Source organism: Mus caroli, unplaced genomic scaffold (assembly GCF_978045245.1).
Source record: "Mus caroli unplaced genomic scaffold, Mus_caroli_1 scaffold_8, whole genome shotgun sequence".
In the NCBI taxonomy this organism is placed as follows: Eukaryota; Metazoa; Chordata; class Mammalia; order Rodentia; family Muridae; genus Mus; species Mus caroli.
In genome coordinates this window covers 103496294-103564563 of record NW_028227263.1, presented here as the reverse complement: position 1 = coordinate 103564563, position 68270 = coordinate 103496294, and the positions used below count along the sequence as shown (strand labels likewise).

General features: G+C 47.8%; 6 protein-coding genes across 7 annotated transcripts; all 6 read left to right on the top strand.

The window, feature by feature from the left end:
• The first annotated feature begins 15931 nt into the window (after positions 1–15931).
• On the top strand, positions 15932–20232 carry Klk12 (kallikrein related peptidase 12). Its single transcript, XM_021166359.2, has 5 exons — positions 15932–15969; positions 16385–16544; positions 17607–17863; positions 18793–18926; positions 20070–20232. The coding sequence occupies exons 1-5, from the start codon at positions 15933–15935 to the stop codon at positions 20223–20225; spliced, it is 744 nt and encodes a 247-aa protein (XP_021022018.1). The 5' UTR covers position 15932; the 3' UTR covers positions 20226–20232.
• Positions 20233–21461: 1229 nt separating this feature from the next.
• Klk11 (kallikrein related peptidase 11) lies at positions 21462–25994 on the top strand. The gene is made up of 6 exons (XM_021166352.2): positions 21462–21643; positions 23288–23362; positions 23692–23848; positions 24299–24564; positions 25094–25230; positions 25551–25994. The coding sequence occupies exons 1-6, from the start codon at positions 21601–21603 to the stop codon at positions 25701–25703; spliced, it is 831 nt and encodes a 276-aa protein (XP_021022011.1). The 5' UTR covers positions 21462–21600; the 3' UTR covers positions 25704–25994.
• A 1811-nt stretch (positions 25995–27805) lies between these two features.
• Positions 27806–31850, top strand: Klk10 (kallikrein related peptidase 10). Its single transcript, XM_021166356.2, has 6 exons — positions 27806–27930; positions 28278–28404; positions 29552–29735; positions 30273–30547; positions 31142–31275; positions 31698–31850. The coding sequence occupies exons 2-6, from the start codon at positions 28314–28316 to the stop codon at positions 31848–31850; spliced, it is 837 nt and encodes a 278-aa protein (XP_021022015.1). The 5' UTR covers positions 27806–27930; positions 28278–28313.
• Positions 31851–38896: 7046 nt separating this feature from the next.
• On the top strand, positions 38897–43162 carry Klk9 (kallikrein related peptidase 9). The gene is made up of 5 exons (XM_021166357.2): positions 38897–38954; positions 39094–39250; positions 41191–41456; positions 42562–42698; positions 43010–43162. Exons 1-5 carry the CDS (start codon positions 38912–38914, stop codon positions 43160–43162), a joined length of 756 nt encoding a protein of 251 aa, XP_021022016.1. The 5' UTR covers positions 38897–38911.
• A 1422-nt stretch (positions 43163–44584) lies between these two features.
• On the top strand, positions 44585–50994 carry Klk8 (kallikrein related peptidase 8). The gene is made up of 6 exons (XM_021166355.3): positions 44585–44662; positions 45070–45147; positions 45649–45808; positions 46090–46352; positions 49262–49395; positions 50797–50994. Exons 2-6 carry the CDS (start codon positions 45078–45080, stop codon positions 50950–50952), a joined length of 783 nt encoding a protein of 260 aa, XP_021022014.1. The 5' UTR covers positions 44585–44662; positions 45070–45077; the 3' UTR covers positions 50953–50994.
• An 8163-nt stretch (positions 50995–59157) lies between these two features.
• On the top strand, positions 59158–62509 carry Klk7 (kallikrein related peptidase 7). Of its 2 annotated transcripts, none has more exons than XM_021166358.2 (5): positions 59158–59224; positions 59557–59698; positions 60009–60256; positions 60443–60579; positions 62354–62509. In XM_021166358.2, exons 1-5 carry the CDS (start codon positions 59158–59160, stop codon positions 62507–62509), a joined length of 750 nt encoding a protein of 249 aa, XP_021022017.1. The 2 variants fall into 2 exon arrangements, with proteins under 2 accessions (XP_021022017.1, XP_085697937.1); XM_085841811.1 differs by having other exon boundaries at positions 59158–59239.
• The last annotated feature ends 5761 nt before the right edge of the window (positions 62510–68270 follow it).

Below are 68270 nucleotides of genomic sequence, written 5' to 3'. Positions count from 1 at the left end.
ACATCATTCACTTAAAACTACTCTTCTTCTTCTTCTTCTTCTTCTTCTTCTTCTTCTTCTTCTTCTTCTTCTTCTTCTTCTTCTTCTTCTTCTTCTTCTTCTTCTTCTTCTTCTTCTCCTTCTCCTTCTCCTTCTCCTTCTCCTTCTCCTTCTCCTTCTCCTTCTCCTTCTCCTTCTCCTTCTCCTCCTCCTCCTCCTCTTCCTCCTCCTCCTCCTCCTCCTTCTCCCTCTTCTTTGTCATTTTTATTAGATATTTTCTTAATTTACATTTCAAATGCTATCCCAAAAGTCCCCTATACCCTCTCCCCACCCTGCTCCCTAACCCACCCACTCCCGCTTCCTGGCCCTGGCAGTCCCCTGTACTGGGGCATATGGTCTTCCCAAGACCAAGGACCTCTCCTCCAATTGATGGCTGACTAGGCCATCCACTGCTACATATGCAACTAGAGACACAGTTCTGTGGGGGTAATGATTAGTTCATATTGTTGATCCTCCTATAAGGTTGGAAACCCCTTTAGCTCCTTGGGTACTTTGTCTAGCTCCTTCTTTAGGGGTCCTGTGTTCCATCCAATAGATGGCTATGAGCATCCACTTCTGTATTTTCCAGGCACTGGCACAGCCTCACAAGAGATAGCTATATTAGGGTCCTGTCAGCAAAATCTTGCAGGCTTATGCAATAGTGTCTGGATTTGGTAGTTGTATATGGGACTCCTCCATTGTTGGTGGGATTGCAAGATGGTACAACCACCCTGGAAATCAGTCTGGCAGTTTCTCAGAAAATTGGACATAGTACTACCAGAAGATCCAGCAATACCTCTCCTGGGCATATACCCAGAAGATGTTCCAACTGGTAATAAGGACACATGCTCCACTATGTTCATAGCAGCCTTATTTATAATAGCCAGAAGCTGGAAAGAACTCAGATGTCCCTCAACAGAAGAATGAACACAGAAAATGTGGTACATTTGCACAATGGAGTACTACTCAGCAATTAAAAACAATGAATTTATTAAATTCTTGGGCAAATGGATGTATCTGGAAGATATCATCCTTAGTGAGGTAAACTAATCACAAAAGAACACACTGATAAGTGGATATTAGCCCAGAAACTTAGACTACCCAAGATACAATTTTCAAAATACACGAAACTCAAAATGTGGATACTTCGTTCCTTCTTAGAATGGGGAACAAAATACCCATGGAAGGAGTTACAGAGACAAAGTTCAGAGCTGAGATGGAAGAAAGGACCATTAAAACTGCTTCTTGCTGTTGGGGTTGGCATTCTCTTTTGGGGGCCCTAAGAAAATTAGCATAATGAGCAAGTCCTAAGAAAGCTAGCTGTATCGTTTCTTGTCAAGCCTCTGTGCGATGGGAAAGTGCAAGGCTTAACTGAAGTCCTGGTTGGAGCAGTCTGCGAGTCTGTCCAGACTTACAAACTTACTGTCTATCTTATTTAGCCATCTTGAAGTCATTCTGGATGCAGATTCTTGAAGAAACGGCTATTGAGTCAGTCTGTGAGGTGGGATCATCTGGGCTGTTTATCTTGTCTTCTTTGGTATCTGGTTCTTTTGCTCTGCAAACATAAATCTTCAAAGGTAATATACATTTTTGCGTTAACATGTGTATGCAATGTGCTATCTGCACAGACCAGCTAAAGATAATTCTTTGATCTTTGTTTGAGCAGGTAAGGCATGTGTCCATTTTTAGGTTAGTTTGGACTGTATAACCAAACTATAATATAAATATTCATCCATTCCATTTGAAATGATGGCATAATAAATCCTGAGGACTCTGTTGCCATCAAGATTGATTAAGTAGGCTTTGCTAAAGTTCTGGCTGGAGACATTTTTATCTTAGCCAGTCTCAAAGCTGTTCCTACATAGAGGGATCCATGGTCATCTACCTGTTTTGTTGGTCTTCTTGAATTTTTTCCTTCATGTCTGTAGCCAAGATTTTCAGGAGGTTTCCCCTGGCCAAATCTAATCTTTATTAATTTTGATGGTATCCGTAGCTTTTCTTCTCCTGTTTAAACAAAGACAAAACCTCTTCAATATTGCATCATGTTTCCTTCCTTCCATTCTGAAGTTAGGACATCCTTAAAATAGATGGAATGTAATAATTAAGCAGTTTTTAAATGTCTCTCAGCAGCTGTTGGTGTTTATTGTCTATTACCATTTAAATTTTATGTTAATAAAGCATTATGTTCTATTTCTAGGGATCCTTGTTAACCCTTCCTGTTTTTTTTTTTTAAGCATTTTGTTTGTTTGGTTTGTTTTTGTTTTTTTTTTTTTTTGAGACAGGGTTTCTCTGTATATCTCTGGCTGTCCTGGAACTCACTGTGTAGACCAGGCTGGTCTGGAACTCTGAAATCCGCCTGCCTCTGCCTCCCAAGTGCTGGGATTAAAGGCATGCACCACCACAGCCTGATTAAGCATCTTTTAAAGTATGATTAGAACAATTGTTTGTTGTTTAGGATTATGCGGCATACCTGTAATATGTTTTATATGGTAATATGCTTTATGTGGTAATATGCACAAATTGTTTAATTTTATGAGAGATAAATGCTGCAGATTGTCCATCTTAATTTGTACAAGTATTCCCATAATTGCCATAACTTCTAATACGTTTGTAATTAGAAAACCAGCCTTTGCAGAACTTAAAGCAGTTTCCCATTGAGATTCCGAGTATGTGTGCACACATCATAATTTTCCAAACGCTGAAAGATGGAAATATCCATTTGCCCAATTTCATTTCTCTGAGTATCTTTTGGATTAGTCCCTGTAGGTAATGGAGTTTGGTTATACAAAGAGCAAGGAGAACATTTTCTTAATTTTTTTTTTTTTTTTGGCTTGTTGCCAAGTGACAGAAAACTCTAAACCTTTGCTGTTTAAATGGTGTTTTGGCTTTTTGTTTTGTTTTTTTTAATAAAATTCTGAAGCTTCTACCACATTCCTATTGGTAGCTGGTCACTTTCTTTACTCCCCTATGTTAGGGGTTCTGGTAAGCCTGCATGGGGTCTCATAAGTGTTATACATAATGGATGATTTCTATTTCTGATTACCTGTTGTAGTTGAATAAATAGTTAAGTTAATTATGAATTATCCTAAAAACATTCAGAGGCTTCTATATACAAAATGACTTTTTCTGCATGTTGAGAGTCCGTAACTATATTAAGAGAATCAGGAAAATCTAACAATGTCATAAGAATGGCATACAACTCTAATTTTGGAACTGAGCTATAAAGGCTTGGAACCATTTTGCTATTTTTTTCTGACCTGCTACCTGACTTTCCTGACTTCTTTGCATCAGTATAGAATGTAGGTGCCCTAGAAATTGGTTTCCCTTTTACTATGTGGAAAGAATCCAGTTAGTTCTTTTAATTAACTGAAGTCACTTGTGTTATGGATTGGTTTTAATGCTGTCTCAATTCAATTCAGCTCCAGATGCTGAGATTCTCCACCCACAGCTAGATTTGACTATTGAAAAATAATTGCCGTACAGACAATGGCTGGGCAGGTAGACTGAGACAGGACCTTGAGGGATTCGCAAGGGCTAGGAACTGAGGTAGAGGAAGGAAAGGGAGATTGTCATGACAGGGAAGAAGAAAGACCAGACCTAAAGGCCCACTGACATGTGAGAATCAGGGAAAGTGGCCACACAGGCCACTTCCTTAGTTGTGTTTGGGGTAGCAGAGATGAAATACAGATTTTAAAAGATTTTAACTCAAAAGTACCAGAGGGGAGTGTTTGAAGCATCAGAGAAAATTTGAAACTCCAAGCCATTAAGCTATTGAAGGCATATTAAAATTAACTGGTGTGTGTGTGTGTGTGTGTGTGTTTGTCTTTCATTCTTGAATCCAGATAGCTCTTGGCAGGTGCACACATGCAACTCATTGGGAGCTGGAGCACTTAGCTAAATTACCACTACACACTTGCTTTGGGGTTATTTGTTTTTAATCTTTCCCCCCAAAAATTATTGCAAGCTTCTTGCTGATATTCATTTTTTGCCCCCAATGAGGCAATTTCAGCATTAGTAAAAGGTATCACAATTTCTGCTAATTGACAGTCTCATTTTTCCTTCTAGAATCAATTCAGAAACGTTTTCTAAATAGGTCTTTAATTTTCTTATTGTTTGTGTGCTAAAAATATTCATTCTAAGATGTAATCTTCTCCCTGCATAAGAATTCCTGTAGGAAAATGAGCAGCAGGAAAACTGACTAAATTACAAGCAACCTTTGGATCCAAATGATCTATATGTGCATCCTGTAATTGCTTTTCTACCAGAGTTAATTCTTTTTCAGCCTGAGATGATAATATTCTTAAACTATTTAAGTCTCTATCACCTTGTAATGTTTGAAATAAATTACTTAGCTCATGAGTAGTTAATCCAATTATGGGCCTTAGACAATTGATATCTCCCAACTATTTTATTTTATTTTATTTTTTGGAAAATCATCAAGAGTTCTTAATTGATCTCTCCTGATTTGTACCTTCTGTGACTGGATTTTTGGCAGACATGTGCTATAGCCTAGATAATTAATAGGACCTCTTCATTGTATATTTTCAAGATCAATTTGTAATCCCAACAGGGCAAAATTCCCTTTACCTCATCAAATGTTTTTCCTAAGGTATCTCCATCTGTATCAGTCAGCAAGATATCATCCATATAATGGTAAATTATACTGATGTAAATTGAGGAAAGTGCTTATGAATTATTTCTAATGGCTGTTGTACAAAGTATTGACATACAGTAGCACTATTCTACATTCCTTGTGGAAGCACTTTCCAATGATAACTTTTTATTGAACAACTATTATTATAAGTCAATATTGAGAAAACAACCCTTTGAGAAATAGTGAGAAAACAATCCCTTTGAGAAAACAAGGGATTGTGAAAAGGCAATCTTTTAAATCAATCACCATAATAGACCCTGTCTTAGGTAACAAGGAAGCCAATGGATTCCAGGCTGTAAAGAGCCCATTGGTTGAATGATTTTATTGATTGTTCTCAGATCTGTTAACAACCATAATTTGCCAGGTTTTTTAAATGACAAATACAAGAGAATCCCAAGGGCTACTGAACTCTTCTATATGTTGGGCCTCCAGCTTTTCTTGGATTAGTTGTTCTGGAGCCTTTTCTTTTGTCACAGGCCATTGTTCTACACAAACAGGTTAGTGAGTAAACTAATTTAGTGGTAGGGCTGCTGGTGTTCTGCCAGCAGTGGCTCTCTCAGATAAAGTTAAAGAGTCAGCCTCTGTTGTGTCCTGCTTATGGACAACTAGGACAGATTGTGACTCTTCTTGATAACATTTTTTAATACTAGCATGGCCTTTGGGGTTCTGGAGACAAGCCAGCATGGTTTCCAGTAGGGCCTGGGGCTTCTGCTGGAGTTTTAGGACAGCATATAGAAACAAGGGGAGGGGTGTTGTTAGAAAAGCTTAGTCAGATCTGAGGAAGCATTAGACACCCAGTAGTGTAGTAGCTAGTTTGATTTTGTTGTTGTTTGTGTGTATGTACACACATATGTGTGCATGTGGAAGCCAGAGGACAATAAACCCACCCTTCATTTTTATTTATTCATTACACTATTTGGGGGGCATGGGGGTTACATATGCTGTCTTACAGTCGTCCCTGCTTCTATAAGTAACCAATACTCATTGGCTTGCCATGTTGGACTTTGGTATAATCTTACTTTGGTCTGTTGTGGGTTTCCTGCTTGGGCCAAGTAGATGTGTATGGTGTTTCCCTAGGAAAAGTCACACAGCATGGCCACTACTGTCAAAGGGCTTCTACTGTGTCCCTAACTGAAATTAAACTCCAGAGGTTGGACTGGGAGCCTAAAATATGTCTCTGCTGTCTTATTCCAGTGGAGTCCCACAATATCACACAATACTTGACCAGAAAATTTAAACCTAACCAAAGCCCGTCAGCACCTACAAATTCAAGACAGACTGAAGCTTTGAGAGGTGACAATACTGACTTGGGGACTTAGAGGAAAATAAGAAAGTATCAGTATAAGAATGTCAAACAGTAAAATAAATAAATAAATCTTAAAAATCCAAACAAAACAAAACAAAATACTACTAATAATAGTTTTTTAAAAAAAGAACGTCAAAGAGAAGTCACCCCACCCTAATGTGAATCCAGTCACCAACACTTAAAAATAAATTTTAATATCTTTAAATAATTTTTTTAAAGTTAGAGGAAAAAAACCTTAAGAACTTCATTGTACAACATGGCCACTTTAGCTACTTCCCAGGCAATGTGGTATTGGGAAAGCTAGAAGGAGATTTCAAGTATTCTCATCATCAATGGTAACTATGTATAGCAATGTGTGTGTGTTTGTGTTTGTGCCAGGTGGAGTCATCAACCCAACAGAGCATACAGATTTTTTTGTGTTTTGTTTGTTTTTACCTTGGTACTGGGTATGGAATTCAGAGCTTCATGACAGCTAAGTAAACAATCCACCACTAAGTCATGCTCCCAATTTTCTGTGGAACTGTCAGATTGATTTCCAAAGTGTTTGTACAAGTTTATACTCCCACCAGCAATGGAGTAGTGTTCCCCCTTGTTCCACATCCTTGCCAGCATGAGCTACTGCTTGAGGTTTTGATCTTAGCCATTCTGATGGGTGTAAGATGGAATCTCAGAGTTGTTTTGATTTGCATTTCCCTGATGACTAAGTAAGATGAACATTTCTTTAAGTGCTTCTCAGCCATTCAAGACTCCTCTGTTGAGCATTCTCTCTTTAGCTGTGTACCCTATTTTTTAATTGAGTTATTTGGTTTGTTGGTGTCTAACTTCTTGAGTTCTTTATATATTTTGCATATTAGCCCTCTCTCAGATGTAGGATTGGTGAAGTTCCTTTCCCAATCATTAGGCTGCTGTTTTGTCCTATTAATGATGTACTTTGTCTTATAGAAGCTTTTCAGTTTCACGAGGTCCCATTTATCAATTGTTGATCTTAGACCCTGAACCATTGGTTTTCTGCTCAGGAAATTGTTTCCTGTATCAATGCATTCAAGGCTATTTCCACTTCCTCTTCTATTAGAATTAGTGTATCCAGTTTTATGTTGTGGTCATTAATCCACTTGGACTTAAGTTTGTGCAGGGTGATAAATATGAATCTATTTGTATTCTTCTACATGCAAACATCCAATTAGACCAGCACCATTGTTGAAGATGCTTTCTTTTTCCATTGTATGGTTTTGGCTTCTTTATCAAAAATCAAGTGTCTGTAGGTTTGCAGGTTTATTTCTGGGTCTTTGATTCTATTTCATTGATCAACCTATCTGATTTTATGCCATAACCATGTGGTTTTATTATTACTGCTCTTTAGTATAGCTTAAGATCAAGGGTGGTGATAACTCCAGAAGTTCGTTAATTATTCAGGATTATTTTGGCTATTCTGGGTTTTTTGGTTTTCCACATGAAGTTGAGAATTACTCTTAAAAGGTCTGTAAAGAGTTGTATTGGCAATTTGATGGGAATTGCATTGAATTGATGGGGATTGCTTTTGGTAAGATGACAATTTATACTACGTTAATTCTACCAACCCATGAGCATGTTACCTTTTTTAAAAATTTTTTTCTTCAGAGACTTGAAGGTATTGTCATACAGGTCTTTTTCTTGCTTGGCTAGAGTTATACCAAGGTATTTTATATTATTTGTGGCTATTGTGAAGGATGTTGTTTCTCTAAGTTCTTTCTCAGCCTATTTGTCATTTATATATAGGAGGACTACTGATTTTTTTAGTTATTTTTTTATCCAGCCACTTTGCTGAAGGCGTTTATCAGCTGTGGGAGTTCCCTGGTAGAATCTCTGGGGTCACTTATGTATACTAGCATATCATCTGAAGATACAGATACTTTGACTTCTTCCTTTACAATTTTAATCCCCCTAATCTCTAGTTGTCATATTGCTCTACCTAGAGCTTCAAGTACTATATTGAAGAGATATGGAGAAAGTGGAAAGTCTTGTCTTGTTCCTGATTTTAGTGGAATTCCTTTAAGTTTCTCTATTTAATTTGATATTGGCTTGCTGTGTATTGTCCTTACTGTGTTTAGATATGGGCCTTATATCCCTGATCTTTCTAAGGCTTTTATCATGAAAGGGTGTTGGATTTTGTCAAAGGCATTTTTTTAGCATCTATTGAGATGATCATGTGAGCTTTTTTTCTTTCCATTTGTTTATATTGTAGTTTACATTGACAGATTTTGTTAATTTGGAAACTCTTTCTCTATATTTTAATTACTTTGACTAAGGGTTGGTCTATCTTGTTGATTTTCTCAAAAAACAAAAAAACAAAAAAAAAAAACCAAAAAAAAAAAAAAAACAAACCACCCAGCTCTTGGTTTCATTGATTCTTCATATTGTTCCCTTTGTTTATAATTTATTGATTTCAGCCCCACATTTGATTATTTCCTGCCACCTACTCCTCTTGGGTATGTTTGCTTCTTTTTGTTCTAGAGCTTTTAGGTGTGCTTTTAAATTACTGGTATAAGACCTCTCAAATTTCTTTATGAAGGCACTTAGTGACAGGTTCAAGAGTTCCTAGATGCAACTGGATATTGCTGCCTCTGGATATCAGAAGTTGTGTAGATAGCAAGGCATTTATACACTAGTACAAAGTGGGGCCCTGAGCCCTAATCTGAACTGAGACTAAACAAAAATCATTCAGGCTTTAAAAATATCTCTAACTTCAGTTCCAACTCTGAGACTTCCAGATGTCACAAAAGCTTTAATCTGTTCATCCATGTGACAAAAGACAAAGGGGGGTTTAACCCAAACTTTGGGGTCATGGAAACACCCTATGTGTCCAAACAACTGGATCCTGTAGTCACAGGATGGCCCACCTGTCTGAGAGCTGTGGTAGCTACTGCTAGTTTGATGAAAGAAAGCAAACAAATTAACTCTGGTCAAGATCTTATACTCACAGCACCCCACGGTGCAGTCGAGGCCCTCCTCTGGAGGAGCACCAGAACACTGGATGTCTAATGACTGTGTCACCCAGTATCAGGCCATACTCTTGGCCCACACTCAAGTCTGGATTGAGAAACCCACCAGTATCAATCCTGTTACCTTCCTGCCTGATGACCTATAGGTGCTTATCCACGACTGTCACGAGATGAAAAATGAAACCAGACAGCAGAATTGATCTTACCTAGGCTCTCAGATAAGAAAAAGGGAAGTCCAACACTATACACATGGACCATAAGTCAGTATGTTTTTACTTCTGGGCATGTCCATTGTATGATCCAAAGAAAAAGAGGGCTTCTTACCACTAGAAAAAAAAAAGACATTAAACATTTTTGGCCTTCCTAGAGACTATTTGACTTCTACAAATTGCTGTTCTCCCCTGCTGGGCTGCTGACCTGGCTGCTTGACAAACAGTCCTAAGACCAGCGGGGCCTGTTGATATTTTGACGACATACCAGGACATGGTGCTGCCTGAGTAAAGAAGAGATGGACATCTCAAACTCAGACTGATGGAGGGCCCCAGAGTGAAAGATCATTCTCCCAGAAACAACTGGCCAGGCTCTGGCAACTGACCTTCACCAGGCCACTCAGCTGGGGTCCACAAAACCTTCTGAGTGCTCAGACTGAGTGATGTTATACCTAGCTAGGATAGCCTTGCATGGGATGTCTGGGCCAGATGCCAGGATTGTGTATGAACTCTGAGAAAACAGACTTCACCAAGCCTCCCAGGGGAGAGAAAAGAAAAGTGCTAGTTACATTCTATAGAGACCTTTTCTGGGTGGGTAGATGCATTCCTCACCTGGACCAAAACTGCTCAAACAGTAGCTAAAAATCTCCTCTAGGAATTGGTCCCCTGATTTGCCCTCCTGTTTAGCCAGGGGTGTGACAATGGCCTAGCTTTCATAACCAAACTTCTCAATTAATTAAGCTAAAGCTTTAGACATAGAGCTATATAGTTTCACCACTCATGTAGACCTTAGAGTTCTGGCTAGGTAAAAAGAATAAACAGGACATTCAAAGAGAACTCTAACAAACTTTCAGTAGAGCTCAGCAAGTGATAGATGGACAGCCTTCTTTTTCTTTGCTTTGGACCTATTGAGCCACATAAAGACGAATTTACACCACTATGAGATTAAGTTGGGAAGACATCCCCCATGCTTCCCAGACTCAGAGACCAGCAGTTGGCAGAATTCTCTAAGCATTCCTTTCTTATGTCATCATAGGCCTCCAGTTCTCCATACAGACTAATCACCGGACTATTGAAGAGGCTCAGTTGACCTCTGAGTACACCACCAGTTTCTCCTTCTTTGAGTCCAATGATACTATCTGTGTCAAGCCAAAGGGACGCTGGAACTAAACTTAAAAAGGAGCCTACACAGTGATCTTCTCCACTCCCCTAGCAGAGAAGAGGGCTGGCATTAAAAAAAAAGGAAGTCACAGATGCTACTGACAAATGGACTGCGTCTGAACTATGACACTAAAATTAAGCTTTCACTGGACCCCAGAGACTTCTACTCTCTGCCCTTTCTACCTTCTCCCGATTCTTGTGTTTTACACTGTGGATGTGAATAGAGTCACGATTCAACCCCCACCACCCTAAAGCCTAGACGGGAAACTGAGAGAGACAGATACAAGGAAGGTATTAGTTAACGTGACTTCAAGCTAGCAACTCATATCCCATATCCCATTTTGATTCCATTTTGACCATTACTGACTGATGCCCAGTTTAAATGTTTGGTTGTATTTTAAAAAGAAAGGAAAGGAAAAGAAAAGGGAAGGGAAGGGAAGGGGAGGGGAGGGGAGGGGAGGGGAGGGGAGGGGAGGGGAGGGGAGGGGAGGGGAGGGGAGGGGAGGGGAGGGGAGGGGAGGGGAGGGGAGGGGAGGGGAGGGGAGGGAAGGGAAGGGAAGGGAAGGGAAGGGAAGGGAAGGGAAGGGAAGGGAAGGGAAGGGAAGGGAAGGGAAGGGAAGGGAAGGGAAGGGAAAGATGCTTGGGTTTATCTTTTGAGATAGAAATACAGAGTTTACAACTTTATGCATGCCCAGCAGTTGGACCCCTTAGTTGACAGAAACAATGGAATTTCTATTGCAAAAACTGGCAATGTAAAATAGAGATTTCCTAAAAATATGCAGATGAATATATAGAAAGAAAAGCCCATCCCAAGAAATGCACAATAGGAAAATGTAATCCAATGGACATAAAATTAAAAATCTGGAAATTCATTAAAACGTATTCTGGCTCTTGGGATACAAGAAAAACCTGGGGTATCAGACTCTATGCCATAGGAAAAGACCCTGGGGATAGAGTTAACCATTCCCAGCCAAAAATTGGCCAGGATCGCTGGTTACACATAGATACTCAGCTCCTGCACTACACAGGGATAGGAACCTATCAGACTGTCAGCCTATTACCTAATCAAACTCATGGTGACTGAGGGCAGCCCAGATTAACAATAGAGGACTAATAGGGGCTAACTCTTGTCTAATATCCAAAACCTAGGCTCTTCCCCTTATTCTGATGCCTGGTATTCTCCCTTATGGGTTAATTCATCTAACAACAGCAATATTACCAGTCCCCTGAGACAGCTTGGTGGGCATGTACTAAATGTAGTGGTTTGACTAAATGTGCCTCTTCTGATGCTTTCCAAACTAAGTAGACAGGTTGATCAGGGATATTAAAATAAAAGTTAGATTCCCTTGCAGAAATGATCCTTCAAAAAGTGAAAAGGCTTAGACTCACCTCTCATGAGATAAAGGAAACTGAGTCTGGCTTTGGGGGGAGGGGACCCTGTTATTTCTATGCTAATTAATCAGGAGTAATTTAAAAATCTTGCCATGGTTAGAGAAAACTCAAAACTCAAAAAAAAAAGAAAAAGAGAAAGAAAAGAAAAGAAAAAGAAGAGAGAAGAGATAAGGAAAAAGAAAGAAAAAAGTAAAAGACACAAACCAGATAGTTAACATCAGTCTTTGTTCTCTGGCTCCCCCTGGCTAACTGCTCTGTTATCAGCACTGATTGGGCCTTTAATTCTCATTCTGACTGTATTAATGGCAGGCCCCTGAATATTAAACTATGTGGCCAATTATATATCCATTTAGTAAAATTAAGTTATTGGTCCTTAGGACCAACTAGACCTCTTTAGAGCAGGATGAGTCTAAGATTTGACTCATTCTCTAAGATCTATGGAAAATGTCCCAGACCTTAGAAGGCCCTGAGACCTTAGCACAACTGACTTCATGATGGAAGCGCCATTCAGTCCATACTTCTGGGAAAGTCTCTAAATTTATGAACATTTCCATTTGTTTTCTGTAGTTCTGCTTCTGGCTAACTGCTCTTGTTAACTGAGATATGTAAACCAAGAATGTGGTATTTGTGCTTAAAAGCTCATCATGAGTGGAGCTAGGGCTACAGTGGGATCCCAATCACAGAGTGTAGTCACTGTTCTGATAGGCTTAAGCCTGTCTGAGTAATACCCCACAACTATACTAATTATTGTTAAAAGGGTTTTCTTGGCCTGGAGAGATGGTTCAGCTGTTAAGAGTACTTGCTGCTCTCATAGAAGACCTCAGTTTGGTTCCCAGAAACAATGTAGGGTGGCTCACATAGCCCTACAACTCCACCTCCAAGTGACCTGATACCTTCTTCTAGCCTTTGTGGGCTCTGCACTCACATGTATACACCTCTACACAGAAACACACACAAAGAAACCTGCTTTTTATTTGTGTTTGTTTTTTTTTCTTTTTCTTTTTTCTTTTTCTTTCTATGTAGTCCTGACTGTCCTGAAACTCACTCTGGAGACCAGACTGGCCTCAAATTCAGAGGTCCACCTCTTCAGTGCTGGGATTAAAGGTGTGCACCACCTCTGCCTGACTTTGCTTTTTGTCTTCCTTCCTTCTTTCCTTCTTTCCTTCGTTCCTTCCTTCCTTCTTTCCTTCCTTTCTTTCTTGCTTTTTAAAAAGAATTTTGCTGTGATTAAAAAAAATTGCATTGATACAGTCTGGAGAACAGATTGTGCAGTGACTATCCAGAAATTTCCATAGGTAGCTTTTCCCTCAGGGTCCTGGGCTCCAGGCTCCCTCCCCTGCAGTAGTTTCCCCTCTGTTCCTCCCACCTCTGCCTCCATCTTCCTTCTCTACTTAATTCACCCCTTCCCTTCCCTTCTAGATCTCCCCCCCCACACACACACATACACATTAAAAATATTTTCAACATCAAAATGTAAAAAAACAAAATAGGTTGGATAACTGGCTATATTGTGTTCAGTTCTAAATGGAACATCGATATTGCCCCTTCAAGGTTCAGGAAACATTGCAGAAGAGGAGGCAGAAGGGCTGTAAGAGCCAGGGAGAGGCTGGGCTGACTGCTGCTGGACAGCCTTTACTGAACACGCACTCACGAACTCCTCGCTTTGACCCAGCTGCCATGGTTAGCTGCACAAGACCTCCAGGGCTGACTGAGATTAGGTTTGTCAATAGAGCGTCACAAATGGGGCAGGAGCTTGCTCCAGTCCTCACTGGAAACTGTGGGTAGTTAAGGGTTACTGGGGGGGGGGTGCTGAGCCGTTTTCTTCAATGATGTAGTCCCTGGTAAGTGCTCCATACCCATGCTTAAAAATAAAGATATTAAAATGGGAGGGACTCTGTTAGTAGGAGCAGGAGTGGGTAATGGAGAAGGGTGTGTTAAATGGTTAAGGTTTAGTATATAGATGTCTGAAATTATCAAGGAAATAAGATGAATTTAATAAACAAATAAATGTAAATCAATCAGTTTAAAACAGTTTTAAAAACTAAAAAGAGTAATGGGAAGATAGAAGCAAAGTCCATTGTATAGATATTCTTTCTCCGCTCATCTATAGATGAACACCCAGGCTAATTCATTAGCACAGGTATCGCACACAGTTCAGAAACAGGAATTCATAGACTACAAGATAACAAGTCAGTCAGAGGCAGAGGAAGACACCTGACACACACAGAGAAGAATCATATTAGGTAGTGATGATACAGTGGTGTTGGGGTCCAGGAACCACCACACAAACCTCTCAGACATTGATCTCAGTCAACTAGAGATGGTTTATTGAACATTGCATCCTGAGACTGATCGATCAGGGACACAATTCAGGCCCCAGAGCTGAACCACGACCCCGAGTGAAGAGTCTACAGGGCGTTTTAAGCCAGAGAGCTACAAAAATCTGTGGCAAGTTAGTCCACTAATTAGGATTTAGGGATAGGGGGATTTCCTTAGGAGCATGTTTTTGTTGTACACTTATTCTGCTCCTATTGGTTGGGGTATTAATGGGATATTGAACTTGGTGGGGGACAGGCCTTGTCTAACATTCATGTCTTAACTTGCCAACCAGGAGGTCAGTTGCTCAAGCACATGTCTCTTTCTGCCAAGTAGGATGTCAGTTCCCAAGGAGGTCTTGGGAACTTAAACTCTACTGGACCCCTACTCAAAATGGAAGCCTTATTCCGAAGAGTTTCTTATACTGCTGCAGGTGTCTCTCTTATGTTGGGGTCCATCCCAGGAGCAGCTTATAAAGGTATAGGTAATACATATAGAAGCTTATACATAGGTATAGAAAGTGCTGCTGGATGGTTGGTTCGGGTCCAAGCTTATTGTGGGCAACTATTCAAAGCAGTTCTGCTGACGTCTATCATGATTGGTTTCCAAGAGCACAGAACATAACAGGATACATAATCAACTTAGCATTAGAAAGTTTCCTAGTAACAGTAGAAACATATGAGGCAAGCGATCCAGGTAACAGTTACCTAGGTCCTAACACTCCATCTAGGCATTAATGTGTGTGATCGCAGCACTCAGGAGGCTGAGGCAGGAGGGTTGCCTGGGTTTGAGGATAGCTTGGGCTCCATAGCAAGAACTAGGGCTCACTAGGGCTAGCAAGACCCTGTCTCAAACAAACAAACAAATAAACAAACAAACAAGATCAAAAACAAATTCAGGGTACTGGAGAGATGGCTCAGGAGTTAAAAGCCTTGGTTATTTTCAGAGGACCCAGGTTCAATTCCCAGCACCCATATGGTAGCTCATAGTCAATTCTGGGGGATTTGACATTTTCTTCTGACCTCCATCGGCACCAGGTACACAGGAAGTACATAGATATATATGCAGGCTAAATACCCATACACATTAAATAATTAAAACAACAACAAATAAAACTTTAAAAGGGAATTCAATTCTAATCAAATTCCCAAAGAACCCAGGTCAGGAGCCCACATTGTACATCCCTAAACCACAGGGCTGGGAGTTGCTCATGGGCTCTGTTCTTCTACCCCTGGGCTCTCTGCTTTCAGTTCCTCACTGAGCCCTCATACACTGCATCCAGCTTCTTTCCTCTGCCCCTCCCTGCTCAGAGTGTCCTAGGGCCTCACCCTCCCAGCTCATTCCTCCCTAGAGTGGGGATTAGAATCCAGGTCCACAGACACCTTGAGTCATTGTCCCCTGGGCCCATCCCCTGGGCCATTGGGGGGTGGGGTTGGGGGTAGTCGAGCTGGGTCTTCATGGAGCTTCGAAGCTCAATTATGTGTCATCAGCTGCAGAGAGTTTCTGCAGGATTAGAGCCATGCCCCACCCTGTCTTCCTTGTCCTCTTCTACCCCACCACCCCATGGAAATCCAAGGAGCTGACACAAAGGGATCAGGTGGGGCATCATGTGTGACAGGTGGACAGTAGGAGAAGTGACTCTCAAGGTGGCCAGCAGATGAAAGGGCTGGAAGGTAGGTGGACCGGGAGATAACAGAGAGAGACGGCGAGACAGGCTGAACAGGTGACAAACCATTGAAGACCTGGCAAACAGGTGAGAAGGTGGAAACCATGAAGGAGTGGCCTGCGGGGGGGGGGGGGGAGGCAGGGGGCAGAGAAAAGAGGGCAGGGGTGAGGGCACAGGGGAGGGTGAACTCAGATACCCCATCTTTCCTGGCAGACCCTGGAGGGAGCCCACCATGAGGTTCAGCATTCTTTTGCTCCTGTGTGTTGTGGGTAAGTTTTCTGAATTGGGGGTTGGGAGGACTATGGAGGGTGTCGGGTGTGGGAAAGGGTGGAGGAGGGGTGATGGTAGCCCTGGGACTGGGTCCTTCCCTTTCCCCGTGATAATGTTTTATACCGCCACCCGGAAGCTGGTTAACTGTTTTCCTGCATCTATGGGTTTGTGGACCATCCATCCACCTTTCTCTGACATTTCTCATCTTCCGTCTTTTTGTGTGTTTTATTTTGTTTTCCTGAAACCTGTGGCAGATCTCTTGCCTCCGCCTCCTGAGTTCTGGGATGTCAACCACAGGCTACCACACACACTCCACCATTGTCTCTTTGCCTCTACCTTCCTGTACCACGCCTCCTTCTTCTACCCACAGTCTCCATGTCTAACCCTATTTCTCTGGTCTACATTCCACCTCAGGTCTCAGTCAGGCAGACAGGGAGAAGATCTATAATGGCATCGAGTGTGTGAAGAACTCACAGCCTTGGCAGGTGGGGCTGTTCCATGGCAAATACCTGCGCTGTGGCGGTGTCCTTGTGGACCGCAAGTGGGTCCTTACGGCTGCTCACTGCCGTGACAAGTAAGAGCCCTGGATGGGCCCTCCTCAGGTTAGAGAGGCAGAAGAGCTTCCTGGAGCAGGGCTGGGTGTTGCTAGGTAGGACGAGGCACACACAGTGGGTGGAGGACCTGGATGGCGCCTCTGGTCCTCTCCCATTTCCTCCTGTGCCCTTGTCTTTCCTACAGTGTTTATCATCAGCCCCAGGCATTCCCTGACCCCAGCTAGACACGGGGTGTCACTGAACTTGAGTCACAGCCTATCCCCCAAGAACCAAGTTCAGCCACCCTTCCTTGAGAAGCCAATTAAAATAGGCAAATTAATAATAGAAAGACTATGTACTCAACATGGTCACATTGGGAAGGGCACAAAGTGATCCAGTGATTCCCCCTCCCAGGCCATCTTCAGGGTCCTGCACTGAGACTGAGGTTTAAATAGAAGGCTAATGTTACGCATGTCTATGCAGTCCACAATGTGGTCCTACCCACCACTGACCCACCATCGTCTGGACTTCAGCTTCAACCTGTGGTCGCTAAGCTCTTAGAACCCTGTGAAATCTCTTCTGGGGAGATGCTACTCCTTGGTTGGCATCTTTTTCTTCTTCCAGAATGAGATTTCTTGGAGGGAGATTCCATTGTTCCAATAATCAGATAGATAGGTTGATGATAGACACTAGTGTCTCTCAGACAACTAGGCTACCCCTGAGCTGGAGATCCCCAGAACCCAGATAATCCTCTTTCTACGTCTGGTCTTTGTTGTGAAAGGGGAGCCTAGGTGTCAAGAGACCAAAAGGTTCCATGCAGGACAGAGAGGTGGCTTCCTCCTTATCCACTGCTCAGTCAACCACCCTGGTAGCACTGCTGGTGTTGGCTATGGGGATAAATTTGGCAGCTGGTATATTGAGGACACCCCTGCCCCATGACACCTGTTGTCAATGAGCAGCAGAAAGAGACAGGGGCCATGGAAGTAGAAGACTAATGCAACATACATAGATGATGGGGAAACAGAGACAGAGAGAGACAGAGACAGAGACAGAGAGAGGTAAGGGACAACCTATCGGCTACTCACTGACCAACCTAACCTCAGGTACGTGGTGCGCCTTGGGGAACACAGCCTCACCAAGCTTGACTGGACAGAACAGTTGAGACACACCACCTTCTCCATAACACACCCCAGCTACCAGGGTGCCTATCAGAACCATGAGCATGATCTTCGACTCCTGCGGCTCAACAGACCCATCCGCCTGACCCATGCTGTCCGGCCCGTGACCCTGCCCAGTTCCTGTGTAACTACAGGGGCCATGTGTCATGTCTCAGGATGGGGTACTACAAACAAGCCATGGGGTAAGAGGTTCTTGAGTTTGGAGGCGAGAGGTGTAGGGTAAGAGATTAAACCATTTACTTCAGAGAGAATATGGGTGTGGGGTTAATGATCAGGGTCAAGGGTTATGCTAGGTCTTTAGAGTCATAGAGGTTAAGAGATTGAATATGAAGTCAGAAGCCTGGGGTTAGAGTTGTGACCAGAGGTCATCAGGGATCATCAGGACATCACAGGTCATGGGTTCAGGCACTAGAGATCTTTATAAGGCTGGTATCATTGGGCCTCTAATCTCGGTACTCCAGAGGCTTCAGTAAGAGTGTAGCAAGTTTAAGCCCAGCCTTGAGTAGAGAGTGAGAGCCCATATCAAAATACAAAATGAAAACGTCTATAGATGTGGCTCAATGGTAGAACCTCTGCCTAGACTTCTCAATGAGTGTCTGGGCTTGTGGTTCAGCAAAAGTCTTTAGGTTCAGTCTCGACTAGGAGTAGGACACTGTGGTCACCGAATCACAATCCGGTCAGAATCTTTCTCATGTCTGCATTTAGAAGTCATAGGATTTGGGTCAGGGTTTCTGTGTCATGGAATCTGGGGTCAAATGATACAAGATCAGAAGTTTGTTTTTTTTTTTTTTTTTAAAGTTGAGATGAAGTGAAAGTTTGGAAGATGCAGAAGTGAGGTCTGGGGTTAAAGTGAAACTCAGGGCATGGGTTCAGGAGATAGAAGAAAGGAAGTGAGGCTGAGAGTGGGAGGTAATGGGGGAAAGGTCAAGGAACCAGGCCTATGACCTGGGGACAAGGGTCACTATGAAACTGAGTCGTGAAACTCAGGGTGTTCAGGAGACAGCAGAGTTAAGGGGAGGGGTATGAGTTTGGATGGACTGTCTGTGGGAAGAATGTAGCCTGAAAGTAGGGATCTCAGAGGACTTCTACATCACCCATCTTCCATCTCCAGACCCATTCCCAGACCGGCTCCAGTGCCTCAACCTCTCCACTGTCTCCAATGAGACGTGCCAGGCCGTGTTTCCTGGAAGAGTGACGGAGAATATGCTGTGTGCAGGTGGAGAAGCCGGGAAGGATGCCTGTCAGGTGAATCCACTCAGGGTGGTGACCATAGCCAGGGACAGAAAGTAGAAAAGGAAGATGAAGCCTTGTATGGGGGTAGGGAGGAAGCTGAAGAGGGACACTGAGGTAGACTGCTGGGGTGGAAGGAGTTTATTAGTAGAGTTTTCAATGCTATGGCCAGACAGAGACAACAGCATGGCAGAAGCTGAGGAGTGTTCAGGCCCCAGCACCAGTCACAGAGAGTGTGACAGGACTCTGAGGAGAAATCAGAGTTCATATGGCATCTGAAAGTGTCTCTTTTAGTACCTTCTGAGAGTGGGTTAGGTTTCATAGCAAGACCCTGCAGCCAGGCTCTCCGGTTCCCAGGCAGGAGGCACAGGAAAAGGGGGAGAGGGAGCATGCATGGCCACCAATGCTCACTTTGATGTAAACTCACTTCCCAGGCCAGGGATTCTGGCACCTGGGACTCTGCTAGCTAGGGGCTGGAAGACAGGATCTGTAGAATGGCTGTTGGTGTCCATGAGAGGCAAAGAGGAGGGTTGCTGACAAATATTACAGCTTGAGCTAACAGCTGGATTCTGACATCATACTCGTATAGAAGCAAGGAAAAACAGCAAGAGACCCAGACCCTCCCGGGAGGTGGGAGGTGAAGGAATGGAGAGAGGGTGATGGGATAAGGGAGGAAGGGAGACTTGGCCTGAGGGAGAAAGAGGCAGGAGGGACTAGGAGAGAGAGAGACCAGAATGGAGGACCAGGAGAGGCAAGAAAAGAGGGATAGAAGGCTGAGAAGAGGCGGGGACAAACAGGCAAGCAGTAGAGGGCATAGAGGGCAGAGAAGTAGCCAGGACTGGATATGCCTGGGCCCCTTCGCGGATACTCCAAGGCTTCCCCACCAAAAGATGCCACTCTATCATCATAGGGCCCAGAGACCAACCAATTTCCTCAGAGCATTCTTCTGCTATAGACCAGCCCTCCTTCCTAGGGTTGGGCATGGAAGATTGCATTCTCTTCACCTATTGGCCAGAACCCCCAGTCAGGGCGGCATCTTCCTTCCTATTGGCTAGCTGTTAGCATGTTCTCCCGGTGGTGAGCTAGCTGTGCTCCTTTCTCCCAGGACCTGGCTTGGAGCCACTTTCTTTAAGTATCGGTCTCGTTTCTGTCTTTTAGGGTGACTCTGGAGGTCCCCTGGTGTGTGGAGGGGTTCTTCAAGGCCTGGTTTCCTGGGGATCTGTTGGGCCTTGTGGTCAAAAAGGCATTCCAGGGGTCTACACGAAGGTCTGCAAATACACGGACTGGATCAGAATAGTCATCAGAAATAACTAAGTGACTCCCTCGGTCTGCATGCAGCTCTGCTTAGGGACCACTCTGACCCTCGGAGCACCAAGGTCTCCTCCCTCACTACTCCAGGCTCCCACCCTTGTGAGCTTAGAACCTCTTCAAACCTCGAGTACACCTATGGCAGCGGAGAGGCGGCTGTACAACTGTCTGGAATAAAAGTTATACAACCAAGGGAAGGGGCTGCACCTGTCTGTTTATTCTCCAGTATAAAACTGGAGGAAACCTAAAAAGGTGGGAGTTATTGCTGGACTTGGTTGCATAGGCCTGTGATCTTAGCACTCTGAAGAGAGAGGTGAGGGGGATCAGGAGTTCCAGGTCATTCTGAGTTTTATGAGACCCTCTTGCAAAAATAAACAGTCCGTGAGTAATGGTGGAGGTCTTCAGTCCCAGCGCTTAGCAGGCTGCTCTCTGAGTTTGAGGCCAACCTTGTCTACAGAGCGAGGTCTAGACCAGCCAGAGCTACACAATGAGAATCTGTCTCAAAATCAAAGGTTTGGGCCTTACATTTATTATTATTGTTGTTGTTGATGATGTATATGGATATTTTGCCTGCAAGTATGTCTTTGAGCCACATGCATGCACTGCTCACTGAAGCCAGAAAAGGACATTGGATTTGGAGCCCCCCGGGATTGAAGTTACACAGGGTTGTAAGCCACTGTGCGAGTACTGGGGATTAAACCAAAGTCATCTAAAGAGAGTAGCCATTGCTCTTAACTGCTGAACCATGTCTCCAGCCCCAGCTTTGGCCTTCTCATGAACTGGATATAAATGGCCAGAGTGGGGGTGGTGTGCTGTGCCTGACTGCGCCGTAATAGCCATCTGTTCTGTCTGCTATGGGATGCCAGTATGTTTTATTGTTTCAGAGATAGTCCAAGGTGAGTCTGGAGATGAAACAACCCAGCTACAGTCGTTGGCTAGTCCCACCCCACTGGTCCTCTTTCAACATTCTCATCAGAAGGCAGAAAAGAAGGCATTCTTGCTAAAAAAAAAAAATGCCTAAGAGGGGACCTGGTGTGCTGGGAACCTGGTGTGCTGACCCCAAAGCACAGGATGGTAGCCTTTCCCAGCATCCCCCTGGCAGTTCACCCCCCACTCCACCCCAAGGCAGGGCTGGCACCCCCATGTCACGGAGTAGAGAACTGAGCTTCCCTGGGGTGGAGTCACCTGTTCCACGTCACCTGGGTAGGAAGAGGCAGAGCCCGTAGGGTTTGAGGCCACAGTAGGCTGCTGGCAGAGCCTGGGCCTACCCCGCCTTGTCCCACATCTGACTAGGGAAGTAAGGCGAAGGAGGCCCATGGAAGAAAAATCTAAATGAAAACATAAGCTAGGAGAACTGAGGCTTCAAACCTGAAGCTATCTAATGAGGAGACTGAAGAGTGACTGGAAATTATCTACAGAAACCAGTAAGTGCCGGAGGCCTGGGCAGTGAAGACCAGGGGGGCCGGGGAAGGGTCAGCAGAGAAAGGAGGCCCACATAGGAGCCCTGGGGCTCCTGGCACACCCGCTGAGGTTTCTCTCTCCTTTCTTGAGCCATGGCTGTCACAGGCCCTGACCTGCCTCCCCCACCATCCTGTCCCTGCCCCTTCACCAGGCAAGCAGCCCCACCTCTATGACGCCCCAGATTCCCCCCCCCCTCTTTGGAAAGGAGAAGGGAGGGCCCAAAGGAGGCCAAGGGGCCCACTGGGCCTAGGCTGTGAGAAGGGAGAGGCCCACAGGAGGAGAGAGAGCCATGGAGACCTTAGAGAGGAGACAGAGACAGGCACAGTGGGAGGCCTAGAAAGGGGTTGTAGGGACAAAAAGCTGTGACAAGAGGAAACAAGGATCCAAAGACAAGCAGGGACAGAAGCCTAGAGGCAGAGACCAAAATCACACACACAGAGGGGAGAGAGGGATGTGGGGGCCCGAGACTCCGAGGCCTGCTGGAAAAAAAAAAGGGTATACGAGACCACAGGGAGAAGAGGGGCTCAGGCAAGTGATATCTTGTCTCCCAGACCCCAAGGCTGCCTTGGGAGGGCCCACACACAGCTCTCTCCCAGGGCAATAAGGCAGGATTAGAAGCCCAGTCATCCCAGCGTCCCCCCTCCCAGGCCAACCCCTTTGCCTGCCTTCTCCCCAGGTGCTCAGACTCAGCCTGTTGCAGTGTCAACCGCACCCTTTAGAGTTCCCATCCCCAGAGCCCAGGAATGAATCCAGGAGAGAAGGGAAGGTTCTCCCACCCCCACCCTCATCCCCACCCCCACCCATTCCAGAAGACTGCCATCCTAGAATAGAAGCTAGGCCTCTTCTGTCCCAGCATGCATTTGCCCCCTCATGAAGATGTCCTTGGAAGATGGGGAGGGACTTGAAGCCACACTCTGCTTCCCTCTGTATCTCTCACCTCTAAACTGCTGCCCCCAAACTCAGTGACCTCCGTCCTGTCCCCTCAGGTGGCTTCGTCCTGCCCTTCTCTCCCACCCCCGCCAGCCAGGGCAGCTGTAGGCACCAGCTGTCCCTTAGCCAACCACACCCAGCCCAGTCCAGCTGTCCTTCACTGGAGTTCAGCAAGGTGGAGGGAGAGACTTCACTGGTTGTGGACAGACCTCACAGATCCCTAATATTCTACATGGTGGGACATCAAAAATGAGGTCCTTACCCAGTAGTTAGCCCCTTCCCCCTTGTCTTCCCAGTTGTGGGGCTCCCAGTTGTGGAACAAGCCAGGTTCTCATGTAAAGAAAAAGAAAAATATTCTCTAAGATTTCTCCCGGGGTCTTCCTTCTCCGAGCAGCTCAACCCGAGTGAGCCAGGAGCCTTGCCCAACAAAGCCCCTCCCAGCTGTTTTGTTGTTCTCAATATCCAGGAAGCTGCTAGCCTAGATCCAAGCCACTCTGGAAGCACAAGGCTTTTCTCACAGGCTTGGGGATTGGTGTGAGAACCAGGAGGTTCCCCTGGGGGAAGGAGGCAGGTAGTCAGAGAAGCAGAGAGACCCAACAGGTGAAGGAAAGAAGAAAACCCAAAGCCAGCGTTCTGATCGCCTCTTAAAGTGATTAGACCTCCCTCCTTGTCCCCAGGGGAACCTGGCGCCCGCCCTGCCCTACTCCAGGCCAGGATGATTCTCCGACTCGTTGCACTTGCTCTGGTAACAGGTACGGTGGGGCTTAGAGGGAAGGGGGGCTCCATATTCTACTTCTAAGCACCCCCACCGGCTACGGTGACACCTGCTTGGAGATCACCCCCATGAAGTAGTCTGAGCTATACCAGGCATAATCAAGTGGGACTAAGAGGAGGAATGGGGGTGGGGGCTGGGTCCCCTCAAAATCTTAGGACAGCCACTAATGACCTGGAAGTATTGTCTTATGCCAGCATGTGACAGCTGAGAATGAGAACAGCTATTCTTTTGCTCACTTTAATTTCTGGGGTCTCTCTACCAGCCTACCCCCTCTTATGCTTGTACTTCATCTTTTGCCCCCTTCAGGGCACGTAGGGGGAGAGACGAGGATCATCAAGGGTTATGAGTGCAGGCCTCACTCGCAGCCATGGCAGGTGGCCCTCTTTCAGAAGACGCGGCTTCTCTGCGGGGCAACCCTCATCGCCCCCAAATGGCTCCTGACAGCAGCCCACTGCCGCAAGCCGTGGGTGCGGGGGCTGGGGCGGGGCTGGGCGGGGCTGGGAGGGGGCTGGAGATGGAGAGATGAATGGAGAGAGGGGCTGGGGCCAGAGAGAACGTGTGGGGGTGGCAGCAGTGGGTGGAGGGGTTGGGGATGGTGTGGTGTTAGCAGGGTTGATCAGACTGGAGAGGGTAAAGTAGCATTAGTGTGTATGACGGAGGCCTAGTTGGTATGAAGATAGAGGGGTTGGGGATGGCGTGGCATTCGTTTGTATGATGGGGATCTAGTTGAGTTGATGACAAAGGAATGAGGTGGTCTTAGAATAGATGATGGCCTTAGTCAGGATGAGGATGAAGGAGTGAGTGATGGTAGATGGGTCTGGGTGTTCACAAGGTACAATTCATCATCTCTCCCTCCCCACCCCTGCCCTGTCCCCCTACCTTTCTACCTCTGACCACATCTCTCCCACCTCAGCCATTACGTGATCCTCCTTGGGGAGCACAATCTGGAGAAGACAGACGGCTGTGAGCAGAGGCGGATGGCCACTGAGTCCTTCCCCCACCCTGACTTCAACAACAGCCTCCCCAACAAAGACCACCGGAATGACATAATGCTTGTGAAGATGTCGTCTCCCGTCTTCCTTACCCGAGCTGTGCAGCCACTCACCCTGTCCCCACACTGTGTCGCTGCAGGCACCAGCTGCCTCATTTCTGGATGGGGCACCACGTCCAGCCCCCAGTGTAGGGGCTCCTGAGGGAACCGTGATCCGGGTGGGAGATGGGGAAAGGAGACCAGATGAATCTTCAGAGAGAAAGATCAGAGTCACTCAAGAGGCATGGTGACCTGGAGCAGTCAGGAGAGGGATGAGCTAAAAGGAAGATGAGAAATTCTGAGGGACTCACTTTTGGGCCTCAAGACTGAGACAGGTGTGAGGCAGGTGTGAGGCAGGTGTGAGACAGGTGTGAGGCAGGTGTGATTCCCAAATCTATAACTTTCTAGTTGTGGGATCTAAAGCAGGTGGCTTTACCTCTCTGAACCTTGGGGTTTTTTTTTTCCTAAAAAGAATAATCATATCTACCTACCACAGTGGGGTCAAAGGTAATGCACAAAGAACAAGTAGTAGGAAGAATTTACTCAATGCATTGCTGTTGCCACAGTTACAAGCATAGAGATGGGTTCAGGGCAAGGATTGTCCCAGGTGCTGGCTACTGTGGTGGGGTTGGAAAACCAGGTAACCACTGCTCACACCCTCCACTGCTGTCCCCACAGTGCGCCTGCCTCATTCCTTGCGATGTGCCAATGTCTCCATCATCGAACACAAGGAGTGTGAGAAGGCCTACCCGGGCAACATCACAGACACCATGCTGTGCGCCAGTGTTCGGAAAGAGGGCAAGGACTCCTGTCAGGTCAGCAGGCAGGGGCTGGGTCTCCAGCCACATACCCATTGCAACCTCCATCACATCTTTCCTGATATCCCCAGTCAGCCCTGATCACAACCATATCCAACCCTGCCTCCCCATGTTCACTCTCGTCTCCAACTCCGCCACCCATGAAGAACCTCTGGGCCCTGACCCCATTTATATTCTCACCCAGAATCCCACCTTCATCCCACCCAGCCTCTCACCATCAATCTCTTCCTTCACCTGCCCACCACCCTCACTACCGTCCTCACCCCCTCCCAACCGCCCCACTCAACTCTAACAGGTTGTGTCTCCTCTCATGCCAGGGTGACTCTGGAGGCCCCCTGGTCTGTAACGGATCTCTTCAAGGCATCATCTCCTGGGGTCAGGACCCATGTGCCGTCACCAGAAAGCCTGGTGTCTATACAAAAGTCTGCAAATACTTTAACTGGATCCACGAGGTTATGAGGAACAATTAGAGGGGACCTGCTTCCCACCACCCAACCACTCCAACCTCTTCTTAATGCTTTGACTTCTCTTCATTCTGCCCTAAGAAGTCCTCAGCTGGGACCCTGGCATGTACTCTCTCCGACCCACCATGAGTATAGTATAGGGATACTCTAACTTGATGATCGACCTGGGGCCTGGAATCAAATCCTGACTTGAACTAAATTGTGACTCTGGACATGATCACCACTGGTTTTGTTTGTTTGGTTGTTTTTTTGTTTTGTTTTGTTTTGTTCCCAGCTTTGAAGACAGTCCCTGGCATATTCCAGGGTTTCAATAAATATTTGTTAAATGATAAATGATTCTGTTGAGTGTCAACTGCATATTAGTCCTGACCATACAGAGGGTGTTTAAATGCCATATGTGTATGAGAGTTTGCCTGTATATTCGTTTGTCTGACATACACCTGCCTGTCTGAGGAGCTCAGAGGAGGGGTCAGATCCCCAGCCACTGTGAGTGCTGGGAACCAAACCCTGGTCCTCAGCAAGAGCAGCAAGTCCTATGAACCACAGAGCATCTCTCCAGCCCCCCAAAGATCTTTTAAATGTTACTAAGCAACTGAATGCTCACAAGCCCCTTGGAGATTGGTCCTACTTTTCCTACCCACTTTGCAGAACATGAAAGTGGGCACCGACAGATGAAGGTGCATGCTCACAACCACCCCGCTGAGACCTGAAGGGTTTAAAAGCCCAATGACTCTTAATTATCAACGCAATGCTACATTAACATTAATCCACATTAACATTAATGCTCAGTTTGTTTTCTATTTATGTTACTTAAAAATTTTTTTTTAGTTTTAGTTTATTTTTGTTTTCCATTTATTTACTCATTCATTTTTTTAGGGGTGGGCAGGGAGAGGCACACGCCGTGGTGTACAGGTGGAAGTCAGAGAGCAAATTGCAGGAGTCCGTTCTCTCCTTCCACCATGTGGGGGGGCCAAGGATCACAGGCAGGTTGTTAGGCAAGCACTGGTACCCACCAAGCCATCTTGCTGGCCAGGCAGAAAGAACTCACTCAGTTCTTCTCTCTCTGTACATGAGGAGTTGCACATGCAAAAGTGTGATCGCAGTGAGTGCGGTCCGCATGCACGGAGTAAGAGGTAGTAAAAGAGGCTACCATCATTTTCCAACTGCCAGATTCAGTTCACTGAGGTCAGCGTTGCCTGGTCTCTGCTAGCCAAGATGAAGCCAAAGGACACAAAAAGAGAAAGGAAATTCCTGTCACCTTTAACACATTTTGAATGCTCTGTAGCTCCAAGTAGCTGGTGGCTGGTACAACATAGTCACTGTAGCAAAAATCTGGACAGGCCTGAGTCAAGCGAGCTCTGAAGTTAACACAGACAAGATGCCTCGGATAACACAGACGTTCTGTTCAGCTCTTGGGGAGAGATCCCTAGAACTTGAGAGAATCGTCTCTAGTTGTTAGGCGGACTTGCTTGCTGTGTGACCTCTTATGAGTCACAGCCCTCTCCGAGCCTCCCATTCCTCACCCAAAATGAGGGTGTCAGCCAAGGTGATGTGGCCTGTTCCTTGATGTGATTCACTAGCTCGTGTCACCTGAAGACACACAGGGAGGGTGCACAATGCTCACACACAGGCTTAGGGCAAAACTGCAGCCTCCCACCCCCACCCTCTCAGCACATGCTGAGACACAAGGAGCCTACTGTTTCTTGGTTTACACACTTGGGAATTTGTCTGTACCCTTCCCACTCTTTCCTTCTGCCTACTTGAACTCTTCCCACCTCCCTCTTCTTCCTCATTCTGCCACCTGTCAGAGCAGACCTTGCCCCCTCTTTGTTTCCCCTCTCCGTCACTCACCATCTCATCGACGTAAGCCCCCCCCCCCAATCTTCCCACCACACCTGGGAACACTTCTCAGAACTGGGCATGGGGGAACCCCCAAGAAAGCCAGCTCCAGAAGGTGTTCTTGTCACTGCCAGAAGCCTGTATTCCAGGGCCCCTCCCTGAGCAGGAATCTGGGGCCCTGGTTGAATGCCAGCCCCACCCACGTTATAATTAGGGAGAGGGAAAGAGAGGGAGTGAAGCCCTAAGGGGAAGGGTGGGGGGGGAAGCTTCCGGGATCTTGAGGGTTAAAAGGGAAGGTCTGCCCAGGGGTCCCTGGCCAGAGGACTGTTTGCAGCCCACACTGCAGGGCAAGAGCCACTTCTGAGTCTCCTTTCTTCTTACTGGCGACTCCCAGGTGAAGCGGGTCCCACCCTATTGGGGTGGATGGCGAGAGGATGGGTGGAGACCCTCGGGCAACGGGCAGGAACTCTTTCATAGCCCTGATTTCCCTGCAGCATGGGGAAGTCCCTCAGCTCTGAGGTTAGGAAGAGGTTCCCACGGGCTCTGAGCAGGACCCCAACCCACCCACGAAGGAGTGTGGACCTGGAGCTCAGTGTGGCTGGTGGCCAAGAAAGGCTGGGTGCACAAATTGGTCCCCTCTGGAGGATCGAGGACTGGAGTTCTGGGGGCCTTTGGAGTGAACCTCATTGAAGTGGTTCAGATGCGCTGAGGCAGGGGGTCTTGACCGATCATCTGTTTTAGGCCTCCACTCCAGCTTCTGCAAGCCAAGTATCAGCTATGAGGGTCCCGCTTCTTCACCTCTCCACTGCCTCTGGCTCCTGGTCTCTGGTGAAGCTGCTGCTGCCGCTACTGATGGTGCAACTCTGGGGTGAGCCTGGGGCCGGGGGCGACAGGAGGGAAGGGCCACGACCGGAGGTGGAGGGAATGTTGCCACTGCAACCGTAGTCAGCTCGCCTTCCTGGGGGCCTGGCACCCACATAGACATCCCAAGCAGGATCCACCCTCGGGTGGGCTCTGTCCCCAGATACCGCACCCAACTGTTAAGAGAACCCTGCCCCTTCGCTCCATCAGCTTCTCCACCTCTCTGCCTCTCCTACCTCGCCTCTTTGCCTCTCCTGCCTTCTCCTCACCTCTTGCAGACCCGTTGCATCCCTCCCTCTTCCTAAAGGAGGTGCTACAGTACCCCTAACCTGTGTGTTGGAGCACCTTCCCATCCTTGGACTAGACCTACCTTTCCCTCTTGCACATCCCTTCTCATTTGTCTAGCACTTCTCGGCGCTCTGGCCCCATTTCTTGCTTTCCCACCTTGTCCCTGTCTCCTCCTCGCTGCCACATTAGTTCCTCACTGGCCCACTGTGTGTCCTGTCTTCTGCTCCTCAATGCCCCATTGTATGTTCTGTTTCCTGCTCCTCGCTGCCCCATTGTGCGTTCTGTCTCCTGCTCCATATTGCCTCCACCATGTTGACTGTTCCCTTTACCTTCCCTTTGTATTCTGCCTTCTTGGGTTTTTGTTGTTGTTGTTTTTGTTTTGTTTTGTTTTTGTATTGTTTTTTCGAGACAGGGTTTCTCTGTGTAGCCCTGGCTGTCTTGGAACTCACTTTGTAGACCAGGCTCGAACTCAGAATTCTGCCTTCTTACTGCTCACTGTGTCTCTGCCCTTCTGTCCCCCCTGTCTGCCCCCTTACCTATCACACTCCCTCTGCACAGTGCTCCTCCTAGGCTCGCAACTGGTCTCAGCCTAGTAGGTTAGATTCCTGCCTTTCCTGCACATTGCCTCACCGCCCCCCATCCTAACCCCACTCCAGTCTCAGCCCTGGGGTGTGTTAGTCCCATTCTATTCTAACCCCTCTTGCCCTTTCACGCCTCAGCAACTGGTTCGCAGAGTTCTCTAATTTTCCCACGGCTTACTACTCAGCTGCGCCCCCTCGAGGCCAATCCTGTGACGTGCTATATTAACCCGGAACCGTGACCCAGCTGGGCGAAACCTGATCCCCCTGTCCCGCTTCTCTATCCAGCGGCGCAGGCTCTGCTGCTCCCGGGAAACGCCACGCGCGTGGACCTCGAGGCCTCCGGCGCCCAGTGCGAGCGTGACTATCATCCCTGGCAGGTCTCCCTCTTCCATAACCTCCAGTTCCAATGTGCGGGTGTTCTGGTGGACCAGAACTGGGTGCTCACAGCCGCACATTGCTGGAGAAATAAGTAAGGAACCACTCAGAGGTAGCAATGGAGTAGTGGGGAGGGTGGGGCCCAGGCACTCTCTTGGCTTTGGTCAGGTTAAGGGTGGCAGCCATTCTACAAGAGAGGCAGGATCCAAGCTGCAAGCCAGGGCGGGGCGCTGTGAGCCCAACGCACCTGTCCATAGAAGCCAGCCAGGGCCTGTTGTATTTAAGACCTGTAGTCTCCTCATATGCCTGCAACGCAGGGACAAAGGACCAGGTGACACGAAAAAAGGAGAGATGGGCATACTAAAGAGTTGAGGCGTCATCAGCCTTCACCCCTCAAACTCTTACTCTCCTCCCTCAGACCCAGGGTTTCAGTCCTCAGCCCTCCTCCCTCAGACCCAGAGTTCAGTCTCCAGCCTCTTCCCTCAGTCCCAGGGGACCAGCCCCAGCTACTCTCCCAGACCCTCTGATCTCAGGAGCCCACTTCACTTCCTCACCCTTTGACCCAAGGACTAGGGTCAGGCTCTGTCTCCATGAAGGTTTTGCCTCCATCAGGCTACTCTTCCTCCCCCAGGCCACTGAGGGCTCGAGTTGGCGATGACCACTTGCTGCTTTTCCAGAAGGAGCAACTGCGGTCCACGAGTTCTCCTGTTTTCCATCCCAAGTATCAGGCTTGCTCAGGCCCCATCCTGCCGCATCGCTCAGATGAACACGACCTCATGATGCTGAAACTGAGCAGTCCCGTAATGCTGACGTCCAACGTGCATCCCGTGCAACTGCCCTTCCGCTGCTCTCAGCCAGGGCAAGAGTGTCAGGTCTCAGGCTGGGGGACCTCAGCCAGCCGAAGAGGCAAGAACTGGGCTGGACGAGTGTACTTGAGGGAGGAGCCTGGACTCCTGGGTCCAAAGGGAAAGGGCTGAGTGAGAGCTAGACCCTAGATCTGAGGGAAGATGGCTGAAACCTGGGTGTCTAGGTCGGAGGGAAGAGGCTAGAATATGAACTCTGGCTCAGGGGACTGCAGAGGTTGGGGTCGGATTCTTGGATCTAAGTTTAGAGAGATGGAGTTTGTAGTCCTGGATCTGGGGAAGAGGGCTGGAGTCCAGACACCTCGATGTGAGGTCAGAGAGCTGGGGCACGGACCTCTGGGTATAAGAGAGGAAGGTTGTGGCTAGACTCCCAGGTTGGGGGAAGAGAGCTGAGGTCTGACATCTCGGTTTGAGGAGAAGGCTCAGATCTAGACCCCTGGATCTGAGAGAAGAGGCTGGGGCTGGCACCCTGGGTCTGAGGGAGGAGGCCGAGGGAGGATCATGAGGGTTTGAATTTCTGTGCCTAAGGGTGGAGGGGTGGGGTTAGGTTCCCTGGGTATGTAGGAAGGCTTGGGGCTGGATTCCGGGGTCTGGAAGAGAGGGCTAACTGGTCTCCCTGTGACTGCCCTGTTCTCAGTGAAGTACAATAGGAGCCTGAGCTGTTCCAAGGTAACTCTCCTTAGCCAGAAGCAGTGTGAGACCTTCTACCCAGGTGTGATCACCAACAGCATGATTTGTGCTGAGGCAGACGGAAACCAAGATTCTTGCCAGGTAAGGACAGATCAGCAAGCAAGTCTGTCTCCTGGACTGGGGGTGGGGGGGGGCATGGAGACACTGAGTTGTCTCTGCTTTTCCTCCCTTCCTCCCCAATCCACAGCCCTCCCTACTCTTTACCCCCTTTCTCAACCCACTCCCTTAATCTGTTTTTCACCCTGCCAACCCCCATCTCTTGATCCCTCTCAGTTTTCTCACTTTGGATGAGCCAGTTCCAGCTGCAAACCCATCGCATCTCCATTGTCACCTCCCAACTTGACCCCTACCCCCCATGCCACCATCACCTCTGTCTGTATCTCCTTACCACCCCAACTTCTAACATCTCTCCAGCCCCATCCCAGTGTCTTCTGTATCCTAACCCAACAATAGCCCTCCAGGCAGCTCTCACCTCATGGTACCCTCCTTCCTCCCACCCGCAGAGTGACTCCGGTGGCCCCCTGGTGTGTGATGACACCCTGCATGGCGTCCTCTCGTGGGGCATTTACCCATGTGGTGCTGCCCAGCACCCATCTGTCTACTCAGAGATCTGCAAATACACCCCCTGGATCCGAAGAGTCATTCGTTTCAAATGACCGGCTTCTCACCCCCCTCATCCCCCCTCCATCTGTCCACCCCTCTCCTCCTCTCATGCCCACCCACCCCTCTTCCTTCACCCCCTGTCCACCCCTGTTCTCTGCTCACAAATGCAGAAAATGGTGGCTGAGAAAGTTCTAGTACCCCAAGGAAGCTGGCAGTCCCCAAGTCTCTAAGAGAAGTTACCTATCATTCAACCTGGCCTCCTCTACCTCCCTCCTCTGTGTGACTGGGACAAGCCTGGTACTCTCTCTGAGCCTTGGTTTCCTTGTCTGAAAAATGGGGACAATGAATTGTCTACCTCTTACATATGTTGCATGGAGACCATGATGGAATGTGTGTGTGTGTGTGTGTGTGTGTATGGTAATTAACACAGGAACATGAACACCATCTGGTTATCACTGATTAAACACTACCAAATCTGACCTCCAATGTGTGTGCCTCTGTCTGGGATCAGAGCCAATGAGTGCACAGAGGGCAGCCTTCATATGTGTCAGCAGCAAAGAAGAGTCTGGCTCCACAGTGCCACCTAGAGCACCCTCAGAGTCCTTTCATGTTTTAAAGACCTCAGTTACGGTAAAACTGGACCTCACGATGATCCAGTGTGCAGCAGAGTTGGAGGCTTTTGGTTTTGTTTTTTAAAATCACATGTATTTTGTGTATGTGCATGTCTGCATGCAGACATGCTCGCAGCATGGAACATGTGTGGAGATCAAAAGCAGTTAGTTCTTTCTTTCTACCCCAGAGTCTGAACTCAAGTCTTCTGGCCCAACAGTGAACTGTAACACCTTTACCCACTGAGCAGTCTTTCCAGATCTTCTCAATTTACAAAAGCATATATTTATTTATGTGAATGAATGTGAGCACATGATGCCTAGATGTCAGAGGACAGACCCTCTCAGTTCTTCCGTTCTAGGGATGTCAGGCTTGGCGGTGCCTTCACCAGCTGAGTCATCTTATTTGCCCAAGCTGGAGTTTATTGCAAGAAATTTTTAGCATAGGTTTTAAGTGTGAGGGTTAAAAGAAAGAGAGGCACATTAGAAGAAAGCAGGATATATCTAAAAGTGTGTGTGTGTGTGTGTGTGTGTGTGTGTGTGTGTGTAGATCAGAGAACAATTTGTGTTGTGAGTCAGTTCTCTCCTTCCACTGTGTGGATTCCAGGGATTGTACTCAGGTCGTAGGCTTACCAGCTTGTGATTTTATCCACTGAGCCATCTCCTATCCCAGGAGTGTGGGCTTCTCAAAGAACCAGCTCATAGGTTTTCACAATAGTCAGAATGGGGTTCTCAATGGGGTTTGAAGTAAGCATCAGATGGATGTCTGGTTATATCAATGTAATTGTGCCATTACATCTAAATGAGATTGCAGGGTGGCTTCTGAGGTCATCTGGTGGGACCACAGCAGAGATGGTGCAACTCCAGATCAGAAGGCCTTGGGACGGTAGTTAGCTACAATGCTGACAGTTAACAGTCTCATCTCAGAGGGAGCCCAAAAATTCCTAGGAGAGGAGCGAGGCCCAACCCAGGTCAGATACGTTTTGTGCTGCAAATTGTTCTCTGACCACCACGCGTACACTGAGGCGTGCATGTGCAGGAGTACACACAAAATAAACAAACGTCAAAAAGATCAAGGTCTGGAGAGATGTCTCAGCAGTTGAGAGCGCGGACTGCTCTGCCAGGGGACCTGGAATCAACTCCTAGCATCCCCATAGCAGCTCACCACCAGCTGCAACTCCAGCGGCAGGGGCTCTCCTGTTCTCTTCTGGCTTCCGGGCGTATTCATGCAGGCAAAACAATAATACACATAAAATTGCAAATATTTAAAATATGGGCTGATGTCTTAGTTAAGATTTCTATTGCTGCAACAAAATACCATGGCCAAAAAACAAGCTGGGGAGAAAGAGATTTATTCCGCTTATACTAACACATCACTGTTCATCACTGGTGGAACTCGGGACAGGAACTCAAACAGGGCAGGAACCTGCAGGCATGGAGGCCATGGAGGGGTGCTGCTTACTGGCTTGCTTCCATGGCTTGCTCAAACTGCTCTCTTATAGTATAAACCCAAGACCACCAGCCCAGGGATGATACCACCCACAGTGGGCTGGGCCCTCCCCATCAATGACTAATTAAGCAAATGCCTTACAGCTGTATCTCGTGGAGGTGTTCCCTCAACGGAGGCTCCTCCCTCTATGATGACTCTAGTTTGTGTCAAGTTGACACAAAACCAGCCAGGACAGCTGGAGATATGGCTCAGTGGTTAAGACTGTGTACTGCTCCTACAAGAGGAACCTGAGTTTGGTTTCCAGCACACCAGGGGTCAGATGTCTCAGGCTTTCTCAGGCACCTGCACTTACATCCGTGTACCCATCTACAGACATGTACAAATGTACATGACTTTAAGACAATAAATAAACAAAAACTCAGTATGATTGACTGTGCTGGAATCCGTGACTCTCAGCTAGTGAGACACTTTAACTAGACTTTGAAGCAAAGAATCCCTCTTCTGCCATTTTCCTTTCCTGCCTTACCCCCAGCCCACCCACAGGCCGGATGGAAAAATCAGATTCTCCATTCCTCCTAACCTCCCAGAAGGGTCTTTTAACCACTTCCTCTTCCCCTCCCACTAGGTCTCATTTCTGGGTCCACCCAACACCAGTTCTTCCTGTCCTGGCAGGAACCAGCCTGACCTTGGGTCACCTGACACACTCTCTGCCTCCCTTGGGGCCCTGGAATTCGAGGGTCTGGTGCAGCATCCACGCCCACTCCCAATTACAGCAGAAAGACCCCACTGCTAAACTCACCAAGGAGCCTTCCTGTGGACTTTAGAAAACAAAAAACCAAAAAAAAAAAAACCATAAAAACAAACAAACTGTGCTGGATGCTAAGGGCTCTGAGGGTTTTGTCAGAGAGAGGTTATTGTCCCCATCTTGATACGATCTGTGGATAAATGTATATGTTTCAAAATACAAACATTCAAAACATTTGGATGGACCCAGATGAATTTCACAAATTTCAGATGAAATGTAAATGTGTTTGAGCATCCTGACTTACCTTAGACCCAAAGAAAGGGAACACAGAAATCTTTATAGAGGGGCATTTAGTTTAGGTTTTAAAGGATGAATAAGAGTTCATCAGAAAAAAGGATACAGAGAAAAGTGTCCACTTATTCAATCAGCACATTTTTTCCCTTTCAAACACCAATTAATTGAGTCTCTGTTATATGCCAGGCCCAGAGCCCACAGAGTGTTGATGACTAAGGTCAGAACATAGAATCTGACCTACAGCTCCCTTCTGTCAGCTCTGTCCCTACCCCACACCATTAGCATACCCAGGAAATGTCGGTCCAATGTGTCATCTGAGGATCCAAAGCACAGTAAGTAGGGTCTTGCAGACAGGCCTCATATTTGGAATTAATTCATCCACGTCCTCTGCCAAGTCCCGGAGATGACTCTAACCAAACCCTACTCCCAGGAAGCTGATCATCAGGTCTGGGAGACAGGCTAGTCTCACATTCCTGACATTCAGGTCTCTGTGAGGTCACCTTCTCCATGAGGCCTCCTGGATTGCCCTAGACAAACTGTCATATGCTGTTTGCCTCTCTCTCTCTCTCTCTCTCTCTCTCTCTCTCTCTCTCTCTCTCTCTCTCTCTTCCTTCCTCCTCCCCTCCCTCTCCCTCTCTCTTATCTTTTGGTTTGTTTTTTTATGAATCACTTTATTAGTTTACATTTCAAATGATATTCCCCCTTCCCGGTTACCCCTCCACAGACCCCATTTTCTCTGTGACACCTGTGACAGCAGCTGTTGTACCATGTGTGTTTTAATTTGATAACATCCTCCCCGTCCAACATTACTTCAACCCCCTACCCTGAAACAGAGATACCTGCTAGATTAGACTCATGCATATTACATGAGATCATATAAACCAACTTAAGTCCAGGCTTTTGAGGCTGGAGATGGCTCAGTGCTCAAGAACACTGGAGGAGCACAGAGAACCCAGCCCCAACCCCAGCGTGGTGTCTCACAACCATCTATAACTCCAGTTCCAAGGGGACCAATGCCTTCCTCTGATATCTGCAGATACCAGGTAATATGAGTACATACATCCAGGGAAAAGTTCACGTACATAGAATCCTAGAATCAAAATATTTTTTATATCACTCAAATGATTGGGCTGGAGCGATAGATGGCTCAGTGTGTACAAGAGCTTGTGGTCAAGCCTGATGACCTGAGTTTGATCCCCACAGCCTACATAGTGGAAAGGAGAGAAATGACTCCCACAAGTTGTCCTTTGACCTCCCCACACATTCTGTATTGTGCCCACATACAATAATGTAATTTTTACAAGGTAGCTGCTGGAGGCTAGAGAGACAGCTCGGCAGTTAAAAAGCTCTTGAGAACTGCAGTAATGGGCCAGCATGAGCAAACTTGTAACACATGAACAAAATAAATATTTTTTTAAGGATAGCTATTAACACGGACTTTTTAAAAAGAATCTATTTTATTTTTATTTAATGTTATGAGTGTGCATACACTCAGATACCAGAAGAGGGCATCAGATCTCCGGGATCTGGAGCTTTAACTCACAATACAGGCTACTGTGAGCTACTGGTGTGGCTGTTGAGAACTGAAATGCACCCCCCCACACACACACACACACACCCCACTCTGGAAGAGCAACAAGTGCTCTTTCCCACTGATGCAGCCCCCTGGACCCTAAATGTACTCTTAAAGCAGGACCTGTGGTCCTTAGCACATAGTGTCTCCTTTCAGCTCTCAGAGACAGTCACCATATCTGCACGAACAGTAATTGTACCCTTGGCTGGCAAGCACTTGAAGACTGTGCAGGGCTTAGGGGCGGGTGGGGGTGGTGAGAAGACAGTTTGGATATTCACAAAACAGGCACTTTTTGTTTGGTATGTGTATGTATTCATGAGTGTGTGTGTGTGTGTGTGTGTGTGTGTGTGGAGGCCAAAGGTCAGATCATCTTTGTCCCTCTATTGCTGCCCACCCTTTCTTCTTTTTGCAAATATCATTCTTTAAATTTTTATTTTTATAATGTATTTATGTATTTAGTATGTATGTGCACTTTGCTGTATGTGTATTTGAAAACTTTGTACATGTGGAAGGAGGCCAGCAGAGAGCAATGGATCAGATCTCCTGGAGCTGGAGTCTCAATTCTGAGCCACCATGTGGTTGCTAGGAACTGAACTGGAGTCCTCTGGAAGAGCAGCCAGTGCCCTTAACCCCTGAGCCATCATCTCAGCTCCTCTACCTCTTCTTCTTATGCCTTATTATTTCTAATTTGTGTGTGATTGGGGCTGAGAGCAATTCATGCCGCAGTGCACAGGTAGAGGTCAAAGGACAACTTATAAAAATCAATTCTTTCTTTCTTCCACCATGTGGGTCCTGGGGACCAAATTCAGGTCAAGCCCCCCTTACCCACTGAGCTTTTTTGTTGCTCCTTAGCTTTTGAGACAGAGCCTTTCACTAAACCTGGACCTCACAGATTGGCTAAGCTGGCTTGCCAGCAAGCCCCAGGGTCTGCCTGTCATCAGCTCGAGTGCTGGGACTAAAAGAACATGAACCACTGTGCCTGTTTGTTGTTTGTTTGTTTGTTGTTGTTGTTGTTGGTGGTGGTGGTGGTGGTGTGTGTACATGTGTGTTTGTGTGTGCACGCATGTATGTGTGTATGAGTGTGTGTGTGTGCATGTGTGTGTTTTAAACAGGGGCTCTGGTAATTGAACTCAGGTCCTCAGGTTTGCACAGTAACTACCTTACCCACTGAACCATCTCCCCAGGCACTCTGATGAGAGTAGTACCTGCCCATTAGTGCCATCTGCTCCCTCCCTGCAGCTCTGGTTAGCACTTCCATTTAACAGCCCCAGCAACTAAGTCATACATCTAACCTTTACCCCCAAGAGAATTGGGCACAGTTGGTCCAGCTCACACTTCAACATCAGAGAGAAGGGGTGTTCCAGGGAGCAGATCTCAACTTGATCCTCAGGCTCGGGCATCAGAAAGTGGACATGAGGGCCAACTCAGCCTTGGCCTGAAGAAATCGCTGAAAGCCTCTCAGCAGAGGGCACTGGGTTCTGAAGATGAGTAAGAGTTTATCAGAAAAAGAAGGATGTGGAGAAAGACACTCATTCAGTCATTGACATCTTTGGAGGACTCCAGAGAGCCCCACCCAGAACAGGGTGATATTGGGGACAGGGATGAGTCAGACCTAGGCTGGGCTCTCCCAGGGGATTCACCCCATGCTGGGAGGGAGACACATGAACGATGGGCAAAATAGAAGTGGGGGAGATGGGAAAGACCAATACAGCAGGTGTGAAGTTCTGAGAGGGTGGCCGAGGACAGAGGGGAGGCGTGGAGAGACATGGGCTTGATTCCAGAACCCGTGAGCACCTGGGTCCTTGGGGAACTATGGGGAAGGGGACAGGTTATGACAAGAGTAGGATAATCCAGATAGGACCAGATTTCTCAACACCACAGGAGTGCTTGAGGGAAGGACCTCTGATCATGATCCCAGAACAGGTTTAGTTTGGAGGAGAGAGCTTCATGCTCATTAAGACATATATATATATATATATATATATATATATATATATATATATATATATTCTCTGTCTCTCTGCTTCTCTGTCTGTCTGTCTCTGCCCTCCTTCCCTTCCTCTTCCTCTTCCACTTCCTCTTCCTTCTCCTCCCTGTTCCCCTCCTCCTCCAAGCCATAGAGCATTTTGAATCCAGATCTCGAAGCCTGAGGCCATGGGATGCAAACTCCACCCTCATAAGGCTCTGGCAAAAACTCTCCAAGGCCCAGCACCCTTCCCCCATTTAGCCAATTCTGCTGAGCTAGGAGGCCCCGTGGAGAGTCCCCTGGGCCCCCTCCCCTTCCAGAGGACCCTGTCATAAGGCCTTCCACCTCCCCCGGGGACATTTCCCAACTCTGATTAATCACAGGGCGGCCCCAACGGAGGAGGAAGGAAGATCTCTATGGCTTACCATAAAGAAGGCCAGGCGCCCAGTAGCAGGCCAAAGGACCTGTGCCCAAGGACATGAAGCCGGGACTCACCTTGGTGCTGTTCTCTCTGCTGGCAGGTGAGAAGCCCAGACCTGCACCCTCCAACCCCATGTTCCCCTATAAGGTGTCCTCGCCCTTTGGACTCCCCAAGAAACTCCTCCCTGAGCTCTCCCCAACCTGCTGGCTCTGACCCCTGTGCCCTCCACCCCACCCCAGGCCACTGTGGAGCTGACACCCGTGCCGTCGGAGCCCGGGAATGCGTACGCAATTCTCAGCCCTGGCAGGCTGGCCTCTTCTACCTCACCCGGCAGCTCTGTGGAGCCACGCTCATCAGTGATCAATGGCTGCTCACAGCTGCTCACTGCCGAAAGCCGTGAGTGTCCAGAGCTGGCCAGCCCCAGCTGGGACTGGGAAACGGGGGGGGGGGAGGGGAAGGCCTGGCTTGAGGTTTTGGGGGCTCAGAATTGGAGGCTGGAGACAGCTGACATTAAACCAGGGCTCTTAGCTACCTGCTCAGAGACCTGATTCTAAGACTCAATACATGCGTTCTTCTGGTCTCACTGTGTTGTAATGATGGCTATCCTGAAACTTGCAATGTGGACCAGACTGATCTGGAACAGAGATCCAGAGACATCTGCCTTCACAGAGTGCTGGGCATCTGTGAATAGGCATCCCAGCCCAGTCAGAAATTCAAGATCATCCTCAGCTACATAAGTTCTAGGCCAGCTGAAACCCATGCAACTCTGTCTCAAGGAAAACAACAACTACAACAACAACAAAGCAAAAGAGAGAAAGAAGAAAGCAAAGAGTGATTGGGGGAAGACAAAAGAGAGAGGACGAAGAGAGGAGGGGAAGAAAGAGTGATGTGGTGGAGGGAAGAAAGAAAGAAGGGTAGAGAGAAAGGAATGAAGGAAGGGGAAATTCTACAAGCCTGTAGTCAGGAATTACTAGATTTCCGACCACAGTGTTAGGAATGGACTGATGGACATGTAAGACCTGACAGGTTTAACATCCCAGAATCCCACCCTTGCAGAGTCTTGTGGACTAAGATGGCTCTGAACTGTAGATGTTTAATGTTCTCTAAATCAAATATTTATCCAGGTACTAGATCTGTAAAACTCTTGTCTCACTGTCCTAGAATACTAGGATTCTAGAATCTTTGAGCACTAGAGTGCTATTTAATGCAGACAATCTTAAAATCCTTCAGTTTGTTTTTGAGACAGGGTTTTGAATAGCCCAGGCTGTTCTTAAACCTGCTATGTAGCCAAAGGTGGCCTTGAACACCTGTTCTTCTAACAGTCTCCTCCTCTTCCTCTTCCTCCTCTTCCTCCCCCTCCTTCTTCCCCTCCATGTTAGAATGATGGGCTTTCACACCACAGGACAAAAATCTTGGACTTCTGACAAAATAAGATCTATATGGTCCCTTGAGTTGAACTTCCCAATCTCAGAAGCACAGGCAATGAGGTGTTAGACTCTTAGCATTCTGGGATCCTGATTCCAGTTGTTCTAGGGCCCTGGACACTATAAGGTGAAAGAATCCTCTCTACCTTTTCTCCAGACAAGGTCACCTAGGCTATTCCAGCATTCTCTCTAGGAATTTCCCAGCATGCATCCTTGCAAGATGAGCACCATCTTGGGCTGTGAGAGTAATATTTTGAATCAGCCCCCAAGATCACAGGGCTGTGGAGAGGGAGGAGTCAGGAGAGCTAGACAGACGAAGGGGCTAACTTCCTCATCCCCAGGGTGTCAGAGAGGAGTAGACACAGAAATAACACCTCATACTCCCCAAACCCCAAGTTTTTAATCATCACCCTGATGTTTCCTATTGATAGTTGGAAGCTAGGGGACCTGGAGACCATAGAAAGTTCCCAACTGCCCATAGCATGAGTTTAGACCAAAGCAAGTTTGCTGGAGCTGCAGCAGGGAACCTAAGGAGAAATACCTGGGCAGTAATGGATATTACAGGTGGAAGTAGCTTTTAGGATTCCTGGAAAACTTGGAAGTTATCCATATCCCACCCCCAACCATACACACGTTGAAAACACTTAAAGCCACTCCCACAGAAGCTACCAGACTTGTGAGAGCAGGGGTGGGGTTGTTTTTGTGTGGTAGGTGGGGTTCCTATGCATCCACAAGGTTCCAGTGAACCTATGTCACCAGTGGGGCCCCAGGTGGGATGGGGAAGAAGGTGGCTGATTTGGGAAAGTAGACTACAAGGAGCAGAGCCCTCGAGAGGGTGTGTGGCTGTGAAGGGGCATACAGGACCTTGGGTGGACCGATCCCAAGCCTGATCTCTGAAGTCTGTCTTCACAGGTACCTGTGGGTCCGCCTCGGGGAGCATCATCTGTGGCAGTGGGAAGGCCCTGAGCAGCTGCTTCTGGCCACAGACTTCTTCCCCCATCCTGGGTTCAATCCAGATCTCTCTGCCAATGACCACAATGATGACATTATGCTGATCCGGCTACCTAGGAAGGTCCGGCTGACTCCAGCTGTGCAACCCCTCAACCTCACGGAGAGCCGGCCATCTGTGGGCACCCAGTGCCTTATCTCTGGCTGGGGCAGTGTGTCAAGCTCCAAATGTATGGGTTTGCCCTTAACCTTTGTTCATCTCTTACCACCTCTCATCTCTTCCCTTTCTCTTCCTTCTCCCTTCCCCCTCCGTCCCCTCCTAAATCTCTCTCCCCCTTTCCTTCTCCCTCTCCATCCTCTTCCTCCATCTTCTTCTTTTCTCTTCCTTCCTCTCCTCCTCCTTTTTTTTCCTTCCCCTTCATCCCATCTTCCCCCTCTTCTCTTCCCAGGGGCCCCTCCTCCCTAGGACTTGTTAGCTCCCAGCCTAGCTCTAGGTTCAGTGAGAGACCTTGTGTTGAGTGAATATTCCATAGTGTCAGAGCAGAAGACCTGATGGCCCCTTTTGCCTCTGTGTACACCTCCCCCCCCCCACACACACACATGTGCATATACCACATATATACACACAGAAAATTCAGAACAGGGTGTGGTGGTGGGTTTAATGAGGTGGGTTTTAACCCCCACATTTGGGAGGTAGGGGCAGACAGATCTCTAGGAATTTGAAGCCAACCTGATCTATACAGAATTATACACATATATATGTACACATATACATATATGTATACATATACATATATATGGGCAAAAATGTGCTCACACTCAAAATAGCACCTACTTGGCCGAATCAATAATACAGGTTATCCCCCAGAGTAGTAGTAGAGGCTACATTTCTGTCTGCAACAAGAGACCATGTGCCCCCCACTGTGTTGTCTGGTTTCTGATAACATCTCTCAACCCTTTTCTCTGCATGGCTGCCTTGCAATCTGCCTCTGGCAGTGGGTTTCACCTCAGGGATGTTTATCTCCCTCCCTGGTCTTTATTCACCCCACTCCTGTGACAGACAGACAGACAGATCTTCCTGTTTCACTTCCTCTCTCTGTCTCTGTCTCTGTCTCTGTCTCTGTCTCTCTCTCTCTCTCTCTCTCCCCCCTTTGGCCTTCTCCCCCCTTAGCCATCTATTCTTTCTCCATCCCTGGGTTGACTGTCTGGGATCTCATCTCTGAGTCTCAGCCTCGTGACTCTGTGGGAGTCCTAAGAATGGAACAGCTTCAGGGAAGGTTCTTAGGGGTGCTGCCTCAGATTCTGAGAACATCCTCCATCCTTCTCCCCCAACAGTACAGTATCCAATGACACTGCAGTGTGCCAACATTAGCATTCTGGACAACAAGCTCTGCCGCTGGGCATACCCGGGCCACATCTCTGAGAAGATGCTGTGTGCTGGCCTGTGGGAGGGTGGCCGAGGCTCTTGCCAGGTGAGCCATCCCCCTGCAGGAGGGTGGAAGCGCTTTTCTAGACCTCGGGGTAGGAGATGGCTGGAACCACAGACTCCAGGACCTAGGGATCCAGGCTGAGTACTAGGAGGTTCTGGGAGCCCAGGATGCTACATGGTGGGGTGGGAGATGAGATCTGTGAGTTTTTATTCATGGAAATGAGGGAGGAGAGACTACAGACTAGGCCCTCCTGGGTGATGAATGGCAGGAAACAGGAGGCTTTCTCAGGAGGAAGCTTCCGGTGATTCTCATGAATAGACCCAGCTAACAGCTCTGTTCTTCACCATGCACAGGGTGACTCTGGGGGACCCCTGGTGTGCGAAGGAACCTTGGCAGGTATAGTGTCTGGGGGATCTGAGCCTTGTTCCAGACCCCGGAGACCCGCTGTCTACACTAACGTCTTTGACTACCTGGAGTGGATTGAAAGCACCATGGAAAAAAACTGAGTTCATGCTAAGGACAGACTGGAGAGGAAGACGGATGTAGAGTGAGAGGATGCTGCAGGATTCCACAGCCCCAGCTTCTCTGACGCGTGTCAAAGCACCCCCGCACGCCCCATGATGAAACTCCGCCCTCTCAGACTTCGACCCTCAGACTTCACTCCTCAGTCTCCCCAGAAGACTCCTCCCACTTAAGTCATCTTCCCTCCTGGGTTCTGCTCCCAGGCAAAACAATTATAATAAAACCACGCCCCTTCAAAAAAAAAAAAAACCAACTGAGACACGCCTCCTTACTCCTGGCCCATGCTACACGATTTTAATCACCATTCTCTGGAATAGCCCAACCCTCAGGATCACGACCAAGAAATATCTTTCCCTAAATAGCTGCTGCATCCCTTCAAATTTCACCCAATAAGATTTCTTCTCTGGACTCCATCCCATTTGTCCCCACTCCTAGTGACGCTAGGACTGCGCCTATTCTGCGCACGTGGACCTCAAACAGTTCTGGGTTCTGCTCCTAGTGTGTCTTGGGTCTGACTCTTGACATAGGATGATGGGCACACTGATCTCTCTAGAGCCCCCAGATGAATCAGAATAAACCATAGGAACGATCACTTCCTGTCGCCTGTAATGTGGGATACAGGGTGCGCACAAGTTGGGAGGAAAGGGTAAATGTACGAACCTGCACCGGCCGAGCCTCTGCAACCTTAACAACAAGCCTATTGCAGCACCTTGGGACTTCAGCCAGGGCTGGTCCCACCGCCCTGGGAGGAAGGGGAAACCAGGTTACAGCGCCACCCTAACCTGCCTACCCAGATGCCCCGGGCTGGTTCCTGACCCGCCCTCAAAGTCCCCAACCAGAACACCGCCTTTCCCAATTTTCACAAAATTCAGTTTCAAGCCCGTCCTTCATTAAGGACAGAGAACTTAATCCCAGCCCCCTGCTTCTTCAGACCCTGCAGAACACCCTAGCCCTTCTTCAGATTCAACCTCCACCCTCCAACTCCGGAGTCTAAATCAGAGCTCCTCCCTTAAATCCAGGGGTTCAGATGAGGTATTCAAACCCCAACTCACTTCCCTCGGACTCGGGGATTCAAGCTTTCACTTTTCTCCCTCAGACTCGGGTCCAGGCTTTGTTCCTTCTCTCTCAGACCAAGATATCCAAATACCAGCCCTCCTCCCTCAGGCCCACGAGCCCAGGTTCCAGTTGCCTCCCTCCGACCCATCTCTTCCGTTCTACCCCGGGGTTCGGTGCACTGCCCCTCTAGTCCTCACCTCGGTTTCCGAGGCTCCAGCCCCTCCTCCTAAAGTCACTCCAGCTCGAGCCCCTCCTCGAGCGCTTGCGGGTTCAGCCGCACCGCAGCAAGGTGCGGGCAGAAGGCGGAGCCGTGGGCGGGGCTTCCTCCTCGTTAAAAGGCTGCAAAATCTTGTACCCGACACACCGAAGGGAAGTCCGGGGGCCTCTTCCACCGAGTCCGAGTGACCCCGCCCCTTGCATTCTGGAAGGTGAGGCGCAGAGGTCCCCAGACACGGACCTCAGGCGCAGGGAGGTCCCCCTGCTCTGAGCTCAGGACCCTCCCATCCCCAGGCTCACATTCTTTCTCTCAGGATCTTCAAGCGGGTCTCTTAAGCTCCCTCTTCCCCAGGACGTTGGAGTCACAGCCTCAGATCTTTCTCTCCAATCTCACAAGTGGGCCAGAACTCCTTTATAAGGTCTGGATCCCCAACAGCAAGCTCTCCCCCACACTAAAATTCGGGGAACTAGAGCTCTGCCCTAGCTTTCTCAGCCCCTAGCTCCATCCTCCAGCAAGACTCAAGACAGCTCCGGAAACACCTCCTTCCCCCAGTTCCCCAGACAACAAGATCTCAGGCTCCTCCCTCGGACTTCCTCTTAGTTCCACCCTCTTCCTCAGAGGCCACCATGGGACGCCCCCCACCCTGTGCAATCCAGCCGTGGATCCTTCTGCTTCTGTTCATGGGAGCGTGGGCAGGTGAGAGGACCAGGTACCACCACCCAGGGTCTTCAGTGGGGTAGGGGTTACTGGACTCTGAGTGAGCTCCTTCTGACACGTGGGTGTGTGGGTGCGTGTGGTGGGCTTGGGGACCGGGAGCTTTCTTGGTAGTGAGTAGAGATAGCAACTCAGTGGTGAGGAAGTGGGTTGAGTTTCCCATAGGTGCATGGCTGCGGAAGAGATTCTTATTGCCTGTCAGACAAGGCTGAATTTGAGTGTGGGGATGTCTAGAACTCGTGTAGACATGTGTGGAAGCATGGTGAGGGCTGTGCCTAGTGTTGATTATTCTCAGGTCTCAGTGAGCTTACATGTGTGGCCATGTGGCCATGTTCCAATGGATGCTGGAAACTTATCTGTTGAAGGCATAAGAGATGGTCCGCAGAGGAACTGGCCTGTGTGTCCATTTGAACCCACAGTGGCTTTCCTGGCTGGGGCTCTGACATCGAGGGTGGCGACCCACCCTTCTCCTTCCTGATGCAGGGCTCACCAGAGCTCAGGGCTCCAAGATCCTGGAAGGTCGAGAGTGTATACCCCACTCCCAGCCTTGGCAGGCAGCCTTGTTCCAGGGCGAAAGACTGATCTGTGGGGGTGTCCTGGTTGGAGACAGATGGGTCCTCACGGCAGCCCACTGCAAAAAACAGTGAGTGAAGGGCTGGGCACATGTGGGTGGACCTGGAGGGAAGAGGCTCAGGGCTCTGTTTGAGGAAGAAGAGGAAGTTAAAACTTGGGTCTGAGGGAGGAGGGCTAAGGAGAACTGCTGGATCTGAGGCAGACAGGCTAGAGCCTGGACTCCTGGGCTTGGTGGAAGATGAATGGGTTCTGAGGAAGAAGGAGTGGAAAGAGCCCCCAAGTACCCCCAACTTCCTTCTGGGTTCCAACATCCACCCTCACTCCTCACCCCCTCCACCCCTCCTTGTGCAGGAAGTATTCAGTGCGTCTGGGTGATCATAGCCTCCAGAGCAGAGATCAGCCGGAGCAGGAGATCCAGGTGGCTCAGTCTATCCAGCATCCTTGCTACAACAACAGCAACCCAGAAGATCACAGTCACGACATAATGCTCATTCGACTGCGGAACTCAGCAAACCTCGGGGACAAGGTGAAGCCGGTCCAACTGGCCAATCTGTGTCCCAAAGTTGGCCAGAAGTGCATCATATCAGGCTGGGGCACTGTCACCAGCCCTCAAGGTAAAGAGCTGGGCCCCCTACCTAAGAGGGTGAAGAGAAGGCAATCACCCCAGTGGACCCCAAGCCATTGCAGACCTCATTCCCCGAACATACCCTGACCTACATACACCCTAAGAGAAGATAATGAAAGAGAAAAGTGAGCACATTACGTTTTATGGGGAAGGGGAGGGGGACTGTAAGTATAAAGTGCTTGCTTAGCAAGCGTGAGGGGCTTTGAGTTCAGATCCCCAGCGCCCTTGTTAAAGCCAAGCGTGGCAGCATAAACTTATAACCTTACTGCTGGGAGGTGGAGGCAGGAGGGTTCCAGGGTTTGTCAGTCAACCATCGTAGCCTAATGATCCAGGTTCAATGACAGACCCCATCTCAATACATACATGTGGTGAAGCACGGGCACTGTTGGGTTTTTTAAATTATATCTGTTTATTTGTGTATATGTGTATGTATGAGCACGTGCACATACGCATGCCCCAGAATACATGCAAAGGTCAGAGGACAGTCTGTAGGGATCCGTTGTTGCCTTCCACTCTTCTGCTCCTGGGGGGCTAGAACCCAGGTTGTGAGCTTGGCAGCAAGCACCTTCAGACCCTGCTCTTTCCCACGCTCTAGGACCCAGACCCGTCATCATCACCCAGCCTCCATGATCCAAGAGGGCCCAAACTCCTTTCTTCTTTGTGAGCCAAACATTAGTCCCTTTGGGGTGTTGGCATGTCTAGAATGTTCCTCAGCTTGTAACTTCATAGCGAGAACAAGTGGGACTCAGCTCAGAAAAACAATGGGGCCCTCCAGGCATTGACCACGCCAGTCATCAGGTCCCTACACGCCTTGACTGCTACTGAGACAGTGTGGCTTGGAAATGCATACTGAGGCATGGGTGGATCTTTCCATTAGCCCCCTGGGGAGCCACTTCCTGTCCCCCAGCCTTGCTTTCTCCAGTGACGTGCAGGGAGTCAGCATCCAATTGGTAATAAGCTCCAAGAGGGTTCTGCTTTCTTTAGTTTTCATTGCACTGTGTATGCATGTGTGTGTTTCACAGTGCATGGGTGGAGGTTGGGGACAACCTACGGGACTTAGTTCTCTCCTTCCACCGTGATGTCCTAAGAATCAAAATCAGGCCACCAGGCTTAAGGTTTGACTCACTGAGATATCTCTCAGAGAATCATCTGTTCTTCTTTTTTAGGTTTTTTTTTCTTTTATGTGTATGAGTGTTTGTCTGCATGGATGTGTGTATACTCGGTCCACGTAGTGCCTGAAGAGGCCAGAAGTTCTGAAACTGGTGTTATAGATGGTTTTAACTCACCATGTGGGTACCTGTCCTGGAACAATGTAGACAAGTCTGGTTTTGAACTCCCAGGGATCCACCTGCCTCTGCCCCCGCAAGTGTCAGGGTTAAAGATGTCTGCCACTACTTCTATCTGTTCTCTTGAGGAAGTGTTCTGTGTGCTTGGAAGTTCCCTGGGACCCTGGAAATGTTTTGTAAATTACCCTGCATGGATGAATGAATGATAAAATGAATGGGTGCACCCTGACCTCTTAAAAGAGTGTTTGTGAGGGTCACATGAGACTGTGAGCAGAAAGATTCTGGGTCCCCTTCTCCTTAAAGGGGATTAATAGCAATGTTAATTGTAATTTCAGTCATTAATTTTTTTTGTCAGTATTAGATATTGAGCTGAGGGCCTCACTCATGTTTGGCAGGTGCTCTATCACTGAGCCACACCCCTAGACCTTCTTGAGGGATTCTAGGCAAGGGCTCTACCTCTGAGCCATACCCACAGCCAGTCATTAACATTTATTAAGCACCCAGTATGCCCAAGATACTGTGGCCAACATGGGGGCAGGCATAAAGTCATGAGCAAATGTGAACTTCTTCTGGGCTTGCCCCACTTGGGGGAAATAGACAATAAACAAATACATGTAACAGAAAGTAACAAGATGCAGGAGGAAAGTTGTGAAAGGTAAAAGGATACAAAATCCCCTGAGGTGGCTCAGACTATCATCCCAGGTACCCAGGAGGCCGAGGCAGAAGGATCTCAAGGTCAAAGTTAATCTAAGCAGTTTAATGAGAGCCATGTCTCAAAAGTCAACAGTATAGATAATGTGACATGCACAGTTATGACCCCAACACTTGAGTAGTGAAGGCCGGAGGATCACGAGTACACTCAGCTCTGCAGAGTTGGAAGCTAACCTTAGCTATATGAGACCACCTTAAAAGAAACAAAAATGAATGAATGAATGAATGAATGAATGAATGAATGAATGAATGAAAAAGAGGATTTGGATGTAGCTCAGTGATACAGTGCCTGCCTAGTATGGACGAGGACTTGAATTCAATCCCCCTCCTCCTCCTCCTCCTCCTCCTCCTCCTCCTCCTCCTCCTCCTCCTCCTCCCCCCCTTCTCCTCCTTCTCTGTCTCTCTCTCTCTCTGTCTCTGTATCTGTCTGTCTCTGTCTCTCTGTCTCTGTCTCTCTGTCTCTGTCTCTCTCTGTCTCTGTCTCTCTCTGTCTGTCTGTCTCTGTCTGTCTGTCTGTCTCTCTCTCTCTCTCTCTCTCTCACTCTCTCTCTCTCTCTCTGTCCCCAAATGGACGGACAAACTGATATGCTTTAATTAGAGTGGTCAGGAAGGGCTTCTAGGAGCAGATTATATTTGGGAAAAGGGGAATATAGATGAAATTAAGGACCTGGTGGGCTAGTGACAAGAAATCCCCTTCCATCATCTGTTCTTAGATTTTAATTTTACTAAAGGCAAGAAACAGACGTTAAGACTTGAGGGCTCCTGTCTAGACAGAGAAAGATGCACTAGTCTGGGAAGCTGTGGGCTCTGTGGCATGTCCAGCCAAGGGACAGAAGGGAAGTCCAGTGTGGATGGCATGGAGAGAAAAGGTGCCTGTCTCTTCTTGCCTCTTCCTTCTCAGAGAACTTTCCAAACACCCTCAACTGTGCGGAAGTGAAAATCTATTCCCAGAACAAGTGTGAGAGAGCCTATCCAGGGAAGATCACCGAGGGCATGGTCTGTGCTGGCAGCAGCAACGGAGCTGACACGTGCCAGGTAAGCAACCTCTAGAATTGCTCCCTCACAGCTTGGTGTGGATGGGGGTGACCCAAAAGATGTAGTGGACAGAGAAGTTGTGTCGTGCTGGCAGAGTTCAGAGAAAGCTTGCTACGCACAGAAGGTCACAGAGTGAGGTTGGCATACTCAGGAGCTTTGCTGGTCACAGTCCTAGCCTTGTCACTCTTTGTGTACATGGTAAGGTGTGGGGAGGTGGTATGGAGGACAATCTGAAGCTAAGGATTAGGCAATGCTTCACTCCTAGCTCTTCAAAATGGTCTGGTTTCTACCACGGGGTTCCCAAGGGAAGTTTCCTTCTGTCATTGCATCCTTGGGGACGAGCCTTGCCTTCTCAGTTGGCCACGAAGTGGAATCAGACTTCCTCGGTGACCTCCCATCCTGCCCTCATGGGATCTTTCCACAGATATAATACTCTCTTCCCTGTCAACTGCCATGCATCTGTGCCGGTAGGACTTCCTCTGGCTTTGACCCTTTCATGGAAGCTCCACCCACATCACTAACGATTAGACCCTGAAAGGCAGATCTTTCTTCCTCATTTGCCAAGGATGTTGTCATTCCCCTCACTCACTCACAAAGCAGCCTGCCATAGAGACCACAAAGATCCTCTCCATTGCTCCTTAGGGATTGGCCCTGTGCACAAATGAGGTATCTTTCCATCCGTCTCCATGAGGATCCCGTTCTTTCCTCCATGCTCCCCAACTGGAGTCATGAGCTGAGTCCCCTCATTGAAAACCTGGTGTCCTCTCTATGAATTACACTTTGGACACATGACTTTATTTTCTCATTGGTCAGGAATTTGACCATCATCTTTAGAACTCTTCTCTGCACTGGAGACTCCACTTCCTTCCACTGGACCACCACATCTTATTCCCATTTCCTATAGGAAGCCAACCATTGTACCATGTGGGAAAATTGGTTTTAGGACCAGGAGATGTGGCTCAGTTGTTAGAGTGCTTGCCTACCACACACAAAACCCCGAGTTCTATCCCCAGTGGTGCAGAAAACTGGGTGTGGTGGTGCACACCTCCCAGTACTTGGAAGGTGGAGGCAGGAGGATCAGAAATTCAGGTTCAGTCTCAACTACACAGAGGGTTTGAGGCACCCGGGCTATGCGAGACTGTTTCTCAAAAGTTCAATGCTGAGGGTTTCAATGCAAGGTGGCGCAGCAGGTACAACCACTTGCTTTTCAAACTCACCAACCTGAGTTTGGTTCCCAGGACCCTCCTTGTAGAAGGAGAGGACAGCTCGCTGCAGTGACCTCTGATCTCCGTGCACCACACTAGATAGTAAGATGTAATCCAGAGTTTTAGATGCTGCGTGGGTGCAGAAGGAAAGGAAATGCAGGCATTTTAAGGCAAGCACAACTCTGCCTCTGTTCAGGGTGACTCAGGAGGCCCTCTGGTGTGCGACGGGATGCTCCAGGGCATCACCTCATGGGGCTCAGACCCCTGTGGGAAACCCGAGAAACCTGGAGTCTACACCAAAATCTGCCGCTACACTACCTGGATCAAGAAGACCATGGACAACAGGGACTGATCCTGGTGTGTGTGAGGGGGGTGTCAATAAACACCACTGTTGGCTGGCTCCTCGACTGTGCTTTGACCTGTGTTTAGGGAGGAGAGATAAAGGAGGGCAAAAGGCCACATCTTGCTAACAGACTTGGTGGGAAGCATGAAGAGACTAGGTCCCCATGGCTTCTGTGCCCATCACATTTTCTGAATGGCTCTCCAAGGGCTTGAAGGACTTGGGCATGGTGGAACGTGTCTGTCATCCTGATCCTCAGGAGGTTGAGGTCGGAGGATCAAGAGCTTAAGGCTATCCTCAGCAATATAGTAAGTTCAGGGCCAGGCTGGGCTATGTGAGACCTTGCCTTAAAAAGGAGCAGGGGAAAGAGGAGGAAGAAAAGGAGGAGGAGGAGGAGATCAACTTTGGTGGGATACTGTTTTAAAGGATCAAAATTTATAAGAATTTTCAAATATCCCAGGTCTGGTCTATGACCAATCAGTGTTTTTTTTTTTTTTTTTTTTCTTTCCTCCACTTCCTCCTGAGACAGGGCCTTATTATATAGGACAGGCTGGTCTCAAAATCCCAATTCTGATGCCTTAGCCTCCTGAGAACTGGAACAGAGGGAGAATACCACCACACACGCATTTCCATTAAGGTTTTCCTGCATTTAAATTTGGTGCTAGCGATTGATCCCCAGGCTTTGCCGGGCCAGGCGAGTGCTTTACCTAAATCATGTCCCCAACTCCTTACACAAGGGTGCTAGGCAAAGTCTCTCCCACTGAGCCAATACCTCCTGCCCCTCACTGGTGGGTTTTAGGTAGCTCTACTGCTGAGATCTATCCACAGAGCTTTTATTTATTTATTTTTAAGTTACTATCTCTCTGTGTGTGATGTGTGTGCGTGTACAGCATACATGTGGAGAGGACCACTTCATGAAGATGTTTCTCTCCTTCTCCCTTTACGGAGGTTCTAGGATTTGGATTCAGGAAATCAGGCTTGTGTGGCAAGCGCTTCTACCTGCTGAGCCATCTTGTGAACACCACAGGATGCTTTTAAGTACATTCTAATTCTAGACAGTCGTTACTAGGTTTAGGTTGACTGGACTCTTGAACACACCCCGAAGCCACCCCCCAGCTTTGAATTTACAATACTTCAGCCTCTCCACACCTGAGATAGTAGGTCTTCACGATAAGGGCTGGCTCGTGTGTGTGTGTGTGTGTGTGTGTGTGTGTGTGTGTATGTGTGTGTGTGTTTCACTCATTCATTTTTTTTTTTTTACAGAGGGTCTTACATAGCCTAGGTTGGTCTCAGTTTCCAGCTTTATATGTAGCCAACAATGGTCTTGAACTCCTGATCTTTCTGCTTCCACCTCCCATGTGATGAGGGGTGCATGCCACTGTGCTATAAAGTTCAGGCTTCATAAGGCATTTTAACATGGGTTTAGAATAATTTTTATGTGTATAGGTGTTTTGCCTGCATGTATATGTGTGTGTGTGTGTGTGTGTGTGTGCGCGCGCGTGCATGCATGCATGCATGCATGTAGTGGCCATAGTGGTCAGAAGAGGGCATTAGTTTCCTGGAACTGGAGTTACAGATGGCTGTGGTCTGCCGTGTGGGTGCTGGGAACCAAACTTGGGTCCTCTGAAAGAGCAGTGAACTGCTTTTACCCACTGAGCCATCTCTCAGCCTCTCGATATAATATTTTTAATATGATACCTTAAATTTATTCTGAGTATTCACGGGTACAGTAGTGGCCTGAATGTCGCAAGGGTAACTAATGGCTTTGTGATTGGGTTTAAGGCCTGTTCCACAGGAGGGACTGTGTGCAACCTAGAACTGTACATCTGGCCACAGACTTTAAAAAATGTATCATATTCAGCATTCTTAAAGATGTGTTTTATTATTTATGCATATCTCTGTGTGTGTGTGAGAGAGAGACAGAGACAGACAGACATGTATGAAGCTATCTGAGGAGACTAGAAGATGGCACCAGATTTCCTAGAGCTGGAGTTAAATAGATGGTTGTAAGCCACCATCTGGGAACAGAACCTGCATCCTCTGCAAAAGCATCAAGTTTTTCCCTCCCCCTCCCCATCTCCCTCCCTCCTTCCCTTCCTCTCCCCCCTCTCACTCTCCTTCCCACCCTATGTGCCTCTCCCTGTTCCTGTCTCTGTGTCTCTCTGTCTGTCTCTGTCTATCTCTGTCTGTCTCTCTGTCTCTGTCTCTGTCTCTCTCTCTCTCTCTCTCTCTCTGTGGTTTTCTCTCTTTCTCTCTTCTCCCTGACCCTCTCCTCATATGTCTGAGTATTTACCTGCCTGTATGTCTGTGCACTGTATGCATGCCTGGTGCCTAAGGATGCCAGAAGAGGGCATCAGATCCTCTGGAACTGGAATTAAAGATGGTTGTGGTGGGTGTACTGGGAATTGAACTCTTGATGTTCTTAATCTCATCTCTCACAACCCCAAGAACTCATAAATTTTGGTCTTTTAATAAAAGAGAGCAGGGTTAGTCAATATTATTTTTCTCCTTCAGCCACATCATAGATTACTGAGTGCCTAATGATTTCACTGAACTTTATTCAAGAGACCAATCCTAACCAGCCAGTGGCTACTTGGTATCATGCAGTATGAAACATGACTGATTGGGTTATTTGAAGACCATTTTCCTTCACAGGGTAGGTGGGTGTGTCCAATGCCTTGCACAATTAGATTCCAGCTCTGGTCCAGCTTGAAGGGGACCCGCCCCAGGAACCATGACTGTTGCTGGCTTGGCTTGAGTCCTTATCCATCCAGGATACTGTACCCATGAATACTCAGAGAATAAATTTAAGGTATCATACTAAAAATATTACCTGGAGAGGCTGGAGAGATGGCTCAGTGGTTAAGACCAGTGCACTGCTCTCTCAGCCCCCACATGGCAGCCCACAGCCATCTGTAACTCCAGTTTCAGGGATCAAATCCTCCAGTGTGAGGGAGGGATAGGAGGACTGTGAGGGAGACTTTCACAAGAGATAGGAGAGGAGGGAACCTCTCCCTCAAAGAAGTGCGTGTTGTTCTAAAATGACCGCAAATGAGACCCAGGAGGTCAGAAGCAATAAGCCATCAGAACCCATGGATGAGTCAGGAGTTGCTGGAGTGAGTGTGTACAGGATACCTCGGGCAGGGCACAGCTGGAAGGGTGACTGGCTCTCAGTTCTTGCATGTGATTGTGAGCTGCCATAGGCGTTACCAGCAAAGGCTTCGGGATGGATTTGAGGACAAGGAAAGACATGAGGCTGAGTGTCTGGATGGGACTTTGGTGACAAGTGCTGGGCTTAACTCCAAACAGAAATGCCTGTTTGTTCTTTGGTTTTGGTTTTGGTTTTCCGAGTCAGGGTTTCTCTTTGTAGCCCTGGCTGTCCTGGAATTCTCTCTGTAGGCTGACCTCAAACTCAGAGATCCAGTTGCCTCTGCCTCCTGTGTGTTAGAATTAAGGAATGTTCGAGGATGAGGGGTGTGTGTGTGTGTGTGTGTGTGTACCTGTGTGTAGGTCAGAGGTCAAGTTCATCCTTCCCCAGGCACAGTCTACCTTCAGGATCTATTACTGTCTATTACTGGCCTGGAGCTTGCTAAGTAGGCTAGGCTGGCCAGCAAGAAAGCCCCAGGGACCCATGTGACTCTAGCTCCCTAGAACAGGATCCTGGTCTTCATTTCCCCAAGGCAAGCACTTTACTCACTGAGCTAGCCTCACAGCTCCAAAATTCCTCCTCCAGTATGTAGCTGTTTATTTTCTTATCTGTGAAACGAGGGTGACAATCCTCTATCCACCCCAACTGAGAACTAACAAATGGGCCTGAGGGACAACCCAGTGGTTAAGAGCATCTGCTACTCTTCTAGGGGACTAGGATTCAGTTCCCAGGAACCAAGTCAGATGGTGTACAGCCAGCTGTAACTCTAGCTACAGGGGATCGGACTTTCTCTTCTGGCCTTTAGTACTGCTTATGTGCATACATGCACATACAGATATACACACACATGTAAATAAAATCGGTAAAAAAAAGAAAAAAAAAAAAGCTACCGGGTCTGAGAAGCAGGTGGCATGCGTCCTGCAGGCCGACAAGAGACAGAAGCCTCTTTGCTGTGCTTCATGCTCAGCATCTTCTCCGTGCCCATTTCTCGTGCACACCTTTAGGTAATCCTTCTGGTGCACCCTGCTCTCTCCCACTTTAGAGGAGGGCACGGTGAGACACAGAAGAGTGAAGTCACTCACCTGAAGTCACAGGGTGAGCAACTCAGTATTGGATTGACCTGTGAGGCCACGTTCTTTTCTGTCACACCCTGAGGCAGAATGGCTCAGCAGGACTGAGTGTAAGGAGGCGGCTCTGTGGGTGCTAGGTGGTTTGCAAAATACTGTTTATTTAAGTACCTCCAGCTGATGCAGGCTCGCTCTGCTAAAGAAAACAACAGTGAGCGCCACACACGATTCACTGAGCTCAGGGACCCGTGTTTAGTCACAAAACCAGCCTTACTAATGAAGACTATAACAGCGGGATTGGCATGCACAGTAATATCTAGGGATTTCGACATCAACAGGTCTTTCAAAGACCGGAGCTTCCCCCCTTACTACCCTGACTCCTTCACAATAGAGTCAGTCTCATGTGGTCCAGGTAGACTCAAAGTACCCATGTAGCCAAGGTTGACCTTGAACTCTGATCTTCCTGCTTCCAATCTCCTCGGTTGCTAGGATTGCAGTCATGAAACCCCACACCTGTTTATGCAGTGCTTCCTGGACACCACCAATGCTTGCTTTGAGAGACCAAGTCAGGAAGACTGATACTTCCTGGGGCCAGAGTCCCATGGTGGGGTCTACATTCTGGGGTTCAATTTGGGACTTGATAGGAGACAAGGTCTTGAGCCTTAGTAAATTAGTTTGAATATAGTTATCATGGCGTTCCTGTCAGGACAGGGCTGCTTGGCACAAATTATCTTAAAGTTGGTCAGAAGGACGAAAATTGTGTCTGGAAGTCATGTTCAGTGGAAAATTTTGTCATGCCAACTACTAGGGAAACTGAGGCATGGCAGGAAGAGCAGGCATTCAGCTATGGAATAAATTCAAGTTCAACCTCTGGTGCAGAGTGAGGCATTGTATCAAAATGAAAAGTAAAAAGAGGTCTGGATGGAAATGTAGCTCAGGTAGCTCAGTAGTACAGCCTCTGCCTAGAGTCTCTCAGTGAGTAGCTGGGCGTGGTTCTCAGCTTCCTGCTCCAGTTGCCATGGCTGCTACCCATCATTATGGATGCCAACTGTCTGGAACCATAAACAAGAATAAACCTTTCTATAGGTCACTTTATTTGTGTATTTGTGTTATTTTGTCATAAGAACAAAAAAGTAACCAATACAAATGTGTATGTGTGTGTGTACATACATACATACATACATACATACATACATACATACAAACACACTGCTACTCACATCTGTTTACCTGCCTCAGCTTGGGTATGTGGGTGCATGTACCCATGCATATGTGGAGAAGGCTAGAGCAGGATACCTTTGTCACTTCCTACCTCAGCATCATGGGACAGGGTCTCTCAGTGAGCCAGAAGCTTGCCAGTCAGCTAGGCTGCCTGACCAGCAAGATCTTGTGATCTGCCTGTCTCCATCCACCAGCAATAACAGGGTTGCAGGCATACCCGACGTGGGGTTGTAGGTATGCACAGCATGCTTGGCTTTTTATGTGGGGGCTGAGGATTTGAACTCAGGTCCTCAAGCTTGCAGAGCAAGTACCAACTAGCCATCTCCCTAGCCTTATCATGAGTTGATTATTGTTTTTATGAAAGTCTACCAACACCTTGAAATAAAAGAGTCTCTATTCAAGTGTATGCATCTCTGTACCTTTGACATGTGGGCCAGCCTGGTATACAGTTGATGCTCAATACAGCTCTTTCATGTGTTTGGGGGATTGGGTCTGAAACAGGATATGGCATGAGGACTGTGAAGAAAGCAAGGACCAGAGAAAGACTTGCATTTTTAACCTCTGTGGTTCAAATTAGGGCTCCATAGAGAAATGCCAACACAGGTCTGACACCCCCACATTCAGAAGTCAGATGGGAGGATCACAAGTTCAAGGCAAACATGGGCTATAGAGTGACAGCCTGTCTCTGGAAAAGGAGGGAGAAGGAAGAGGGGAGGGCAAAGAATTCAGAAGTGGATTTGGCTTTCTATTGAGGGCCATGTATGAGCTGGCCTTGTATTCAACTCCAAGAGTGTTAGCTATAACCCAGAAGGATGCTTGGAACAGTCAGGAGAGGGAGACATGCCATTGCGAGTGTGTCCACTGGCTCAGAAACAACATTGCAACCCCAGAAGGTCACCTCCGTTCATCCACAGTGTGTTGGTCTAACCTACTGCCATGTTTGTCATGGTTCTAAGAAGACTGGTACAGTCTCAGAATTGGCACCCAGGAGGGGAACACCACCAGGCAGGATGAAAAGTGAGCCGCCTTTTAAAAGTTTTTTATGAGACAGTATCTTGTGTAAGCCTACTCACATAGCCAAAGACAACCCTGAATTCCCAACCCTCTTGCCGCCACCTTGGGAGCTGGAATCACAAGTATGTGACACCACATCTACCTACCTGTCTCTGTCTTTCTCTGAACATAAGAATCCCCCAGTGAGCACCTAGAGTTTGACTAGCAGTAGAACACTCACCTACTATGTGCAAGGTGTTGCGTTTAATACCAATACTCTCTCTCACCACCATAGAAAGGTAGAGTGGAATCTTTTGAAAAAAAAAAAAGTGAGAAAATGAGACCTGGTGGGGGGAGGGGACACTATTAGATAATGCTTGGTACTTACATCTTTGATATTAGAAAACATAATGTATATGTTTTATGTAAGTGCATTAAACAATATTAAATGTATATGTACATATACGTGTATTAAAATGTATATAAGGTATTAAATGTAAAAATGTATTTAAAAAATCAATGTATTATATGATGAAAGATCAATATGACCACTGGCGAGACGGCTCAGTGAGAAAAGGTGCTTGCCACCACCAGACCACACATGATGAAAGGAGACAATCAACTCCCCAAAGTTGTCATCTGACTCCACGTGTAAACCATGGCACACATGCATACAGGCAATATGTAAATATAACTTACAATTTATTTTTAAAGAACATGAGGACAGAGATGAGACCTATATCCATAAGAGTCCTGCTGGTGTTGAGTGTGGAATCTTTAAAACAAAACAAAACAACAACAACAACAAACAACTTTAAGTCTTTTGGGGCTGGGAGTAAGTTCAGCCTCAAAGGCTGTACTGGATCCAGCAGGTAGGAGTTCTAATACATTGGTCCCAGTCATGGTGTGGGGTCTGGGCTACCCTGAGAGAAAGTCAGAGTTAGAAAATGATCCTTGTAAGGCTCCAAACTGAATGCCCCTGTGCTTTCTGCATCTGCTTGAATTCTGCTCCAGGGACCGACTCAGTCCTTGACGAGGTGATGCTAGAATGTGTGGGGGCTGGCTTCCACCCGCCCTGCCTGACTGCAGTAAAGAGGGTGGAGGGAAAGATCTATGATACCAACTGTTGGGGTTGCCTCAGGGATTCCAGATAACCCTATGCTCAAAGCAGAGGGAAGGCACCCAGAGACAGCTCCACCTGTGCCCCAGGGAGCTGGAGGCGGTGCGGGGGCAGGGGAGGTATAAAAGGACCAGCCCTATAGAAGGCTGGAGACACTGGTCTCCGGATCAAGGACAGAGCTTCGCCAAGTCACTCCCAGGTGAGAGAAACTTTCATCAGGGGGTGTACACAATTCTCCCTGGAGACTGGGACTCCGGGGTCCTAGACAGGAGGCCATGTGGGGCAAAAGAGGGTAAGCTATCCACCCACAAGATAAAAGCAAAGGAGTTTAGGTGCTACCCTGGGTCAGGGTCTGAAAGAGGAGAGCTGGGGTCTGAATCCTAGGATCTGAGGGAGAAGGCCCTGAACCTTTGGATCTAAGAAAGGACAGCTGGAATTGGACTCCAGGGAAGAGAGAGGTGGTCTGGAGTCTAAAACCCCAAGGTCTGCGGGAGGAGGAGGAGGGCTCTGGCTAGATTTCTGAATCCCAGAGAGAGGAGACCTGAGGCTTGGACTCCTGAATCCAAGGATGGGGTAGGGCTGTGTCTTAGTGCCTCATCTTTCATCATCCTTTGTTCTGGCAACATTTAGCTCTCTCCTCTGGCAGTCCCTGAGCCACTGTCACCGAGATGGGAGTCTGGCTCCTTTCCCTGATAACTGTGCTGCTGTCTTTAGCCCTGGAAACTGCTGGACAAGGTGAGGACTTGCTCAGTGTCCTCAACAGCCTGAGTCTGAATCCTCTCTCCCAGACAGCTCAAGGCCGGGTGACCTGATCCTGTGACTCTGTGGTCCTGTGCTGTCTTTTCTTGTGTCCTCAATCAGACAGACTCTCTAGAGCCTCTCCAGCAGTCTGTGCCTATTATGGGGGTTTTCTGAGTGGTCCCCAGTCTCTCTCTCCCTAACCCACTCTCACATCCTCCGCATGATCCTCCACCCCATCCTCTGCCTTTTCTCCTGGGCCTTATAGACTCATCTCTGACTGTAAATCCCTGTTTACTGTCTCATTCTCCCCCTGATGCTGGATAAAGGAGAAAGAATTATAGATGGCTACAAATGTAAAGAAGGCTCGCACCCATGGCAGGTGGCTCTGCTCAAAGGCGATCAGCTTCACTGTGGAGGGGTGCTGGTGGACAAATACTGGGTGCTCACAGCAGCCCACTGTAAAATGAGGTAGGTTCTGAAAGGGCAGGCAGGGTAAGTCTCTTTGGGTCTCTGTCTCTGTCCTCACTCTCCTCTCTCTTTCTGTTCTGTGTTTCTCTGTGTATTTCTGACCCCTCTCTTTGGCTCTCTAGATTTTCCTCTGTGTTCTTCTCTTCTTCTCCATGGGTTTCTGACCAGGCTCTTCCTCTCACTTTCTCTCCCTCTCTCCTTCCCTCTCTTTCCCCTCCCTCCCTCCTGCCCTCATTCCCTTCCTCCCTCCCTCCCTCCTGCCCTCATTCCCTCTCTCCCTTCTTCTCTGAGTGTCATTCCCTTCTCCCAGACAGTACCGAGTGCAACTGGGCAGTGATAAAATAGGGGACCAGAGTGCCCAGAAGGTCAAGGCTACAAAGTCATTCCGACACCCTGGCTACTCCACAAAGACCCACGTCAATGACATCATGCTTGTGAGGTTGGATGAGCCAGTCAAGATGTCATCCAAAGTGGAGGCAGTCCAGCTTCCTGAACACTGTGAACCCCCAGGGACGTCATGCACCGTCTCTGGATGGGGCACCACAACCAGCCCAGATGGTGAGATTGCCTCAGTGTGGGTTACAGCACAGCCCTCTCCCTCACACCAAGGGGTTCAGACCCGGGCCCTCCTCTCTCAACCCCAGAAATCCAGATCCCAGCCTTCTTCCCGGGCTCCCTGATCTTGCCCCAGTCCCTCAGCTCCACACCTGACCCAGTACCTTACTGAAGCCCTCCTCCTCACAGTGACCTTTCCCTCGGATCTTATGTGCTCGGATGTGAAGCTCATCTCCTCCAGGGAGTGCAAGAAGGTGTATAAGGACCTGCTGGGGAAAACCATGCTGTGTGCTGGCATTCCTGACTCTAAGACCAACACATGCAATGTGAGCCCTCACTGCCCCCACTCTCCCGCCAAGCCCCTGTCTGTCCACATCAGCTCAAAGCTTCTCATCCCAGCCTGTTCTGGTCATGGCTCAGATCCTACTTCCTTAGCTCTCTCACTTTCTGTTGGTCAACGACCGCGATTCATGCGTGGATCACACTAGCCAGAGGCCAGGAGTTTAGGGGAGCTGAGAAAGATGGAGACAGAGATGTAGGATTATGAGTGCGCCTCCTGCCTCTAGCCCAAACTTTGTAGAAGCTTCCAAACTCTGTGACTGGTATTATTTCATTTTTACTCTTCTGAGACAGTATTCCTCTGTGGTCTAGGCTGATCTGAACCTCACTTTGTAACTCAGGTTAGCCTGAAATAACCAAAGCTAACCTAGAACTAGGTAGCCAAGGCTGGCCTCAGATTCACAGGAATACACCTGCCTCAGCCTCCCAAGTGCAGAGCTTACAGGGGTGAGCAGTTCACTGGACTGGACATCCCTTGTTAAATTTTGTTTCTAAGATATGTTTAAAATGATTTTATGTGTGTGGATGTCTTGCCTGATTGTATGTAAGTATGTTGTATATGTGTATGTGTATATGTGGGTACCCTGGTACCCAAGGTGTCAGATCCTCTGGAACTGAAGTTACAAGTGTTTGTGAGCTATGATGTGGATTCTGGGAACTAGACCTGGGTCCTCTACAAGAGCAAGCAGTGCTCTTAACCACTGAAACATCTCTCTAGGCCCCTGTTTTGTTTTTGAGACAAGGCCGTGTAGCCCTCCCTGCCTGGTCTTGAACTTGCTCTGTAGCTGAGGCAGGATTTGAATCTCTGATCCTTCTGTCTCAGCCTCTGGTGTGCTGGTATTCAGTCGCCTCTTGATTTTTAACTCATTTGTTTATGATGACTCCTGACATTTTCTATCTGATCCAGATGCCTAACTGTGATCTTGGTCCTGGGGCAAGAATGGATCTCTCCTTTCTCCTCCGCACTCTTTCTTCCCAGCTGTCAGGAGCCTCTGTCTTTGGACAACATATTTCGAGCTTTCTTTTGATTCCTAATTTTATTTTATTCTTTGCATTTTTGCTATCTCTCCGTTCTGAGCTATCTCCCTCTTCCCCTTCCCTTCTGCTACCTCCAGTCTCCCTAGTCCGTTCTCCTTTCCTTCCCCTTTCTTTCTCCCCCCTTTCTTTCTCTCTTCTTCCCCTTCTCATCTTCTTGTCTTCTTCTCTCTTCTTTCTTCTTCTTCCTCCTTCCTTCCTCCCATCCCTCTTCCTCCTGCCCCTCTCCACCTTCTCTCTCTTCTTTATCTTCCTCCTTCTCCCCCTCCCTCTACTCCTTCCTCCCAACACCCTCACCTCTCAGGACAGATGCTATGCTGTGTGCTGAAGGGCTGATTGGTGGAAGACACATTTCTCCTGCTGAGAACCAGGAAGTCCCCTCTCCCTTGGCTAGAGTCAGCTTCCTGCTGCTCAAGGGAATACCTACCCAATCCCTAGAGAAGACTCTCCTTCTCACCAGCCTTAATCAATAGACTTTCTCAGTAAGGAAATTATATGTAAATGCCCAGAAGCCCCTTTCCAACAAGAAACTCTAAAGATGAACCCAGGTCATCAACATGTCAGTATGAATTTGGTTTCCCCCAAATCCATGCTCCTTAACTAGGATGGAAGTCAATTCAGACTGTCAGGACAAAGACTAAACTAGATAGCCTCTAGTCTGAGGGTGACTTAGGGGTCACAGAGCTTTCCTTTGAAGCCAAAACTAACCTTCTTTGTTCCCCATAGGGTGACTCAGGGGGGCCCTTGGTGTGCAACGACACCCTCCAAGGTCTGGTGTCCTGGGGAACCTACCCTTGTGGCCAGCCCAATGACCCAGGCGTCTACACTCAAGTCTGCAAGTACAAACGATGGGTGAGCGAGACCATGAAAGCCCATCGCTAACATGCCAGGAGCCGAGCTGTGAGCCTTCGGGGTTATGATCATGGAGTAAGGACATCGTGGCAGCCCTGTAAAGTCCTGCCTGGCTTTACCTTTCCTCCAGGACATAGCCAAACCTCAACACTAGGTTAAGTTTATAAACCAATCAGAACCCCAGAGACCTAAAAGCAAATCAAGGCAAGAGACTAAGAAACCTGAGGGCTGTGGAAGATGCCAGAAGGCTAAAGCTTTCCAATACAAGAGCTGGGGATTCCTACAGCCCTTTAATGGAAAGTGGTTAGTAACTGTGATACCTTCATGCACTGCCTTGGACTCAAGCCATCCATTTCTTCTATTTTTTGAACCAAGTTTGGATTCATTACAGTACTTATTGTAGAGGAAGAAAAGAATTGAAAGTGTTAACATGTTCAAAATAGTAGATTATTTACATGGGAGTTAGACTGCTCTCATTATGAAGTTGTGAAGTTGCCTAAGGTGTACTGCTTAGCCTTATGCAAGAGAAACTGTTGTTGCATGATGTTTAATGGGGACGTGGGCTGAACACGCCAAGTGAATACTGGTGAGACAGAATAAATCTAAGTGATATTGATGTGTGTGCTCATAACCTGGAAGGTAACGTTGGGGAAGCTGGGAGCCTCGGTGGTGGAGGGAGGAGATCCATGAAGAAGAGTTGGCTAAGAAATTGTAGCTAGGCCAGCAAGATGGCTCAGTGGATAAAGGCACTTGCTGCCAATCCTGACATGGCTTAAGTTTCATCTCTAGAGCCTACACAGTGGAAGGGAACAACTGACGCACATTTGTTATCCTCTGACCTCCAAGTGTGCTGGGGCACAGGTGTCCCTGCACACAAACATGGACACCAAACCAGATTAAAATGCAAATAAAGTAGTCTTAATGGTATTAGCTTTTACAGACATTGTAGCTTGTTTTCAGCCTGGCCCTAGTGGGTGATATGTTTTCTTTACTTCTTGAATTTCTTTTTTCTCACATGTAAAAAGGGAGGATGGAAAGAGAGGATAGGAGGAGAGAAAGAATGGACAGTGAGCACTTAAGTCATCAAGGTGAAGGGATGGGGGAACACCCGCATTTCTCTCAGGTGACAGGGAAAGTTTTCAATGAGGATTGGAGGAGACAGAAACTGGACATTTAGGTCCTCTGGGGGTCAGCCAAAAGTGAGCATCCAGAAACTCAGGGCCGAGGAAGATGGCGGCCAGTAGACTTCTCCCAAAAGGTCAGGGGGCTCTGGAAGGGAGGGGTGCTTTGTGACTCAGAGCAGAGTCACACCTAGGCAATTTGCCTTCCTTCTCTGGGCAGTGACACCTCAGACTCTGCTGACAAAGGGATATAGTGCCACCAGGGCCTGACCCTCCCATCTGCCCTTCCTGTTTCCCTCCCAGAATTCCTTCCCCACAAACATTGTTCAGGTTCTTCAGACTTTCCACTGACTGCCCTCAGCCAGCCAGCCAGAAATGCTGCAGCTACTAAATTCTGCACATGGAGGCACAGAGCACAGACCCCAGCCTCCTCCCTCAGGCACCAGCCCTCCTCCCTCAGACTTAGGGATCCAGGTCCCAGCCTTCTCCCTCAGTGGCAAAATCCTAGACTCCTACTCCCACAGACCCAGGAATCCAGACCCTTCCTTTCTTAGGTTCCCAGGGTTTAAATCCTACACCTCTTCCCTCAAACCCAAGAGTCCAGACCCTGGCCTTCCTTACCAGCCTTAAGTCCAGACCTATTGTTTTCTGCACCTATGTGGCCCTCCATCTCCACTGAGTCTCATCAGCTTTTCCTCGCTCTTCAAACCACCCAAATCACCATTCAACCTTAAAACTTAAAGGGCCTGGTGTAGTGGTGTATTTTCTTAATCTCAGCACTTCAGAGGCTAAAGCAGGGAGATCTTTATGAATTGGAGGTCATTCTGGTCGATATAAACCAGTTCCAGGCTAGTCAAGGCTACATAGTGAGACCCTATCTCAAAAAGACCAAGGGAGGGCTTCGAAGATGGTAAAGTGCTGGTTGTGCAAGCCCAAGGATCTGAGTTTGCATTTCCAACACCCACATCAAATGCACACATGGCTGTTGTGAGTGTTTGTAATTTTATTGCTGAAGAGATGGGAGACAGAGGATGGGAAGTGGGGGTGGGGCTCACTTGCCAGCCAGTCTATTTATCTCTAAGACAGCCAGAGACACTGTCTCAAAAAATAAGGTGGAAACATCCAATGTCAACATTCACATACCACACACACACACACACAGAAACACACACACACACACCTCAGAAATAAAACATAACTTTTTAAAAAGATTTATTTATTTATTTATTTATTTAATTTCGGAGTACATTTTAGCTGTCTTCAGACATACCAGAAGAGGGCACCAGATCCCATTACCAGATCCCATGGTGGTTGTGAGCCACCATGTGGTTGCTGAGAATTGAACTCGGGACCTCCGGAAGAGCAGTCAGTGCTCTTAACCACTGAGCCATCTCACCAACCCTAAAACATAAATTAAAAAAAAAAAAAGTAACCCAGCCTCACAGTGGTAGTGACTCAGCGTTGCTCCAGCAAGGGTATGATTGGTTACAAACACAGAATTCCATACTCAGTTGGATTCTTTGGAAAGGGCTTTGATTTTGTTTGGTCAGACAGTAGACTTATAGCGAAAGCCAATGGCTCCTGGAACTTGCTTTTAAAACCTACGGTGGCAACAACAACAACAAAAAGCCGGGCATGGTGGCGCACGCCTTTAATCCCAGCACTCGGGAGGCAGAGGCAGGCGGATTTCTGAGTTCAAGGCCAGCCTGGTCTACAAAGTGAGTTCCAGGACAGCCAGGGCTATACAGAGAAACCCTGTCTCAAACAAAAACAAAAACAAACCTACGGTGGCACCTATCACTCATTTGCTGTGGGTGTCTATCTCTCCTCTTACCTCAGAGGCCAGCAAGGGTGGACCTCCCCTTCATGGCTGGCCTTTGGCTTCATCTGCTGTTTTGCTGGTAACATTATAAAGGGAAATATCGTCTTTGAATCCACATGGGGATCAGCCATGTGCCCTGGTGCTGTGCGTTAGAGACATGAGGTTTTACAGCAGTAACCAAACGTTTTCTGATTGGGTTTGAGGCCTGCTTTACAGGAAGGAATTCAAGTCTGGTACTGCAAACCTGGTCAGTAGCCCAGGGCTTGGGAGGTCATAGGCCTGCAGGAGTGGGGAGAGCTACTAGGGGGAACCCACTGTTGTTTAGTTTAAGTCGTTATGTTGCCAAACTTCCCTCTAAGTATTTGTACTCCCAGTATAGTGCTGCTCTCAGCACTGACCAGAGAAACCCCTTTATGCAGTGGGCAGATACAGAGACCTGCGCAAAGTGGGTAAGGTGAGTGACTATGAGTGACTATTGAATGCTCAGCCCTAAGGGGACAGCTACATCAATAACGCCAAGGCTCAGAGAACATGAAGGAAGGGTGTATATACAGAATATAAGAGGGCAGTATAGACTGCCATGAAATGCCGTGTTCCGGACATGATGGTTGCTCTTCACTCCTGAACGCGCAGAAGGTATGGTTGCCTGCCTGAAAGGAAAGGAAAGCTAGAGGGGCGGGCTGGGATGAAGACGAGATTCATCAATATTTCAACAGAACTTATGGGATTCAATACTCTACAAAAATAAAAAGAAGGGAAAAAAGAAAGGAGAGGACATGAAAGTGGAGGTGTCTGGAGGAGTAGGGGGTCGAGAAAGGGGTGGCTATAGCCAAGATGCATTGCATGCGGGTATAAAATTATCAAAGAACAACACAAGATGCTCTTTTTAAAAATGCAGGTATGACATGAATTATGTCAGCTTTGTAGATATTAAATGCCCAGTGCTCATGAACAAGGAGGAAAGAGGAAGAAAAGAATGGAGGGAGGGAGGGACGGAGGGAGGGAGGGACGGAGGGGAGAGAGAGACAGAGGCAGAGAGAGAGAGAGAGAGAGAGAGAGAGAGAGAGAGAGAGAGAGAGAGAGAGAGAGAGATCGGAGGTGGAGACATGAGGTGTTTGTTGAAGACCATTGAGAGAGAAGGCCTTCCTCCTCCTGGTCAAAAGAATGGAATCTATCTCTGGTCTGGGTGGAGACAGGATACTGATCGGCTTCGAAGATTAGAGCATGACAAACGACTGTAGACTCCTATCTCCTCAAGAGTTAATCCAGATGGACCTGCCAATCACCTGCTTAGGAGTGCACCTCACAAGAAATCTGATTCACCTGAAGGCATGCTAAGGTGAAGGGAGGAGTAATCATCCCCTCAGTGAGGCCATTCATCGAATTTACCCTTCCCAGAAACCCCTCCTCCACGCAGGGGCTCCTGCTGCTTCCATGCTTCTCTGGGTTGCTTTTCTTTCAGCTACTGATCCAAACCCAGGGATATTTCCCTGACCCTCTGGGCTCGCTCTCTCTCTCTCTCTCTCTCTCTCTCTCTCTCTCTCTCTCTCTCTCTCTCCCTTCGCCCTCCGCTTTGCACCCGCTTGCCAACCTCCATTGCTAAGCTAGAGCAAGGATCAGAGTTTTCTCTCTTGCCCTAGGCAGCTTGCCTTCTCTAAGACGACATTTTTATTAATTTTGAAATAATTTCATAAATGCCCTGTCCCCTTCCTTCCAATTTCTAAATAAATGATCCCTCCAAGTCAGTTTTTTAAATTCTTTTATTAACAGGTCTAAAAATTCCAAAAAGAAACCTGTTTTTCCAAGAATATACACCCATACACACACACACACACCCCTCACCTCCCCCCCATGTGTGCTGCTTCTCCATTCTTTTTTCCCTGTCTTCTCCCCTCTCTCCCCAGGGCTCCTGTCCTTTCTCTCCTCCTCTCCAGTGCCACCCCTCTCTCTTCTTCTCACATCTGTCTTGTCCCTTCTATCTCCCCCTTTCCTCCTCCTCTTCTCTTCTTCCTCTCTGCCTGTCTTGTTCTCCTTCCTCCCTACTGTCTCTCTCCCTCCTCCTTATCCCTCTGTTGGACTCTCTTCTATCCCTCTTCTGTTCCTTTCTTCTCCTTCATCTCCCTCCTCCCTCGGGTAAGTAGACACTCCGACCCAGAGCTACACCCCCAGCCCACTGTCTGCCCTTACTGTCTTGCTGTCTTTCCTCCCCATCTGTGTTCCTTCATCCTTGAAGTAGGATCACCTCTTGGCATTACCATAAAGACTGAATGATTCCCTGTGTACACAGTGGCTGGCACAGCATCGCACACAGCACAAAGCACCAACGATGATAAGAGCTGGTTCTGGATGCCCATGGCTTCTCACATTTTCCCTGCTTACGTTCATAAAGTTTCCTTTAATTTTGTTGTTGTTGTTGTTGAATGTTTTGGTTGACTGAGTCAATTTAGATATAATCATTCATAGACTTAAACATGCGCGCCTTCATCAGAGATAAGGATGGGAAGATAATGAAGGTTACTGACAGATGCACGGATCTCATTCTCTCTGAAGATTTTCTGGTCCCACCAGTAACTGGGGAACAATGAGGAGACAATGGGACAGGAATGGGCACGAGAAAGCCATGAGAGACTCAAACCCTACGTGTTCCCTCCTTCCTCAAATGGATGGCTCCTCCTGAGCCCACTTACCTTGTATTGTAGTAAGGAATTTTATTATCATCTTTGGGGAATTGTAGAGAGATGGGCTGAATCATTGCCGTGTTGGAACATGTCCACGTTGGAACACCACTATGTTGAAATACTCCCATTTTGGAACAATGCTAGACTATATACCATGTTGGAATACACTG

What these genes read in the sequence shown, in the direction of transcription:
- Klk12 (XM_021166359.2), top strand. Translation starts at nt 15,933, where the DNA reads ATGAGGTTCAGCATTCTTTTGCTCCTGTGTGTTGTGG. An exon ending in GCTGCTCACTGCCGTGACAA is followed by an intron (nt 16,545 to 17,606) that starts GTAAGAGCCCTG and finishes ACCTAACCTCAG; the next exon opens with GTACGTGGTGCGCCTTGGGG. An exon ending in TACTACAAACAAGCCATGGG is followed by an intron (nt 17,864 to 18,792) that starts GTAAGAGGTTCT and finishes TTCCATCTCCAG; the next exon opens with ACCCATTCCCAGACCGGCTC.
- Klk11 (XM_021166352.2), top strand. Translation starts at nt 21,601, where the DNA reads ATGAGGAGACTGAAGAGTGACTGGAAATTATCTACAGAAACCA. An exon ending in TGCACTTGCTCTGGTAACAG is followed by an intron (nt 23,363 to 23,691) that starts GTACGGTGGGGC and finishes TGCCCCCTTCAG; the next exon opens with GGCACGTAGGGGGAGAGACG. An exon ending in CACCACGTCCAGCCCCCAGT is followed by an intron (nt 24,565 to 25,093) that starts GTAGGGGCTCCT and finishes CTGTCCCCACAG; the next exon opens with TGCGCCTGCCTCATTCCTTG.
- Klk10 (XM_021166356.2), top strand. Translation starts at nt 28,314, where the DNA reads ATGAGGGTCCCGCTTCTTCACCTCTCCACTGCCTCTGGCTCCTGGTCT. An exon ending in ACTGATGGTGCAACTCTGGG is followed by an intron (nt 28,405 to 29,551) that starts GTGAGCCTGGGG and finishes TTCTCTATCCAG; the next exon opens with CGGCGCAGGCTCTGCTGCTC. An exon ending in GACCTCAGCCAGCCGAAGAG is followed by an intron (nt 30,548 to 31,141) that starts GCAAGAACTGGG and finishes CCCTGTTCTCAG; the next exon opens with TGAAGTACAATAGGAGCCTG.
- Klk9 (XM_021166357.2), top strand. Translation starts at nt 38,912, where the DNA reads ATGAAGCCGGGACTCACCTTGGTGCTGTTCTCTCTGCTGGCAG. An exon ending in GCTGTTCTCTCTGCTGGCAG is followed by an intron (nt 38,955 to 39,093) that starts GTGAGAAGCCCA and finishes ACCCCACCCCAG; the next exon opens with GCCACTGTGGAGCTGACACC. An exon ending in GTGGCCGAGGCTCTTGCCAG is followed by an intron (nt 42,699 to 43,009) that starts GTGAGCCATCCC and finishes CACCATGCACAG; the next exon opens with GGTGACTCTGGGGGACCCCT.
- Klk8 (XM_021166355.3), top strand. Translation starts at nt 45,078, where the DNA reads ATGGGACGCCCCCCACCCTGTGCAATCCAGCCGTGGATCCTTCTGCTT. An exon ending in GTTCATGGGAGCGTGGGCAG is followed by an intron (nt 45,148 to 45,648) that starts GTGAGAGGACCA and finishes TTCCTGATGCAG; the next exon opens with GGCTCACCAGAGCTCAGGGC. An exon ending in CACTGTCACCAGCCCTCAAG is followed by an intron (nt 46,353 to 49,261) that starts GTAAAGAGCTGG and finishes CTTCCTTCTCAG; the next exon opens with AGAACTTTCCAAACACCCTC.
- Klk7 (XM_085841811.1), top strand. Translation starts at nt 59,158, where the DNA reads ATGGGAGTCTGGCTCCTTTCCCTGATAACTGTGCTGCTGTCTTTAGCC. An exon ending in CACCACAACCAGCCCAGATG is followed by an intron (nt 60,257 to 60,442) that starts GTGAGATTGCCT and finishes TCCTCCTCACAG; the next exon opens with TGACCTTTCCCTCGGATCTT. An exon ending in CTAAGACCAACACATGCAAT is followed by an intron (nt 60,580 to 62,353) that starts GTGAGCCCTCAC and finishes TGTTCCCCATAG; the next exon opens with GGTGACTCAGGGGGGCCCTT.